General features: G+C 40.7%; 2 protein-coding genes and 2 long non-coding RNA genes across 7 annotated transcripts; 1 reads left to right on the forward strand and 3 right to left on the reverse strand.

The window, feature by feature from the left end:
• Positions 1-28,391: 28,391 nt before the first annotated feature.
• On the reverse strand, positions 28,392-48,674 carry cyld (cylindromatosis (turban tumor syndrome)). Of its 3 annotated transcripts, XM_080032852.1 has the most exons (17): positions 48,376-48,674; positions 45,831-46,378; positions 43,918-44,229; positions 42,061-42,166; positions 41,068-41,169; positions 40,402-40,518; positions 36,846-37,234; positions 36,055-36,220; positions 35,814-35,955; positions 35,051-35,173; positions 34,800-34,891; positions 34,444-34,510; positions 33,239-33,371; positions 32,575-32,683; positions 32,209-32,327; positions 31,295-31,511; positions 28,392-30,621 (listed from the first exon to the last, which is right to left on the reverse strand). In XM_080032852.1, exons 2-17 carry the CDS (start codon positions 46,320-46,322, stop codon positions 30,437-30,439), a joined length of 2,871 nt encoding a protein of 956 aa, XP_079888978.1. In that variant the 5' UTR covers positions 46,323-46,378; positions 48,376-48,674; the 3' UTR covers positions 28,392-30,436. The 3 variants fall into 3 exon arrangements, with proteins under 3 accessions (XP_079888978.1, XP_079888979.1, XP_079888980.1); XM_080032853.1 differs by lacking the exon at positions 40,402-40,518; XM_080032854.1 differs by lacking the exons at positions 40,402-40,518; positions 41,068-41,169.
• Positions 48,675-49,662: 988 nt separating this feature from the next.
• LOC307248564 lies at positions 49,663-51,934 on the forward strand. The gene is made up of 3 exons (XR_013844792.1): positions 49,663-50,116; positions 50,968-51,044; positions 51,134-51,934. It is a non-coding gene; the product is annotated as an uncharacterized lncRNA (long non-coding RNA).
• Positions 51,935-60,936: 9,002 nt separating this feature from the next.
• LOC307250070 lies at positions 60,937-63,208 on the reverse strand. Its single transcript, XR_013844864.1, has 3 exons — positions 62,755-63,208; positions 61,827-61,903; positions 60,937-61,737 (listed from the first exon to the last, which is right to left on the reverse strand). It is a non-coding gene; the product is annotated as an uncharacterized lncRNA (long non-coding RNA).
• A 1,573-nt stretch (positions 63,209-64,781) lies between these two features.
• Positions 64,782-71,793, reverse strand: nod2 (nucleotide-binding oligomerization domain containing 2). 2 transcript variants are annotated; one of them, XM_080037619.1, is made up of 11 exons: positions 71,759-71,793; positions 70,909-71,465; positions 70,136-70,262; positions 68,052-69,831; positions 66,272-66,355; positions 66,094-66,177; positions 65,893-65,976; positions 65,724-65,807; positions 65,386-65,469; positions 65,161-65,244; positions 64,782-64,940 (listed from the first exon to the last, which is right to left on the reverse strand). In XM_080037619.1, the coding sequence occupies exons 2-11, from the start codon at positions 71,395-71,397 to the stop codon at positions 64,868-64,870; spliced, it is 2,973 nt and encodes a 990-aa protein (XP_079893745.1). In that variant the 5' UTR covers positions 71,398-71,465; positions 71,759-71,793; the 3' UTR covers positions 64,782-64,867. The 2 variants fall into 2 exon arrangements, with proteins under 2 accessions (XP_079893745.1, XP_079893746.1); XM_080037620.1 differs by lacking the exon at positions 65,161-65,244.
• Positions 71,794-72,089: the final 296 nt, after the last annotated feature.

The following is a 72,089-nucleotide window of genomic DNA, read 5'->3' on the forward strand; positions in this document are numbered from 1 at the left end:
TTTCTGTTGAATTTAATTTGATCCTGAAATCAATAGCAGTTTACCCTTTCTTTATTTCCTATTACTACATGGTCATGTGAGAAGACTCTGAATCAATATGATTGACAGTTTATATTATCTCCAGATTTTAAAGATCATTTCGCTCCGAGCCATACATGCCAGGTTCTTCCATGAACCAAGAGAACTCATGTTAATGGTAATGGTAGTAGACCTCTATTCATTGATACAGTGATGTGTTTGACATTTTTTAACAATAGCAAAGGGAATGTAAGGATATCTTCAGAAATACCCAAACTATTCATGCTACTTAACACATGTTGTATGGTATCATACTGTGACTGTAGTGCAGGCCTATACACCGAAGACCGCCTCCCATCTTGTTCATTTGACTTCTGCTCATTCAAAGGCCGTCATACACAAATCCAGATGCTAACCCACAACTTGGGTTAGGTTGCTAACTTGTTGACCCTGAGCAACATAAATTTGATTCGTTTTTATGGATTACTTCCTTTTGCTGGCAGTCATCTTTGGGATTACCTGCGCATATATTGTCTGGGTGAAGTTGTCCTCTGGCACCCTATGTAACTTTTAAAAAGTTGGTCAGTTCAAAAGTGACACTTATTAGGTTTAAAAGTCAGCAGTTTGGCTTCTCTTCCTGACCCCCGAGCAGAGCAAGAAGGCCTCAACCTCAGCAACATAACATCTGTGAATTCCTGAGACAGTCCTTTAGAGAAAAACGTAATTAAGTTGTTTGAGCGAGTTCTCCACAGCGACAAAGCCCTTTAGCAGCTGGTGTATGACAGGAGCTAAAGGGGGAAGACAGGTGAGGTCAGAGTGACTAAGTCCACCTTAGACAATGTTGCATTTTTAAAGCATGACCACGATTGTTCCCTGACCTTACCCATGTGTTTATTATTGTAACCATGGCGGTCCCCTAACCTTCATGGAGAAGTCAGGTTCAACCAAACCACAATGTTTCCCTTCTTACTTTAACACAAACCATGATCTTTCCCTAACCCTAATCAAGTCTTTTTGGTGCCTTAACCAAACCTTAATGATAGCATTGTCAGATCATAAAACATTTATGTGTCATTACAGAGGGCATGGGCAAACAGTGTATAATGTTGTGTAATTTGGAGGCCTTGTTTATCTTACTGTTTGCCCAGTGACACATCCATGCATGCTTCTACATATGTGTTATAGATATGCATTTCAAAATATGTCTATTTATTTCTAAACATGGATAAAGATACAAGGCAAAACAACATATGAGAAGACAAATTAACCATATAACAAAATTACATGTTAAGAATCGACATTTCACCAATATTAACCAATATTTTCTGTAGAAAAATAAATGTTCAAGTGTTTTGCATCTCCGGGCCACCATACAAAACAGATAAATAGTCAGACTTAGGACAGGATTTAGTAATTAAAATGACAACAGATATTCAAAAACCTCCTATAATATTATTAACACCTTGAAGCAGGTGGGTTTAGGAGCTGGATACAGTGTATATTTTGATATAGTGACTGTGTACATTTTTGATGGTGCATGGTCACAGATGGAATTAAACCTGGCTAAGGTTATGTGCTACGGCCATGAGCTACACTGTTCATACACTCAGAACTACAACAGCCTATGCTGTGTCGTGAGTATGACATAAGGTAAGGTTCTTGGCTGTGGAGTTAGTCACAATAACACTGAGTAAACCGAGTGACCTTCCTCCTACAAAAGGGGGTTATGTACTCACCTCTTTCACTGTATTTTAATGAGGGGCCGCTCACATGTCCTTGTGTCCAACATTTAGCACTGTTAAGCAAACTTTTAAATCCATAATGCACTTCCCATAAATGCTAAAAGAGTCATTCACACCTAATGGCGGCGTGTTAAAACACAGTGAGCGCAGCCTCCAGGGGTCTATATACTACCATGAGTGCATTGACCACTGTGCCTGCATCCAGAAGGGCACTGTGTTGTGATCAAAAGACAGCCAGTGGTGGGGCTATAGCTGGGATGGGAGACCAGAATCAGCTCTCATTATGGCCGTGTGAGACATCCATTTGAGCATTTTTAATATGTGTATCCTATTAGGCAGTTTAAGTGCTTTTTGATAATTGTGCTTTGTACTTTTACAGCACTTCAGTCTATTCCCAGTTCAATTTCCCTCTTTTATCGGACGTTTGAAATATTGATCTCTGACAGATAAAAGCAAACAGCATAATCTCACGCGGGCGAGCTGGTGAGTGAGTGAGAAGAGCTTGCGGTGCGAGGTGGTGGGGGAATACACCTGGGACCGGTCACCCCCTCCAAACCCTCTCTCTGTTTTTTATTACTTTTATTCGTCAACAGGATTTGCTTACTGCTCTGAGATGTTTATGTAAAGCACCTGCTCACTGATGGCTGCTTGATATGACCATCTCTCCCAGTGCCCCCCCCCCCCCCCCCCCCCTCTGCCCTAGTCTTTCTGCCAGCCCGCCCTTCCATCAACCCCACCATGACATTTTGCAAAACGCAGTGCAGGGGCTCCCGAGGTGCTTCTGATGATTGCCGCTGCTTAAACTGCTGTCACCGCTGTCGGGATAACAGTGATTTATCTCCATAGCACTTTATGGAAGTTAGTGTTTTCTGTTAACCTGAGCAACCGAAAATGCTGCTTGGTGCTTGCTACGCAGTCACATTAACCTGAATCAATCACGTCTTGATTTTTCCATAAAAGAAAAGCCCCCTCTGTAAATAACACTGGAGCGATTGGGCGCATTGAATACACTAAGCCCAATATGGCGGCCCCTGCTAAGCTTTGGTTGATGTGCAAATATTTTTGTTACCTGTTTCCAATATCCTCATGGCAACTCAGGGATCTGATGTTTTGACTTGTGCGTATAATTTCTTCAAACGGGGCAACTCTTAATACCACTACTGTCAAGAGACACACACTGAACCCTGTGGTGTAAGGCAGACAACCTTGCAGAAAAAAAGTTTGAAATCACAATCTTGCAAAAGTGAAACAATAATGCACATTAATTGTGTCTGAAGCTGTGTATTCTTCGGCCTGAACTGAATCTGTTCAGTTTTAGATGGCAGGTCCCTCTCGAGATAATAGAACGGTCTGTTTTGATGTGTAAAGCATTGCTAATCTCCTAAAGCCCCGGGCTACTCATCCCACTGCATATTTGCAGGCCTGTCAGTTTGAGTGGGAATGCAAGAGGATGGTCCTCTGAGCAAATGAATTTTTTTTTGGGCTGTTTTTCCTTTTTAGCCTTGCAGACACTATTTGAGATTTACTGCAAACATTTGACCACCGGCCTGGTGTATTGACTGCGTTTGACAAGCGTAATCCTTTTCTTCTTTCCAGTCACTTCCATTCTGCGATCAATCAGAGCATCAATGCCCTGCAGACTGCTATGAAGTGCAGACGCAGTGTTCGATCATGAGCCAGGCACCTTGTGGACTTTCACTATAATATAGTGATTGATTCATCTTCAAAGATATCTTAAGTGGTTGGCTGGGCACGCTATATAATGCCTTTTGTTGACTGCAGCCTTTTCGCTATGCCCAGGCTATAGCAATCCTTCTAAAACGGCAACACAAGCACACACATCAAAACTTAACCCAAGACAAATACACTGCTTCTTCATGCCATTCATTCCCCGCTCACCGCTTGAATTTCTCTTGGGAGACAGAACTTTGATTTGAAAAATGATAACGTGTCAAGTAGTGTACAAACAGAGGATGCACTTTGAATCCCTTTGGGTTTTTTACCATTACTTTCCTGTTTGAAATTTGCAAATTTGAACCTGAATCGCAATTGAAAAAGTGTTCTAGATTAGTGTGGCGGTAACCCTGTACTTTACGGGGAAAGTTTCAGGAGACCTATACTTTCAACAAACACAGAATAAGGCCAAATAATAGACTTTCAAGTTAAAGGTCTGCTATAGCGTTTTATGTCCTTTTGAGTTAGTGTGTGTTCAGGTTCGGTTTACCTATTTCAGCTGTGATACTCTTGATCAAAGCTGTGGCTGTGAAGTTTAATGCCACAGCCATGTCACCAGACACCAAAGATCAGCCATTATTATGTATCTTATTCCCCTATAGACAGGCAACGGAGTGAGAAATTAGGTTGAAGAATATGTTTTATTAGCATGAACTATAGGTTGGGGTTTTTGTCATCTAATATCAACAACATAGGCACATTAAAAGGCATGGTCGCGCTCACACAATGCAGCTGTATCAGTGAACACTTGTTCTCTTACTGATATGTTCATGTTCATCTGGAAGAGGCGTGTGTGTGCATTTGTGTATGTGTGTGTGTGTGTGTGCATTTGTGTGTGTGTCTGTGTGTGTTTGGGGTGCGGTGATGGGGCTGGGAGAACAGTTGCATTGCAGAAGTATTAAAGGAAGTGTAGTAATTACAGCAGAGGCAGTGTGTCAGTGACCTCTAGATTGCACTATCTTGTCTCCTTTGTGCCTGCCTTTGCAGGGCGCCTCATTGAGTGAAATTGTATCTTTTCACTTTGGCTCTCTTAAAAATGTGCATGGTATTGTGAGCCAGCGAGGCGTGAGTTTTTTTTTCTTTTTTCATGCCTTTTCTCCACCTCCTTTCGCCCGACCCACACAGACACACACACACGCGCGCGCACACACACACACACACACACACACACACACACACACACTCACTCACTCTCCCCCTAGCCTCCCCCAGCTGCCCCTCTCCTGCATCCCCACCGTCTTACTGGGAGGTATTTCATGAACAGCTGGGTCCCGGGAGAGAAGAGGTTAGTGAAAGAGGCGCACTGTGTATAATTCAATGATTATCAGGTGTGTGTGTGTGTGTGTCTGTGTTTGTGCGTGCGTGTGTGTGTGTGTGTGTGGCCCTCCCCCTTCTATTGGCAGGTGTCAGGTGACAGGCAGCCCATGTCACTTGCTGTCAGCTGGCTTTCTATTGGAGCAGTCACACTGCTCACAACATTACCATAAGCTGATGAGGACGGCTCGAGCCCGTCTCGGCAGCACACACTCTCTGATCTGCAGCTCTGATGTCACACGGGTTACTCAGACCATGTCAACTCCAGGGAACACATGAATCTGAAAAGCCATCTTTTCTACACTGTGTTGAGCATCCATTCACTCTAAGAGAAAGGGAAGTCGAATGTATTAGGATCGGATGAGTTTTGAAAACATTTGCTTCCTACTCTATATAAATATATAAAAAACATACACAACAAAAGTATAAACTACTAATTTGACCAATACACATTAGGTTAAATTTGTTCAGTAAGTATTTTTGACTCAAATATAAATGTAATACTTTAATGGTCTATTGTCAGACAGAAAAAGTCAATGAAAGTCAATCAAATGTCATGCGACATATGTTTGGCTCTGACGAAACACAAACTAAGTAATCACAGAGAGAATCTGAAGCGTCAGACCAAACCTGCTGAGACAAGTCATGCAACGATGTGTCAATGAATCAATAAGTTGATTGGTGGAAAATGAGTTGGCAAGAATTATGATAACCAATTGACAATTTGTCGGAGTTAAAGCAGCAAACTTTTTTATCATTTCAACTTCTTCAATGTGCAAGATTTTCTATTTATATATTTCAATCTGGAAAGCTTTTGGTGTCAGACTGTTAATCAGTCAAGACATTTGAGCGTGGGGGAAAACGTTTTTTGTCATTGGGTTAAGTGCACATTCATTTAGTACAAAATATTTGTAATGAATTTGTTAATCAATTAAATAAAAAACTGATAAATTGCTCATTAAAATCATACCACAGCCCTGGCTGAGATCAAATGCAGTATCCAGCCATTTTTTATAAATAAGGTCCGTCCTTTCAACCAAGCTCCTCAGCGGCTGATGACAGTACTGCTGCTGTTTGCCATCTGTTATAAAACTACACAAGGACATAACAATGTTATCAGCTGGAATGTTTTAGTGTGGACACTAAAGTTTTAGAAAGAACTCCACTTTTGACTGTTTTTTAAATGTACCTTTACTTTTAAATGTATGGCATCATAATGTGTATCAATATAGCCTAAATATGATAAACTCAGATATTAAATATCAAACAATTTGTGTATACCAACTGCATCCTATCTGTATTTTAATATTTGCAACATGGAACATGGTCTTCTGTTTCCTAACAAATGTCCTCAATGTAGCTAATTCTGACTCTCTGACCCTCAGTTTGACACCAGTTAGCCTCCAAAATCTGCTCTGTAAACTCCACATGCTTGATTATCCTGTACAAACACTGCACCAATCTGCCCATTACCAAGCCTATAGTAATGGGCAGCTTGGTTCACAGGGGGTTCAAAGCCGCTCCTGCATTCGTGCTACCTTTAGCATGCTAATTGCTATTCTTCCCCCTCAGTGGGGAACCTGTTTGAGATGGAGGGGACATGTGAACTGCGCTCTATCGCTAGCTGTTCTGTCAACATGCTCGGCCACAGCGGGGAGAGGAGCGCTGACAATGACTCTAGTCAAGGATCTTAAAACCCAATTAAAACCCAATTGCTTTTCTTTCATTCCTCCTGTTTTCAAAGAAAGACTGGGTTATTTTACTGGTAACCAAAAACATGCAATATGACATTTGAAAATAAATAGGAATCTTCTGAGTTATGTACTGGCTTTACCTAATACAGTAAGTTTGAATTACTGTCACAAAGTCAAGCTGTGGCAAGTCTGCATGGTGTGATCAAAATGTTATTCAGTAAAACAAATGATGTATCTTTTATTCAAACATCTCATCATTTAAACCACAAAATCTTATATGTTCTTAACACACAAGGCGGATGGAGCATTTCAAAGCATTCTCTTAAAGTCCACCACAGGAGCACACTCTCTCTGCAAGAATGATTAATGCCTCTTAAAGGACATCACTTTTGAGGCTAAATGGCACACACAAAAAAAGAATTTGTGTACGTTTTAAAGGGGACACGGCTATAGTGACAGAGCTGATCGATAGCATTAGCTGTGACAAAATACATAAAAAAGGAATCAATGCTAATAAAGTGAGCTCAGCCTCGCAAAGAAGAGCCTCCACCTCCTCCGTTCACCTCCAGATGCATGCGTTGCTTGTCCAGTCATATCAGCGACACGGTCGACTATCTGTGGCACAACGTCCAGGTCAGGGATCACAGCTATTAACAATTATTAATGGCCTGGTTTCAGCCAAACAGCATTTGAAAAGAAAATAATGACAAAAAGTCACTTTTTCCAATTAGAAATAAGCAAAATATTAAACTAAATCCTCTTTTCACTTTAAATATGGACTTTCTTTATGATGTTCTATGATACTACTGCTCTAAAAATTTAAATTAATTGTGTTTAAACAGTATTTACTACAAAAGTGAATTGCATACTTAAAATGTTGGTAACACTTTTCCACCAAACTGGTTATTGTAAAAAAGTAAAAAATAAAATGGCGCAGTGGTTAAAGGAGAGGAATGTCGTGCATAGTGCTGAATATGTTCCATCTGCTTGTCATGGTGTTTTTCCTGCGTTAACCACCGGGACGCCACTCTACATACCTGTTCTAACCTCCACACTGTAAGCCAGTCGCCCTCTCTTAAGTCTCAAGCACGTGTTAAACTGGGAGAACACTTGACTGCATGACTGTGTTCTCAAAAAAAAACTTGAAATAGCCACTTTACCTGGTGAAAAAAACTCAGCACCTTTTTATGCATAGGAATATATAGAAATTAACTCTTGTTCTGCTACATTTTAGGTGAATGAGATACACTTTACAGTATATTAGTGTAAAAATTACTTTAATCTATGGGAAATAACCGTCTTTTTGCATATGGAATATGACATATTAGTAATTTTATAAATTGTAAACAAATCAGGTTACGTCTTACATAGATTGTCTGCATGCCCTTGTGTTTTTTATATCTAGTGTACATTTACATAGCAGAAGCTTACCAGGATTGCGCATATAGGTCAAGTTACACAAGAACTGTTTGATTTAATCTACATTCAGGGAAGAAATGTTCATGGAAATTGAATGAACTCTACACTTTTTCCTCATACTACTGGAACTCGTGACTTTGTTTAACTGGAAATCAAACTCACTTCCGAGGAGCTCAAACATGCATTAGTATGTCAACCTTGTTTTAACTTTAACTTAACTTAGCAAAAATATAGATGGATCTATCAATGTGATCATTACAGCATATCTTCATATATAATCACATATGAAAAGCAATGTGGAGTAGCTGAATTATTCGAAAATCTAAAACAAAACTTAGATTTAAAAGTTCACTGAAACTGATCCTCCAATAAAGGTCTGATCTTGTATTGTTCCCCTTCATATGACAGCTTGTTATTGTGCCTTATGTCTGAAGAAATAGCAACACTAGTGTGTTTATTGTCCTTTCTGAAATGGAAAAAGGATGAATAGTATGATTCCATCTTAGTGCTATATCCAAAGAAACAAAAAAACATTGTTTTAACTTGCGGCCATGGATGTATGTGTGAGTCCCTTGTGTGTGTGTCATTACCACACAAAAACATGTACAAACTGGATGTGTTTGTGTATTCATGTGAGCTCTCCTTGATTACAGTCTGTGATCTGGAGCACAGCGCCCCACAGTGGCCCGGCCTGGGACAGTGTCTCCTCCTCACTGCATTTACCTCTGCTCCAAGGTGGACAGCACATTAACATAAAGGTGCAACCCGTGTGATCATCAACAGTGTTTATCGTTTGATCAGCTATGATTGATGCTCTGTTAATACAAATGTAACATAGCGTATTTTCTCTGCCAGGGAACCCATGAAGAGGTTCAATCACAGAGCAATCTCATTCATTCGAGAGCTTGTTACGGAGAGAAGACAGAAAGCTTTTTTTTAATTTATAAAAAAAAAACTCTGGAATGCAGATGTGTAAGGGACATAATTAGTAGATAAGAGTCCTAATTGGATCCTGCTGTGTGGCTGCAGAGGGTGTAGCCCTCGCTATGTTTTACAAGTTCCACGGTGTGGAAGTACACTTTTTTATAACCTCCTCACACACGCACCATCCGTCACACACATAGTGGGAGGGGAGTCCTTTGTGGTATTGTTAGTGAAAGGTCGTCACTACAGGCGTATGATACTCGTCAAACTTCACTTTTGTGGTGTGAACGTTTTAAACAAACCGAAGCAGTTGTATGTTTATAAATATTGCTTTCATTGAATTCAGATACAACTCATTTTATATGTTGGTAAAGTTGAGTAAGAAGAGCAAAATAACAGAAACACCAGAGTCAAGTGGCCTTGTTTTATTTTTTTGCCCGACAAAGAATGCAGGGCTGCAAACATCAAACAGGCCTGTGCTCCTGCTTCACAGCAGGGTTGTAACTTTTTTATGACGCAGGTTCTCTTTCCTGGCCTCCTCTCCTCGGCCATGTAAAATGTCAGAAAGGTGGAGGAGGGCTGAGCGAGCACACAGGGCTGCCCCACAGAGGCAAATCAAAAGGCCGACCACCCCCTTGGTCCAGCACAAATCGCCGGCTTCATTGCCCTCGTTAGATGGCCCTGTTATTTAAGCAGGCCTGTCTCTTGACCCATATGGGGGGGGGGGGGTGAGCGGCTGCTATGTAGAAACGGGGATGCAATGCAAGGCAATGCAATGCAACCGCCCTCCTCTAACGGGAAGATACAAGCCTCATCACGGTGGTCCACCCACGTCTGGAACTCCCACGCTCACCTCCCCTTCTGTTAGCAGTGAGACTGTGTTGGTTAGGAGTGAGTGAGCCCCACGCAGCAGACTGAAGGCTCAAGCACAGGACTGGTAGGCAGGAGGAGGGGGGGGGGGCAGCTGGGGAGTGTAACCCCAGCTCTGGATGGCGAATCTCCCCCAGCTGTGCCCATCTGAGGGGAAAAGCAGCCCAGAGGAAGCTCCATTAGTTCCAGGGCCAGCCAGCGCGGGCTCAGAGTAGAGCAGACGATGGCAGGCAGCAACAGAGCAGAAAGACACTCTCTCTCCCTCTCCATCTCCCTCTCTCTCTCTCTCTCTCGCTCTCTCTCTCTCCATCTCCCTCTCTCTCTCCATCTCCCTCTCTCTCTCCCTCCCTCTCTCTCTCTCTCTCCCTCTCTCTCTCTCTCTCTCTCTTCCAGCATCAGCGACCCTCCACACTCAATTACTTCCCTGGGATAGAGGTCCATGGACAATGAACACGGCCTCCGAAGAGCAACTGATTTACACTTTACACAAGTTTACTTCATGTTCTCAGTGTAATAAGCTTTTGGGGAAAAGTGCTTTGGAGTTGGAATTGTACCTGAGTCTTTTGCTTTCAGGCCGAGAGAGCTATTTACTGCATGTTTCTCTTTGATGTAGGCCGCTGACTGTGAGCAGTGTCAAGCTTGTACTTCCAAGTATTGTATCACTGAAAAAGCAATCAGTCGAGGGAAGTCTTACCACATGTCATGGCCCCACAGCACAGACAGAGTGGAAAGTTGAACTTAAATGGTGTTTCATGACTTTGTCCTGTCTTCTACAGTGCAACGCCTTTATAATGAATCTGATCCAGAATCAGTAAAAATGTATTAGGGTGAGAATTATTTTATCAATTTTCAGTTGTTTGGCTATTTTGCTTCCATAACATTGTCATGCTAGTATAAAGAAAGGGTCCAAAAATGTACATTTAGGTGTTTATTTTACTAAATCGTGTCTGCAGTCATCTGTACATGTCTCCAATACAACCATCCTAAAGGGCCATTATCTCAACATTAGTCTTTTTCCATCTTGTGAGCCAAAAATAAAAACTTCTTCAGCACTTAAATCATCTAAACTTTCCATAATAAGCACTATTCTGAAGGTTATTACAGAAGGATCTGTTCATATGTTGTTAATCGTCTGACACATGAAACATTTTCTTCTTAAAAACATGCTGAAAATGAACTTTTAAGACCTTTACATAGTGTTTTTTGGTTTAGAAATGTATAAAAAGGCTGTATCCAAAAAGAAATCTGTAAAAACTTTGGACACAAAAGTGTTGTCAAAAAGAAATAAAGATCTCCGGCTTGTTACAACATATAGATTTTAGAATCGTTTTTAATGCAAATGTGTGCATCATTTTCTTATTTTGTATATTGCCAAAATGACATAGTTATTCAAACATTTCTGGAAAAAAAATTAATGACTGTTATAATTAAATTAACCAACTGGCAAAGTTCCATAATATTTTAGTCAAAAATGTTACACTCTTCACCTGTAGTGTCTCTGTGTGAAGCACCCGTCTTTTTTGAACATTTGAACTGCTATCAAACAAAGGTTGTCTGGCACACTTTTATAAAGAGGGATTGTGTTAACATCAAAGTCAGACATGCTCTTAGAGCTCCTCCCTGCCCCGAGTGTTTGATCCATTCACATCAGGGTGTTTCTCAAAAAAAAATGTAACAGAATTTTTTTTTTCGGAAGATGAAACGTATTATTGCTTTCCCTTTTAAACAAAAAGGGCCAGTTGGCAAACAAGGCCTCACTTGCCTACTCACCCATACCTCTGGATTACAAATGTAGTTTATCTCTCCCATCCCCGGCCCTTACATTAATGCTATACTTCCCCCGCAAAACTGGACAAGGAGCTGGACAGCTTTTAGTCAGCTCTGTAGTGGCCTCTCAGTGACACAAACAACTCTTATCGCGCGTCTGTCCGTTCACCCTGGAGATGTTGTTGCAGTATGTTACATGTGACACCGGCATTTGAGAACATGTTGTCCTTATGCTCAATATCATATTTTCACTGCATCTCTTTCTCAGCCCGATGTTAATGATTTATTCTTGTTTTTCTTTGGAGGAGAAACACTTCAGAAGTCTGTGTGTGCCGGGCGGAAATTGATTAATTGTTTCAGTACTTTACATGCAACCAACATTATGTCCTTATGATAAACATCTTGGTTTTCAGGGGGTCAGGCTTTTTAACCTCTATACTTGTGTAGCTTTTAAAGGCAGAACACTTCTGCCATCTCTCCCCCATTTTCTTCATTTTATTTGGCTCTTGCTCCTTTTTTTTTCCTTTTTTTTTGTCGTTCATACCACCTCCTTTGGCTTTGTGTCTGTGTCTCCATGTTAACTGGGTTTGTGTGTGTTTGTTTATGTGTCTCGTAAGTCTTGGCCAAGCAATCTTGGCCCGGTCGCCTGCTGTGCTGCCTGTCATTCTCGCTACCATTGACATTCAGACTGAGCAGCTGTGCCTCTTCATGTTTTTCAATTAGACATCACTTCAAAACCAGCCTGTTTGGAATTTAAAGGGCTCATTCCTTGTTTACACACCCTGGGAACACGAGGAATAAAAATCTCTATTGTGCGGGAGGAACTTTTTTTCTGACAAAATAATAATATCGATATATATGCATACCTTTTCTTCTTCCTGTGACCTTGTAATTTACTTTACTCAGTACCTGTGGGTTTGCCTGACTCTGAGCTCAGTCAAATAAAAAAAATAAAAAAGAGAATGAGATCCACATGAATTAAGCAGCAACTGAAGGTGCCCTTGTGTTGTCGGAAAAGAATGCACATAAATGGGGATTTTACTTTGAAATTGTAAAAATAATCTTATTTTGGAATATTTGGGTGAGAAAAGTAGCAGCAGATAATCTGACCAAGTTCCAACTATTCTCCACAGGTGTTCCCTCCAGGAGGAGCACCCTGAAGTGGGACTATATAAGCCTAAAGGTTGCATTTTCTCCAATCACAACAGAGGTGTCACTTACGTCCCCGTCACCAGGCGTGACCTGGACCCAGACTGAGCCCTGAGGAGACACGCTATTGATCCACACAGCCAAGAAAGCCAGCTGCCATTAAAGCCATGACAGTGGAACTGTACGGCATCGATCGCCAGCGCCGCGGCCCCACCATATTATTTATAGAGGAGAGCTCCATCCACTACTCTCTTATGTCTGATAATTGATGGCAAGTGGGGCCTTGCTTCCTACCCTGACCCCGACAAACTGAAAGTCAGATGGATTACATCTAACACAATTATGATTGATATTATCAGATTACGCCGTGCACGACAAGGCATGCCGGGTGAGCCGAGCTGAGGTATTTTGCCCTGGCTGTCTCACTTAATTCCTCCTGTGGGAAAAATTGTGTATCTGTGGTGAAGGGTGAGGCAGGCTCCATGTGGTTGTGTACAATAAATATAATGAGTGTGGATGTGTGTGTGTGTGTGTGTGTGTGTGTGTGTGTGTGTGTGTGTGTGTGTGTGTGTGTGTGTGTGTGTGTGTGTGTGTGTGTGTGTGTGCATAGGCATAGATTTAGGGGGGGACGCAGGGGACGTGTGTCCCCCAATAATTAGAAGAGATACATTTGTCCCCCTCAAAAAGTAAGGAAGGAATTACAGGATGTTGGAACACTTACATATCCCTCCTAATTGTTAGCCCCAATAATTTCAAACACCCCCACAGTGGACCGTACCATCTTAAACTTGCCGACGTTCGGCTCTCCTCTGCCTCTAGTTGCAGACGGCTAGTCAGCCTTGTGCAGTGCAGAGAGTGTAGCTGGCCGAATGTAAGTTGTTAGATAGTGAGTTAAGCCCAATACGATGCACTTTCTCACCTTCAGGGTGAATTAGAGTGTGTTGTGTGTTAGGATGGATGCTAACATTAACTGGTTTCTAACTTTTGCCTAAAGTTACAGTTTAGCTAACAAGCTAACGTTAGCTGGCTGCTGATAGCCATGGACCTATTATTAAGGGTATATTTGCATGACTGATGTTAATAAGTGGAGTAAGTTTCATGAGTGTAAGACTTTCCTTGTGGGAGATAGCAACCCTAGCCCAACCCTAACCCTACAGAAAATGAATGGAATTCAATGTAAATCGCCCCAAAATGGACTTGCTTGCTATGAAAAGCACCCCCTCTCAAAATTGATTTCTCTTCATCCGAGAATCAAATCCTTTGGTGGGTATATTTGCATGACTGATGTTAATAAGTGGAGTAAGTATCATGAACGTCAGACTTTCCTTGTGGGAGATAGCAACCCTAGCCCAACCCTAAACCTACAGAAAATGAATGGAATTCAATGTAAATCGCCCAAAAATGGACTGGCTTGCTGTGAAAAGCACCCCAATTTTGAGAGGGGGTGCTTTTCACTGCAAGCAAGTCCATTTTGGGGCGATTTACATTGAATTCCATTCATTTTCTGTAGGATTAGGGTTGAGCTAGGGTTGCTCTCCCACAACGAAAGTCTGACACTCATGAAACTCACTCCACTTATTAACATCAATCATGCAAATATACCCACCAAAGGATTTGATTCTCGGATGAAGAGTGTGTGTGTGTGTGTGTGTGTGTGTGTGTGTGTGTGTGTGTGTGTGTGTGTGTGTGTGTGTGTGTGTGTGTGTGTGTGTGTGTGTGTGTGTGTGTGTGTGTGTGTGTGTGTGTGTGTGTGTGTGTGTGTGTGTGTGTGTGTGTGTGTGTGTTTGAAGGATAGTAATGAGTTGGTGCACAGATAAGAGGTTCTGATGAGCAAAATAACGCTCAGAAATATACCCTTAACAGCTTCTTAACTAAATGAGGTTTGAGAACATCTACATTCTTCCAATCTATACAGGAGATCCATGTTATGAGAGCTAAATATAAATATGAAGTATTTGAGTTCCATCTGCTCTGATCCTCGCAGTTGCCTTTGCTTGACAGGTAAATGAATAGCTTTGCTGAAGTCTTAGTTGGTGCATTCCTTCATTGATTTATTTCCACCACATTTGTATGAACTTCCCAGGTGTAATGATTGGATTGAGCACTTCACCTATTCTTCCACCTCAGTACATTAACACTGTTTTATGGCTTTGTGGTTTTCCTATTATTTTGGACAAAACACTTCCTCTGTCTTTTTTTCTTCGTCTTGAGAGATATTAAATAATGAAGTATTTCATCTGTTATATAATTCTCTAATATTACATTCCCAAATTCACAACAATAAAAATGTTAAGTGTTCTGCTATATCAATATAGTTTATACTGAAGGTTTTGTAAGAGTGAAATGCAGAACGTGAAGTTGACACTTAAAGGTGGAGTCAGCGATTCTGGGGAAAGCTTGTTTTCAGAATCCAATGAATAACTCCTCGCGATCCACTACATGTCTGTACTGTGGCGTGTGCTGAAATAAAATCCATTGTTAATACACAGCTAGGGCTCTGTAAACTGGTATGTAAACACAGGGTATGTAAATAAAGGGGCCCACCGTAGCTACCAACATGCCTGTTTACAGAGCCCAGGCTGTGTATAAACACTGGATTTCTTTCCAGCACACACACACAGTATGGACAGGAAGCGGATTGTGAGGACATATTCACTGATTTTGATAAAAACTGATTTTGACAACAAGCTCCAGAATCACTTCACCTTTAATTTTGTTTTTACTTACAGTTAAAGTGTGACTTATTTTTGCGAGCTTGTCAATGCTCATTGGCCCGACTATGAAACCTCTATTGTGGACAGGACAGGCTGTAATGGCACATTGAGAGAGCGGCGCCCGGCACAGACCCTTCCTGTCCCATCAATGACCAGCATACGGCTCTCAATCCATTTCTTTATATGTTATTATTGTGCGGTTTCCTTGCATTTTTACTCTAATCCAATTTGTCTGGATGACTATAATGCGATTTGGACATAGTTTATTATTCAATTACAGGACATATCTCTCCCTCTCAAACATGCAATGCTTGTACCGTTAAAGCACCTCTTTATGGCTCAGAAGTTTCTACGTTCTGCCGAGATCATCGTGATCGGGAATTGAATTAACGTGACAGAAGGGGCTAGCTTCTTCTGAGACTTAAACTGTAACGACAAGCCAGTTAAAATTCATTTTCCTTCTCTGATTAGATTTAGTGCTATCATCGTTGCTTCACAGTTTTGACTGTTTCTTCATTCATATTTAAAAAGAGGAAATAAAAACATAAATCTTACAAATTGGCTCCTGTCTCTCCTTGTTAAAACGATGGAGATTTATGGCCTCGGACATAGAACAAGGTCTCAACAGTTTGCCTGTCCATTGCAACGTCGGCTTTATAAATACACCAAACAAAAAATGTTTCATACTCCGCTAGTCACAGCAGTTGAACCAAATTAAATTAAATCATAATCTGTCTCCTGATGATTGTTATGTCCAATTCATTAGCAAAACTAACTTCATATTAGACGCTGAGTGGGGATGTGCTGCTCAGTGGAGCACTTGATGAAAATGTGTGCTGAGTGTTTGCAAAGGAAAACACATTTAATATTGTAATAAGTGTTGGCCTCCCTTTTATGGACTTATGCTTGTATGTGTGTGCATTCTGTTGTATTTTTACACTACTTCCCTCTGTTCCCTGAGATACTAGTTTATATTTTAGGGTTCATTTGGGGGAATTACTTTGTTTACACCGGGGATAATGTTGAGATTGGGCATGAAGTGGAGATGGTTATATGGTCTGTGTTCAGGGAATTCATGTGCTAAATTAATATCCTCATCCGATAAAACGTGTGCGCTTTTGTGCATGACATTGTGTTTGGCAGTGTGTCTATGAGGCAGCGAGCAGACCTGGAGTTCCCTCTTGAAGCGAGAAGAATTGGATAAATGAATTGTCTGGCTGACTCTCTTTCTCTCTCTCTCTCTCTCTATCTCTCTCTCTCTCTCTCTCTCTCTCTCTCTCTCTCTCTCTTCTAGCAGAGCCATGTGTGTTTTAACACCTGGAGTCCTGGCTAGCCCCTCTTCAAGCACCACACTAGAATGACTTGTTAAGGAGCTCAATGGAGGCAATTCACCTGATGAAAAAGATAAAGAGGGGGCGAGGGGGTTAAGATATTGAGTATCAGCCAAACACAAAAATGTCCCATTCAAAGGCCGGTGTGCGTTACACTACGGTTGGTCCTTATCATCTTAATTTAATGGCCTCTGCTCATTTGTGATATTTGATTTCATTTTTCAGAGGAGGTCCCTATATGTATGGTCAACATATGGCACATATTAGATTACTCATATATTGTGTTTTGTTTGGGAGGTATCGTCTTACTCATCCAATGGCTTCATGCAACATATGCTCTCCCCATCTATTCCTCATATCACACCAGCTATTCAAGTCTATCTGGCATCTGATACCACCTATTATGGTACTTCTTATTTGCATAAATTATCACTAAGCCCTGGGTAACTAACGTGTTTTCTTTTTTATTCGTTTAAAAATAAGAAATCCATTAACATGTTATAAACTAGGACAATCTTCAAACATATTCACCTACTTGCTAAACATTTTGGAGCAATGAAACACATTAACTGGGAACTAAGGGACCCAATGCTATACTTAGTGGCTCTTCTGGGAGTAATTAAAGAAATTACGAGAAACTTTCATTTTTGTTGATTCTAGCGGCCCCTTTGGACAAAAGTGGTAGTGTTTTTACAACCCTAGCGCCCAAGAGAGGCTGAATGCTAACATAAGCTTGCTAATGTGCTCAGAATAAAAATACATGAAGCTAACAGTGTAGTCCATGTCTCAAAAAGGCGATGCACAGATAGTACAGGGGTCAAACAACTATTTTGACTAAAGATCTCCTATTATACTACTTTTCTGGTCTTAATTTCTTGTTAAAAACTGCTATAGAGCAATCTGACACGAATCACATCACAAAAAAACTATGTACATTTTCGGGAAACGCTTCCTCTCATCTGGGCGATTCAGCATGCTCTGTAAACACTGCGCTTCGGCCATCTCCCTATTTATTTGGATTAGATTGGGTTGTACAACATCTAAATCTGGACCAACCCAACAAATGACATTAAAAAAACAAAAAACTTTCCTGGTTGCAGCCTGCAGCTCGCTCTCACACAGTGCAATGAAGCAACAGCAGAGACAACAGCTCTGGAAACACTGTTAGAATGCTTTGCTGAAGGGCAGAAAAGTGACATCATCCTGGACAGTATATAGTGAACACCAGCACCAGCTTCCTGTTTTTTTCCCCCCTTCACAAAACATAACGGTGGTTTGTCTCTCTAGTCTTTGTATCTCTCCTCAGGAACAGGAAATCCATGCTGAAGGCTGAAGCTGTGGGACTCCAAAAGAAAGTGATGACTGCAGAGAAAAGCCCTTTCACATAAATACTGTCATACAGAGCCGCTCAGGTCCAACTGCTGTCAGGATTTTGCATCAGGAACAATATATATATATATATATATATATATATATATATATATATATATATATATATATATATATATATATATAGGGCAGATTGTAAAATGTAATTCATAGTTGTTTTTCTAGTGAGGCATAACATAATGCTGCCGAGATGAGATTTATTTTCTTGGCATGTCCTGAATGAATCATCAATTGTCTCATGTCTCCGTCTTTATCTAAATTGTATTATAAAGTCAAAACGCAGTACAATACATCTTCAGCTATCATGGCAAGTAATTGAACATATCAGTTCACAGAAGCTAATAAGAGGTAGTTTTTTGTAATGTAGGAATTGTACATTGACAAACGGATTGCATTTGCTTCTCTCCTGCCCTGCTTATTATCAGTTACTTGTAATATAAATATGCAAATCCGCTGCTTGAACTTTACAATCCTCCTTTGAGGCAATTCATCTCCTTTAAAGTGTTCATTTACATGTGTAGAGCCCCTAATGCATCAAGCCGTGTCATTTTGAAAGCAAATATTAATCAATTTTGTATTGTGGATTGGCCCGGAGCACAGTGTCTAATACATGCGGTGTCTGCGCCAGGATGGATGCACGCAGACGCTTCCCCACTCAAACTTCGGATGATAACTCAATATGGCTAAGCTTTATCATGTCAGGTGCACACATGCCCTGCCATGGCCCACTCTGAGGCGTTTTTTCAATATCTTTATTTAATGAGAAAACGGCATTTGCTCTTATGCTAATTCCCTTTATCCCACCTAGATACACTTGTGTCCAGCAATTCAGCCTGGTATCCTTTGGGTAACTGTCTGGCTTCTCCTTGTAAACATTAGAGGAGAACTTATTTTCCTTTCAAAAATTCACCCAAGTTGTAGATATAACCATTTTAATGGATGATTACAAAGAATGTCAATAGCCAGCTCTACCCATTAAAATAAATAAGTATTTGCTTTGGGTCTTTCTTTCTCTGAGGACCACCTAGAAAATATTTTTTGTGAGACAATATGAAATTATAATTGAAATCTTCTCCAAAAAATACATTTAAACACTGACAACATTTTGTGTAATTTTTATCAACAAATAATTACGAATATTGACCTAGTGTAAGAAGAAGCAACACGTTACAATGAGGTAGGGGGGGGAGGGCAGGCAAATCCTGCCTTGGGCCCCAAGAGTCTATGGGCCGTCCCTGCAGCTGCATGGTTTACTGGCAGTGGGCATATGTGTTGTTAACTGACAATTATTCATATTGTCCAACTAAGCAGTGCCTATTTAGTTCATAATACCAACTGAGCCACTCACGATAATCTTCCATAAACAGGCTGAAGTTTGTCTGAGTCATGCAGACGGGTTTGTTTCTGCCGACATGCTCCGTTAATGTTAATACCAGTCAGAACTCATTAACCTCAATCCACCGGGCCACAGCGCGACTATTCAGGTTTACAGGAAGCTACATCACTTTCACTTGAGTGTAACGCGTTGGGATAATAATGTGATTTCCTGTGCTCAGGCTCATAGCCCGTGTAATTTGCCTCTCCACGTAATAATGTTGGTGCACTAATGAGCCCCAAGTGTTGTGTCATGTTTGCATACGGTGGGCACTGGTAATATCATGATGGGAATAGACTGTCTTTGGCCTTGTTACACAGATTTACAGGCAGTGATTCAAGTCTGTTTGTCCATCTGCTGCTACCGTATGTACACCATTTCTTTCTTCATGGCTTTCTTAGCAAGAAAAAGGCCTCAGTCAGTTTGGGGCTTTATAACGACATTTTTAAAATGTGGTAATAATGCTCTTTTCTGTAAAAAAAATAAATGTGGTGATCAGGGAGGGTTAACTTTCTCAGTCTATTACTTTTGTATAGAGTAAAATATCTCAACCTCTGTGATACAGATTGGCACAATGCTTTGTAAAGATATTCAGAGGATAGACCATAAAGTTAGACCATACTGACTTTGGTGATCAACTTAACATTTTCTAACGCCACCAGCAGGTTAATGTTGGTTTTGAGCCAATTGTCTTATCAACTATTGAATTAATTGCATTTAATTTGTTGTAGGCTACACAAGTTTAATTAAGATTTTAATTAGTCCAATACTTTTGATTTGGACAAAATATCTGCATAAAGCAATTAAAATCCCACCAGCCTCAGCTGTATGTTGTGTGTAGTGCTAATTAGTTGATCAGTAGATTATTATACCTATATCAATGTGTTGTGACCTTCGTCATTCTCAGCATACCTAGGTTAGCATTTAGCTTGAAGAGTAAATTCATTGCTTTACATAATGTGTGCAACATAGCAAACCAATGTCAAATCAAACCCACAATTTGTCCATTCAAAGTGCTGTATGGTCGTATGTTCTGGTTGTATGTACATGCTGTCAGTGCCTTACAGAGCAGCTCTGTTATAGTAAAACTCAGGCCTTTACGAGCTGTCATATTGAGTAAATACCACGTGAGGCCAGGGCTGCTGTTTTTCTTGGTAGCCTCCGTGCTACAAACCTTACCAAGCAATTTGACAGGCTGGAACAACAATCCTGATAAAGCCAAGCTAGCAACTATAAGTAAAAAACAGAGCATACAGCAAATACAGCAGCGCGGCCCCATTTCCCTAAGGGCTCCCTCCTACTCAATAGCGTCAGACACGGCAGACAAACGATGATAAAGTGATCCTCTCATGACTTTGACAGGCCCGACAGACAGCAGCAGGGCCAGCCCACGCAATAATGCCAGTCAACCAGGGCTCTGGCTCAAAGCACAGCACTGAGACACGCATTTCATCTGCAACAATGCAGTCAAAGGCAAACACCTACGCACACATTCATGCTCCTAATTATTGCCAACAGCTTGTTAATAAAGAAAAGCATATTGCTGCTGTCACATCAGTCGCACACAGCTCAATATGAAGATGTCTAGGTAGTGGATTTCAGATTAATAAACATGTATTTCTGAATAGTAAAACGTTTAATGGGTTTATTAAGAGGTGAATGGTTAGGGCTCAAAGTTTAGAAACCTAAAATATTTATATTTTTGCTCCTATTTATTCATTAGCATACTTAGTATGATAGATAGATAGATAGATAGATAGATAGATAGATAGATAGATAGATAGATAGATAGATAGATAGATAGATAGATAGATAGATAGATAGATAGATAGTCCACCTCATACCTCATCATAGTGGGAACCCAACCCCAACAGCACAAACCAGAGAGTTACTGGCAGTAAAAATCTTTTTAGGTATTGCTCAAAGTGAAATACATGTAAAAGAAAATAGTAACATAGTTTTTACCTTCATGGGTCCCATCACTGCTTTGCTTCGTCTTCCATGTGAGTTTAAAGCACCTAGGGGGGGGGGCCATATTTGATTTGTAGAAGCCCAGTAAATGCAACAAGGCCACAAGGAGAGTGGTAAAGGCAAAAAGGTCAAGCAGGTACTATCAAGGAGACAGTGCAGATGTCTCCAGTGTACAATAGCCTTCCGGGAGCAAGCAGCCTCCAGCCATTTCAACATAGGCCATCCATTTCTCTGTTAATTATAGTCATATTGAAGTCCACGGTTCCTTAACATATTCTTTGTTTTGAGTGCCTTTTTGTCTGGGGTAATGGAATGTCAGTTTAGTGTGATGCCCGAGTGTTGATCAAAGTGACCTCTGCACCCCTTTCTGCTCTCGCAAATCAATACGCACAGTCAACAGGAGCTGACAGAGCCAGGCACAACATATAATAAATGACAATTCACCATCACAATGGCAAGAGCATATCTGACAACGACTGCTCATGGCAGTAATTTTCATGTGATGCCAAGCTGTTATGTTTCAAAGTGGGATTCATTTGCCCGGACTGTCTCACACAGATGCTGATATTACAAGGGCTGACTTGTAAGCACCTCATCCCCCATACCAGGCATGCGTCCCTACTGCCGAAGCTGTCCAAAGCCAAGTGCTGACAGAGGCAACGGCATTACAGTTGTATCTTTTTATTGTTGTTGTCTTTCAAAAAGGGAGCTTATATTGAAAGCAATTTTCCTCTTAAGGGGAAACAAATTGTTCACAGAAAATTGTAACTGCCATCGCTTGGAGATGATTGGCTGCATCTTTTGGTGTTGGCAGCCAACAATGGAAGGATTTCATATGCGGGAGGGGGGAGAGTGAAGAGAAAAAAGGGAGCAGTTGCATATTAAAAGATGTGTTGTGAAAAATGAGTGTGAAATTTCACACACTCCGGATGATGAAAAGGGCTGCTGTTATGCCAGGTGGAGGGAAAAGAGAAATCTGATGTGTATTTGTTGATGTGAAAAGGAGGTAGAGAGGGAATGTGTTGTGGGGTTGGGGGGGGGGAATGAAGCTTTTATTATAAGCTACACACTGTGGTGGGGCCCATCAGAAATACTGAAACTGGCCATTTCCCTTCATGTTTTGCAGCTTTGTAAGGATCAAGAGGATTTGTTTGTGATGGCAGCGTGCCCGTCACCTGAAACACAAAAGCCAAACATAGCAAAATGGGAATTCTGGGGTGTGTTGTAGCCAAGTTCACCACTACTGATGCCAACATTTCAAAGGTAATTCAGACGGCTTCAGACGTTTGTTTCATTGTTTTGTTTTGTGTTGCTTCTTATTTGCTCTTGTCTTTATACTGTTAGTGAATGTTTGTTAGATGTGCTGTTTATTTAGCGAGTTAAAGAGAGACGGCAGGATGCGTCGTGATGAGGCAATGTATTTTTATGTTACTAAATAAGATTAATAATGCTAATACGACAATGATGAAGCAAAGTTTAAAAAAAGATAGATTTGATACAGTACCGCTTTTCCGGTCTGCATGCCGTAAATCGTTTGGTCTGAGTTTGCCAGGATTTGTACCAGAGAAAAGGCATTCATTCTTTATGATTAAATAATAATAAATGTATGAAACAAAAGTTAAACTGTTGTTAAAGTGTAAAACCAAAAAAGGTAAAGTTCTCAGTTTGTGTCCAGCTCAGTCCAGCTCACTGTAGTTGTTTCTGCTCCATCTCTGTCCAGTAAGAGACCCTGCCCCCCTTCCACCAGCGACCAACAGGTCCTTGCAGCTGCTGCTAATTGCCCTGATCCTGACATTTCTCTTACTATGGACATAATGAATTATGAAAGTGTCAGGCTAAGCCCTAACCTCTGCACACACACACACACATGGCCACACACGCACATACACACCTTCCCACACTTCCCAATAATCCTATTTGTTTTGGGGCTGGCTTGCCCCATCCATTAGTCGTTATTGTTTTTTTCTAAACATGACATTGATTCAACTTACCACCAATCAATTTCAAATGGTTCTGACATTCAGATATGACCTTAAAGCCGGGCAGACCAAGAACTATGATTAGGATTAAACTTTTGTTAATGAGGTGATTTCTCTTCACACTGGAGGCGAATGACACGATCCAGCAGGAATGGTCAGTAAAAATTAGATCAATTATTGTGAACCAAATCGGCTTTAACTTGATTACCCTATGCACCCGCTAGTTTGAGTAATTAATAACCCCCTCTCAGCTGCAGAGAGCGCTTTATTAATAACAGGTCTATATCTGTGGCTCCTTGATGAAATGGCAGGGGCCAGGCCATCCGTTCTGCAGGTAATGTCATAATCAATGGTGCCCAACACACATGTTAATTACCATAGTTATTAATTGTTACAGTCGGACTTGAATGCTACATGCTGTCAGCTCCCTTTGTCCCGCCATGTATAGCAATCAGTGGATTGAAAATGGCAAATCTAATTAGCCATTCAGCAAGCAGGCTGGGAATCCAAATGAGACGGTATCAGGCCTGACAGCTGGCAGCCGAGGCGCCGTTCACACTGGGCCGTGAACAAAACCAGCATTATCCACTGCCCCGGGAACAACAGGAAAAGCCATGTATCGCAAACTAATAAATACATTCACAGCAGCGGCCTGCCATATCACACAATGGTCTAATGAAAAGCCTGCTTGATGCCTTTGTTTGGGTACAAGGAGTGTTTATGCATTTATCTGTACAGGGTGCACCTCGTCCATCCAGCAGGCAGCACAGAGTCATTTTTTGAGAGCAAGAGAGAGAGAGAGAGAGAGAGAGAGATTCTGTACCAAGCGGCCCTTCTGGTGAAAATATTAAGAGATGCAATAATACGGCCATATGGGAGAAGGTTCCTAAAGGATTTCCAGGTATGCATATGGATTACCATTGTATTTAATGACACATTACATACATTAAAGTATATGACAATATGGTCACTGATTCCATTCCCACTGCGTCTTATGCTATGCACAGCCGGAAGACATAACAGGGAAATGTTATTGTCCTATACTATGCATCTCCAAAACATCAACTTTACATGAGTTGAAAAAGAGTGTGTATTCAGCTATTTGATAAGAATTTTTTCAGATAATTACACTTGTTTCCCTTATTTTCATACAAAATCTTTCTGCAATTGTGTTTTTTTCTGCTATTCACAAAAGGACATCTTCTGAAATAGTCCCTAACAGCATAACACATAATGTAATGAGTTTTTATCTATATAATGTGACAGGGACACAATGCCATGGAAACTCAGCTTTTATTAAGTTTATCCACTCTAAAGATAGTTTTTGAAAAACAGACTTCACTGGTGTAAAATGTGTCATAGCCATAGGACAGAAGGCCAATCTGCATTAGTATGAACATGGTATGACTATTTGTCACTCTCTCTCTCTCTCTCGCACGCACGCGCACGCACGCACACACACACACACACACACACACACACACACACACACTCACTCACTCACAAAGCATCCATATTGAAAAGAGACAGCAGCTTGTGTCTCCATCCAGAGAGCACCTGTAAATAATGCAGTGTTAAAGGTGGCAGCCAGGAGGGAATTAAGGGGCGAACAGGTGGATGGACCCCACCCCCTCAACCTTACACACACACACACACACACACACACACACACACACAAACCCAACCATGACACACTGCCACCCAGGCTCTCACTCTCACCATCCGTAGTCTTGACACCACAGGTGCTGAGCCCCAGCATGGAGGGCCCAGGGGGGCCGCCGGCCTTTCCTTTTCTCCATACTCAAAGCAGTGATGGGCAATAAAAACACTTCACACCTTAACTGAAAGATACGACTTTAAATTTTTTACACACATTCTGCATATGCAATCTATCCACACCTGGCTGTTAGCAGCAACAACATCTGGTAGCTGTTTCTTTAGAGGCAATTAATTGTTCATCCAAGCGGCCAGGTCCTTTCTGAAAATGTGGGAATAGGACTTATGTGTTACTTAGATGAGTATGAACGCTAAGATTACAGTGCAGTTTAGTAGCACCGAAACACTGGCACAACAAGAAGGCCAACAACATTGGCATTGGCATTCAATGTAGAGCACCAAAAGACACCGCAAATTGTTACAATTCTGAACTTAATTGCTAAAAAAAAGTCCTTTTTATTTCCTTTTATCTTTTAAATGAAGAAAAGTCATGCAATTTTCTCTATCAACTTTATGATTGCTGATGGGATTTCTGTTATAAAATGCTGTTCTAAAACTTCTAAAACCCATGCAGCAACTGATTTGAAAAAGCAAGTGTGACTCGCCTTGACACCAACGACAAGAGATAGAAAACGCCAATTTTCAGTCCTGACAACCTCCAAGCCAGAGGCACCGGTGTCCCTCTGCTGATGAATTGAATGGATGGATGGGCTAAATGTCTTGACCGCGTGTAATCTTGGAGGGGCACGTGTCCACGGGAAGACATCCGACCCGGGTAACGATGAAACATAACAGTCTGCTGAGGCCTGAAGAAAAACTAAAAACAAAGATGTTCAGATAGCTCACAGTGACTGAGTAACTGTTGAGTTAATACTTCTGGCTATAAACATTCAGGTTGATTACACTACTTTGACTTCATCAGAAAGTGACCTTTGAAGACACTGAATAAAACTGGTTATCATGATGGAGTTAAAACAACACCTAAGTGGTATATTGAATTAGGACTGATTGGCTTAGAACCCGTTCATGCTTCACTCTTTTTCATCTTTAGTGCCGGAAATCACCGCCTTCCTGTTGTCTTAATGGCCTTAAACATTTACCTTCCTTGTGCGCTGATAGGATTCCTTTGTTTAATGCTGTCTTTTCCCATGGGAATGAAAGCAGATCTAGAGTTTAGTGCTAAGTGAGAATTGGCCTGCTGCATTCCCATGATGTGCTGTATATCAACAACAGGGACACACACACACACACACACACACACACACACACACACACCATATTACCGTATATGAGATGTGAGGTGTTTACTATGACCATAGTGCCACCAAGGCCTGTGTCTATGGCATGGATGTGAGAACCACGCCAATGAAATCTTGACAAGGTTATAAAAAGGAACACAACAGTCCTCTGTCAGAGAGAAAGAACAGGGAGTCAGACATAAATCAGGAACAAAATAAGAATGTCTGTTTTGAGAGAGTTTTACAGTTTAAGGTCAAAGGGGTAAAAGACGACTTGTTATGTTGGATAAAAAAATTAATGAGACACTCCATAGAATGGGATATGTCATAATGTAGTTCCTGTCTGTCTGTCTGTTTGGATTTGCATGCTGTCTGTGTGAATGTGGAGCTGTTAAACCCATTGCAGGTTAGATTAAACTACTGTAATCCAGTTTCTTGTTAGTTTGTGTGGAGGGGTGGGGTTAAGGTGTGAGGTGGACACTGGTTGTACTGGCTGTTTATCATAAACACAGCCTAGCCCAGAGAGGTCCATCTGCTTTGATTTTATTTAGTGATTCCCCCCAGGGGCCCTGAGCTGGAGCGAGAATAACAATACTCGGTCCCATCTGTTCCTGTACAACCAGCCCCGGCTAAATTACCACACGCTACGAGCGGCTGGCATATGCTGTGGCATAAAGCTACAAGAGGGCATTGTGTGCCAGCTGTTGTGTTGACAAATACTTATCTGGCACTTCTGAAGTCAGCTTGCTAAGCTGGTTTCAAGTTTGACTAAAAATTAAACGGGGTAAGGTGTGGGATAGGATTCCTGTCAGTGGGAGGGGGGTAGACGCATGTATAATATATGCCGATTTTTATCCCTGGGTATCGTTTCATCAGATTGTCTAGGGAATTGGGTCACTAGATGCAGACTTAATCTGAACATATAGGCCAGATAGATAGACTCAAGCCAACCAAGTGGGCAAAAACAGACTATACTTACTGTAATCTTTCTCATCATCCTTTAAGAATAACAAGCTGTGATCATATTGTTGTTGTATGTTTACAAGTCGGCGAGGATGATCACTATGTCAGAAGCCTAAATTGGGCTTGATCATAGTAATCCTATCAGTAAAGAGTCGGATCTTTGTAGGAGTGGATAATACACACCTCAAACACTGAAAAACACACCAAGAAAGCCATTTCTACAGGGATTTACTGCTATAGCCTCGAGGAACAATATTTGTATAATAGTAAGCAAAACAAATACAGCTGCTCTGTCATCCTTATCCCTAATGCACTATAGTCACTATAACACCACTGTGTCTTGTCATTTTGGCGCAGAACAAACAAAAAATCTTAACGTTATGAGATTTTCACTTCAAGGCCAGGAAAGTATCCTAAATGCAAGTCTCGTATGAAACTTTGATAAAAAACAACATCATTTTACATCAGAGAAAGACTCCGTAGTAGTCAAATTGTTTCTGAACGCAAAGCTGTTTAAGAGTTGTTGTTTTTTTAAGAACATCTATGGACAGGTAGCAGTTGGTGAGTAAACAAAGTGTATAGGATTAGAATCGCTTTAACCCAATGACTAGTGACTTCACCTGGACTTCAGCCTTTTGACTTGAAATTACTTGACACCTTCCCCCAAGCGTAAAGAAAATCTGTCTTAAAAAAATTCCCTTCATTTCCTAGCAAATTATAGGACTTGTATAAGACTTGTTGAGGACTCAAAACGTAAAAGTTTCGGACTTGAGACTTGACTTTGAACATGTCAGTCTTCTCTTGTGACTCGCAAAACAATGACTTGGTCCCACCTTTATTCTGCATAGCAGCATTCTACCATCACTGTTGCCTCTGTCATGTGTAGGAAAATGAATGGATGGGAAACCAGTGTTGTACGTTTCTCTCGGCACCACAACCATAACACATATATATATATATATATTATATGATGCTCACAAGTCCCCTCCCAAACCCAAAACCTCTGCAAAACACCACCCTCATTCTTAGAGGCTCACCTCAATATCACTCAGCACATACCCTTCAAAATGGGCTTTATTTTGTTAACATTTACAGGAACATCACCGACATTAATTTTTCCACCCGTTACATATGTCTATACTGTACAGATGCAACAGAACATGAAAATAAAAATCCCGTCCTCCGTTCCGAGGCTTCTCTCACAGAGAACAAGGCTCCAGTCAGTGACACGCCTCAGCAGTGCAGAGAGAGTTCACACAGGAAGGTGTCACCATCCCTGGGACAGTGGAAACCACCACAGAGCAACATGGAAGTCGTCAGTTGGAACCGAATTTATAAAAACGCAATTACACACTTATTTTATAATCACAACTAAATCCAAGATTAGGTTGTGATTTAGGAAAAATATATAATATAATGCTGATGCAACGCAACATGTGCAGTTTGTTGATTTTATTCCATTCTCTTTTGATGCTATATAAAAACCAACACATACTTGAAATCTCCATCTGCGGTATGGTCGGTATGCTTTAGTACTGGTAAAGTTGGATATTGTAATCAAGGATTTTTTTTTGTTATCAATTGAATTTTTTCTTTAAACACATATATATGTTTCCCCAAATGTTACCAGCCTTGCGCCTCATTCACTACCCTTCCATTAACTCATTCTTACACTGTTTAACGTGTCACTATAAACATTCAGTAGTTGCCATGAGACAGCGTAAACTACAATAACTCCCTTCAATGCACAGTGAAAGAAGACAAGGAGTACCCCAAATCAGTATCATCAGCAACCCTGTTTTGTTTTTCTTAAATAGGGAGGACATAGGAGTTTGTAATATGATTAGAATATAATAAATAATAATAATATTTGATCACAAATGTTTTGTTATCTGGTGCATGGCTGGAAACATTGCATGTCACATCTTCATGGAAGGCAGCGAGAGTCAATACTTGCCATGACAGGCAAAAAGAAAAGGCTTTGTAAACATAAAATATAATTTATATTTAGTCATCAACACAAGTCAAAAAAACACTGCATGTGGAATCTCTTCCTAGCCATCCTACTGTCTCCTCTTTGACCCTACGAATGCATGGAGTGCTCCACCAACCAGCGTTACAACACGAGCCATTGTACAAGTCTCCCTTCATGCATTTATCTGGCAACTACTCTGCATTAGCAATGCAGAGCGTTCTTTACAGCTACAGAGGAGAAGGAAATTTGTATTCTGTAACACAAAACTCTGATGTCTCCAGACCTACAAATAAGCACTCACTGTGACTTCCAATATGGGGGGGGGGAGGGGGGGCAAAACCTAAATGTTTTCTGAAAGGTCCACTTTGGGATGGAGCACAAGTGCAGCATTGGTTGAGCTAGTATGCGGTAAAACGTGAGACTTTTACAATGGCTACATCTGTTTCTGCAAAACATATACTGTAAAGACATTTACACAGCATGATGGGGAAATGCAAACCGGTTGACAAAGAGCAGAATACTCTTGCTCTTAATGCAACTCGCACAGTAGGTCGACATCTATACTGTTGATGTTACTACCTGGAGAAATCTATGCTACAAAGTATTTTTTTAGAACAGTACACACACATGTTGGATGAGGGTTTTGCGCACTGCCATCGCTTCCTTAATGTGGCGTTATGGAAAGCTCCCGTCTTTTACAGTGATTAAGAATAGCAGGACTCCTCTTTTCTTAAGGTAAATGAGGTGGGCCAGGTCCTCCCCCAATAGCTCATCTTGTTTGTGTTGAGTGTGTTTTGTCAGAACATGCCCTCCCCCCTGTGCTCCTTCAACAGGGAGTGAACCTTCATAAGGCCTTTACCTTTGCTTCATCATCCACCACCAACGCTCAGACACAGGGAAGCTACATAGGACTACATGGAGAACACAACACTTCAACTTATGCACAGTGCAAATAGGCTTCTCCCCCTCGCTTCCATTCTCATAGTGGGGCAGGCATTGAGGAGAGGAGGGGTGGAGAGGGACAGCACCCCTGCCGGCAGCCCAGGCAGCCTTTTCGTCTTTTAGTTTATTTTTCATATTTGTCTTTTGGTCTATTTCTGGGAATCTCCTGCCCTGGGAGAGGGGTGTGTGGTGGGGCTGAGGGGCTGGGTTTTCTACTTGTACAGGCTCATGGTGGGGCTCTGGTACATGCACATGTAGGCGTCACACAGCAGGCGGCGGGCCTGGCCCTGGATGCTCTTGGGGTCCAGGGCGTGTAGCTCCTCTGGGCTCATCTTCAGGTAGGCCTCCACCTCCGGACAGGGGGACACCTGGGGGATGTTGAAGCCGTTCTGCCCTCCTGCAAAACCACCATCAGCACAAACAAAGCACATACTGTCGTCACACAACTTATCCTTAGTGTTTGGAATGTAAAAAGGACTAGGATTTCATACTTTGAACAACGTCAAAAGCAGTCAAAGTGTCAAAAAGCCGATTTGAAAGTCAAATGTTTTTTTTTATGCTTTTAAAAACACAATATTTTTCCTGGCATCTATTAAGTTGTTTAACACTTACTGTATATAAGACATTCAAATTTGTCCAAAATAAAATAAAACAGCAAATATAAGTAACATTATTAGTTGATCGATTAAATCAAAATCGATCCACAGAAAATGAATGAGATTATCAGTAATTTTTTTAAGTAGAAATGCCAAAACCTCCTGTAGTTCCTGAGAATGTTGCTGCTTACAGTCACAGATAAACATGTCGCCATATTCAAAAAATGTAATTCAAAAAATTAATCAAATAAAAGTTTTAAAAAATAATAAGTGAATTAATTTACAAAAAAAAAAAATCCTAGCCCTAACAGCAATTGTACACATGTATGAATGTTTTCTGTATAGTGATTCATAAGTGTAGTCTTCCATTCCAAAGACCATGTTACTGTTCATATCCCAGATCCCAACCTCATTTCAAGGATGACTTTTTGACATCATAATCAACCACAGCATCATAAAGGCCATGACACCCACCATCCCGGTCAGCCATGCTGTCGAAGAAGAGCCAGGCGGAGTCTGCGCTGCCGTACTTGACGAAGGCCACGTAGTGACTGGTCTCGATGCACAGCACGGCAAACAGCTCCATCCGCTGGCGGGGGAAGCTGCCCTGACGCCCCGTGCCTTCTTGCAGCTCCTTGGGGACGGACAGTTTGCCGTGCCGGTGGGTTTTCCTCCGCGGGTGGAGGTGAACCTAAAATATGAAAATGTGGGTAACATAGTATCATACAAAGAAAAAATGTATATAAACAATAAGGGGTCCATGCTCCATTACAAATATATAGGATACAGAGTTTTAATTTTCTTTGATTTCTATTGAGTAATGATTCAACGTTTCTATTTCCCTTTATACTTAATTTCCTGCAGTATAGTGAATCACTTAATATGAATTTGGGTAAATGAGATTTCTTATGTAATTGTAAAGATTTTGTATTTTTATGTATACTTGTATGTTTGTATGTGTGGGCTATGTTGTGTTTATTTGTGAATAAAAAATAAACAAATATATATATTTTTTTTTAAACAGCATCATGCCGACTTTGTTACTGTGGTCTTTTAAGGTTAAACAAAATATGTACATAAAAATATATTTCATACAACAGGTAGAGGAAAGATCACAAATACTCAATGCTTTGAGTACATTTGAGGATCAATGCTGCTAGTTGTGGAATTTATGTAAAAAAAAAAACAATATTTTAAAGCATCGGCATTTGAAATGAACGGACCATGTGTTAAAATCTGTAGAAGCCATTCTCCTGCAGTATAACTTCTGCACTGACACAGTGTCATTCCTTTGTATTTGGCGCCCCCAAATGGAGGATTCTGAACCTGCACTTTACAAGTTAAGTTTCTGTTGAACTGGTGTTGCAACATTGCCCTCTGGTGTTTACCTGTGTATTGCACTTTTCACAGAACTGTTTAATCTTGCCGGCGGTGATATCCCCGTCCTCATAACAGTCTCGACACTCGTAGAGAGCCAGGCCTCCGCAGATTCGACATTCCCTCGGAGCTATATCACAAAAACACACCTTTATTTACCCTGGCTGGCACAAAAGTGTAGTTCTTTATAAAAAAATAAATGAATAAAAAAAGTTAAGAGCAGGTTTGAAAGCAAAAGAAAAAAAAAGGTTCCTTCATCTCAGTTGAGTAGCAGTGACAAGTCGGTGGGGATTTCATTACAGAGTGCCACACGGCTTTGAATCACCATTGATCGGCAAAAAACACATCACACAAAAAAATTATAAGCTCCAACTCACTGTCTTCGAGGAGGTCTGTGATGTCTAACTCTAGTGAGGGGAATATCTTGTTGAACATTTTGAAGTCCTTTCCAAAGCGGGGCATCTGGATGATAAGGCAGGAGGGAGCCTGCACGGAGACAACACAACGTATACAGTCGTCATCAAATCAGCACAGACACATCAGCAGAGCTCAGTGCACAAAATAAATGAACCCTGAGGCCAAGTGGGCTGCCAGGACAGAAACTGAACAAAAGTACTTGATATCCAACACATTATATATACATTATATCTAATCCAACAGCCCTTAACAATTAATTTAGTTAATACATTCTACCCAGGCGGGTAGGAAAGCAGGATATAGAACAGCTAGGTGGAACCTTTTCCATGCTCCATCATTTTCAAATCACTGCCTGGGCCATGGCAGGTGACATATGAATTAATTTTTTCCGCTAGTCTTTCCAACCTTAAAAGTATTTTTGTTTTCCTAGTCAACATCGGAACAACCAAAGGATGGGTCTACTTTAGTTCAAATCAAATCAAATTGACAATAGATGGAGCCATTCCTATGTCACACACTAGAGATACTTACAGTATACAGATTTGCAGAAATATAAATAGGGTGTCCAATTTATTACACAAGCATCTATCAATGAACAAACATAAAAAAATAAATGAAATGTACCTCTGCAAACTTAAGGTCACTGTTGATGAAAGACCACTCCAGGAGCTGCTGGATGGTGGGAACTCCAACCTTGTCCTTCTTGTCCATGAAGATCTGGTAAAAGTAACAGTCCTGGACCTTCTGTCCTGCTGACCTGGAGAACAATCACCAAGGCTGCATGTTAATGTTTCTGTTCAAGCTTTATTCACATCGTTCTTCCTCAGGGGACAAAGGGGACAGGACAGTCAGAGCCAATCTGTATGTCATTTTAGCAATTTCATATCAGCACCCTTAATGCTGAGGCACTGATTCGTATGTCTTTATTAAGCATGAACTGTACACAGAAATTATGATGAGCAGAAGTGGATTTAAACCGTTAATAAGGAATCAAGATTATTTTCTCCAAAAAAAGAAACAAAATAATCATATCTTGAGATATTTCTAATATTAAATAAGACTTTTAAAGGTTGTTCTATGAAATGTGAATAAATGACCTGAACAATAGCTTAGCTTTGAAAGCAGTTCGATCAACAGGAAGTTTAACTTGACATTTAACTGCTTGAGATAAACACATTTTCTGCAGCCTCTGTATCCTGTCCCTGATAAACTGCAGAAATACTGCTGAAGTGTTGATATCTGAGCTAAGTTCATGTGTCAACTTAGACGTGTTATGTGACATGTTTTTACAGCTCTGTGAGTCTCTGCAGGGATTTTGTAGTTCACTACTATGGAAATAATACTAATAGACCTTACAGTACAGAAGACAGAATGACAACATCCTGCTCTCATCTGATTTTTCAAAGGTTCCTTAAACACGACCACTGAGGGGGTTTTTCATAATGTGACCGAAAAAAATCTCTAACCGCTCCACCCACACCGGTGTTAGCACGGTAACAGAAGTGAAACTTTATGTGACGGTTTTAAGCTACATATTACAGGTTCAGACAAGGAGTAGTAACATTCCGTGGCATAGCAGTCATGTGTTTTGGAACTATATTTGCAGAGTCTGGTGAAGAGTGACACTCAAGGATGATTTCACAACACTATGTCTTACACGTGGTTTGTGTGTGAAAAGTAATAACTGTATCGTAAAATGATTTAAGCCGTTGCTTCGAACTTGCACAATTTGAGTGATGCAAAATGATACCATTATGTATGCGCTTCTATCTCTTTAGATGTAGCACTGAGGGTTTTTTTTTCTTCTACAAAAGAGAGCCAGCCCTTACCTTAGCCTGAGCAATGGGTCCACCCTCAGTATGTGATGAAAAAGGATGTTGAGAAACTCCTCGGGATCTGCAGAACAACATGTGCTTGAAATGAGATGTTGGGTAACATTTCTGTGTGTTCCAGAGCAGTGAAGTTGACACATCGATGAACATGTATGTTTTGTCTAAATATTTTTCTCATGACTTGGGAAGTAGGGTTGGGAGTTTTATCTTCAAAATGCCATTCTAGTCAACCAGTATAGCAGCTTATTCAATAATAATAATAATAATAGTAATAATAATAACGTCAAAATTCAGATTCTCAAAGGGGACAAAATGCCTCCGTTAAAAACACATTATGAGCGTCATTCTCCCACCTTTTTCTTCAGAGGTAAATCCAGAGGCAGCCTCTACTTTCTCCAGGATTCTCCTTAACTTCATCACCTTTGTGGCACAGACATACCCATGTCTGGAGGACGAAAACAAACAGGTTACTAGCTAGCTAAACATGCACCATTTGATTTAGGGACATTACTGAAATGCAAGTGAAAGTCGCATCAGAATTCACATTCAGTTTCTTCAGTGAGTAATGCAATCAATAATATTCTAGGTTTTAAACAACTCTTACATGCGCAGAGGGTTGACTATCTCTGTGCGTAGCAGCTCTTGCGTCTCTCTGTAATACTCCACATCGGTCTTTGAGCGCGGCCTCAGCAGAACTGTGTCTAGTACAGAGCTGAAGGAGAAAAGACTGAAGGGCAGAAAACACACACGCAAAAAAATACAATTAATATTGACATCGTTTCTATCTAATTTATCAAATATAAATGATCAACCATGACATTTGGCAGACATTGAAAAACATGTAAAAAAAATATTAACATTGTTAACCTCCATATGATGGATATAATGCAGTTTGTTTGATTATGTCTATATGTATGGTGAAGTTTGTTCAAGAAAAAAACCGATGGGAAGCCCTTGACATGAATTCCCTCTATAATTTTTCTCTTTGAAAAGCTAAAATTCAAAGATTGCAAACTGGTTAAAACTTATTCATAGCATGGGATTGTCTGTAGTTTAGTAGTTAGTGGTTTGGGTTGACTGCTCTGTTCAATGGCGCCTTTGGGCAGTGTTTGGCAGACACAACAGATCCACTATCCAGCATCCTATTCACAGCAGGAAAAACACACTGCTTTTAGAGCCAGTGGGCAAAGTCAAAACAGTTTACTAATAAGCCTCTGCCTCTGGGCAAACACAGGCCTGCTGGCTTGGGGAAGCACCGTACAGTCGCTCAATCAATACGACTGTAGTCCAAAGATGTTAATACAAAATTTAAAAAATGGCATACACTGTTGCTGAAGTATTTACTGTTAGACTAAAATAGTACTGACCAGAAGAGGGTTGAGTCTAGGTAGCAGGAGTTGTAATGGCCCTGGATGCCTTTCTTCTTTCCCACCATGACTTCCAGACCATCGTGCTCAGTGCGTGGAGGTGTGTTCTCGTGTACTACCTCGCTAAGGTAACCGCCAAATGCTGCAACAACACACATAGAACAAGTTTAAACATACAACTTTTGGTGATGTTGATTCATTTGATTCCTTTTTTTGGTCCCTATTCCTCCCACTGACTCACCGATGGAGTTGCACCTCTCTATGGGGTTGGAGGAGTGATGCAGGGAGGGGAAGCGGGAGTCGGGCCGGCAGCACTTGAGCTTGACAAACAAAGCTTTTTTGGGCGGACAGGTGAAGTAGCGTGTACCTTTGAAGGTGCCGTCAGTGCAACCAGGGCATTCTTCCTCCTGGGAGACAATGTCAAGATCACATCAGCCAATTACTTTCAGGTACAGGATGTGTGAACAGCGAAACAGTTGAATCAATTATTCCTTTTTCCAAATGCCTTAGGTCGTACTTTGGACTGTGTGATCAGTTTGTAACAGACTTTGTTTTCAAAGTCAAAGTTGTTCAGTGACAATAATAGTGCATGCCCATATGCATACAAACTGTCAACAGAAAATGTACCTGAAAAACCACTTTTTCGCAATTTTCACATTCACAATTGAATCAGCCCTAGAGAAGCTAGTAGGTTGATTTTGATCCCTTCAGATATAGACAGGCCATCAGTTTCCCCCTGTTTCCAATCATTATGCTAAGCTAGCCAGCTACTGGCTGTAGGTTTACACTGAACATACATGAGTGCAGTCAACAAAGGACACACCAGTTACCTCACAAGCAAATGCAGTAAAGGTTGTAACTGACTTTGTTTACTATGTTAGCAGAGTTTGAATAATATATTACAATCCACCATTTTGTGGTATATAATTGTATTATTTGTCCCACCAATAATAATTGTGTATATGTTTGTTTGTTCTCTGATAGTGAAATCTACATCTAACTTCCAAGTTGCCAAGTTCTGTGTTGTCTCACCAGCTCCAGCCCGGCCAGAGGCTCCAGCAGGCCTGGAGGCAGACCCACCCAGCGGATGACCCCACACAGAGGGGGGTTCTCCTTCACCTCCACCAGCGAGCCCACCTCCAGGCCGGGCGTTCCTCTGGGAGGGGTGGGGGGCCGCGGGGAGGGAGGGGCAGCGGGCGAGGGGGGCTCGGGCTGCTCTCCCATCACAGACTGGACAGAGAGAGACAGAGGGCCATGGCTCATGCTGTCTATGGGCCCGGCCTTCCTGTTCAGGCTGAAGGGCAGCGAGTGGAACTTGTTGTCGCTGGACAACGAGGCCGGGGGCGGGGCTCTGGAGGGCGGGGACGTCTGGTTGAAGTCAGGGGGCGTGTCAGTGAGAGACTTGGCGGGGTCCTCCCCAACTGCAAAGAAGAAAACAAAACTTAAAAGTCCATTTACAGTGAAGACAGATTGTATCGTGTGAAGACTGTCTTCACTTCAGAATGATGAGATGTTGAAGTGAAGAGTAACTTAACACCAAGCTGAAAAAAAAACCTGTTCTACTGACTTCTTTTGGGTGACAATGTGGATGTGCAATGTGGAAACCACTGGAGGCCAGCAAAAACAAGATGTTCAGATGGTTTGGAGTCAGGGATAAATAACATCATCAGAAGGAAGAAAGGAAGCAGCACACTAGTGCATTTGACTTTAAACATGTATTAAACTTAAATATAAAATAGAATATAGGTCCCTTGAATTGCTAAATTAACGACCAGGGCTTAAATGCAGTTTCAATATTTTCCTCTGTCTTATTTTGAATGTGTTTTATGCCCCTGTAAAGCACTTTGATTGCCTTGTGTCTGAATTGTGCCATACAAATAAACTTGCCTTGCGTTAACGCTACTTGATATTTAATTAAGAATAAAACACAATAAGGTTTCTGTGATCGGGTAGCAAGTAGTCTGAAAGATTCCTGTGTGTACAAAGTGTTGATAATGACCCTCTTACATTCCTTTTCCCATCTGATGATGTTCTGCAATATGCTCTTAGCAGACTCACCTAAATATCTTTGAGCACTTCATTCATTTATTGTTCAGTGTCAAATCCACAAGTTTCAAAGATCGTCAGGCATCTTTGATCATTTAGTAAAGGCAGGTTGTGCACAAGTGTTTTGTGCGGGGACAACAACACCTTTCCAAAACACTGATTATTACACATTTAAAACCATGTGTTTGTTAAAAGGGGAATGCCACTGTATTTAAGAATTCACAAAGGGAATAAAAACCCTGTGTATTGTGACAAATAGTTAAATTGTGATGTCATTGGGATTCAATATCTGGCTGCACTCTGAAAATATTGACTTTTTGAAAAGCTTTTTGATGCCTGTGCAGGTCCTTGAGGCCCACATGTATAATGCAGATGATTGGAACTTTGCAAAAGAGACATTTCACTGAAATGATATCCCAATTTGTAATTACGGCAATAGTATGAAACCTTGTAAAGCTAGCTCACTGGCTGTTCTGAACAGACCTCACTGACATTTTCATCTGGGACAGATTCTTGGATTGAGTGGCATTCCCCTTTAAAGGCCTACTTCACCGGTTTGAATATGAAGGTGTATTGAATTCTGAGATCCTATGTAGTATAAATGTGCGAAAAAAATTGAAATCGGTTCATCCTAGCCTGAGAAAAGGCAGAAAGAGTGTTTTTTTTAACCCTATATTTCTCTTTCTCGTGACATCACAGAAAGAGAAATATAGGGTTAAAAAAAAACTTGCTTTGTAAATATTACTGTCATGTCTTTTACTGTGACATCACAGTAATATTTACAAAGTACGTTTTTTTTAACCCTATATTTCTCTTTCTGTGATGTCACGAGAAAGAGAAATATAGGGTTAAAAAAAACACTCTTTCTGCCTTTTCTCAGGCTAGGATGAACCGATTTCAATTTTTTTCGCACATTTATACTACATAGGATCTCAGAATTCAATACACCTTCATATTCAAACCGGTGAAGTAGGCCTTTAAGCTTGTACATCCACACTTGAACTACATCTCCCACGCTGAGAGAACCGTAGGAGTTTGGAGTGCAGTCTGATGATTTGGTGACAGAAATGAAAGCACCGTGCCCACAGAAAAGAAAAACAACCCAGGGTGATGACAGTGACCCTGAGGAAGATGAAAATGGTTACACACATTCAGGGGATGAGTAAGCAGTTGTGAAAAACAGCATGTCAGCCGTTTATGACCGACCTCTCCTCCTCACTCCTGCATTAGTATTGAAATGCTATCGCAGGCACTCAAGGATTCTGGTTTGCCTTGGCAGCTGGCGACACCACAATAATTTCACAGTCCTCAATTTGATTATGAGTAGTCTGAATTTGACATATTGCACACATGTTAGTTCATAGAAAAGACATAGTTTCAACATAAATTATATCACTAATGTGACCTTAAACACAATAACTACTTCATATCCAGAATGCTTTGTACATTTCAAACACGATCAGTGATATCTCCCTCCATCCTTCTGAATCTAAGTGTCTTAATTGACAAATAATTAACTGAAGCGAATGCCAATTTTTTTAATTTTTTTTAGAAAACTCATCAAATTCTTCACAACTGACATGTAGTGGTGATGACATGAGCAATGTGATTTCATACAAACAATGACACAATGTGCTGAGTGAATACACCAGAAATACAAGGCTTTTACTACAGCTTCAGCCTGCAAACAGTAATACACAGACATGTGTGTAATGGCATTGCATCTTCAGCCAAAACAAGACAACAGCCAGTTAAGGAGTCATTTGCAGAGCTGAGCACTATTAAAAGCCACAGGGCAATAACAATTACACCATGCAAGTGGAATATAACAGTCCAATGGTGATGAAGGACAAGACCGGTGGAAAGATCTTTATAGCAAGCTACTGCAACAAACTACTGATCGCTGCTTTTCTGCAAACCCTGTTTGAGGCATACAGTAGGTTTACTTCCTGTTGATACCAGAATCTTACAACAATCAATCGAGTCCCCCTTAAAAAGAATTAACGGGGTATTTTCTGTCCAGGCATAAGGTAATTGTATTAGTATAATAAAGATATATACAGTAAATATATTTTGCATGTTAACCTATTTCTCCCACTTGTTAATAAATTAAAACCAAAAAAGATTCATCCCATTACTTTTCATTTCTGCCTGACTTATTGTCAGAATTTTTAGAGATTGACAGACTGTGACACTGTTCTCTGAAAAATGTTAGTCAACTCTCCTACAGAAAGGAGAAATAGTTTTCCATACACAACTTGACCAATTTCTTTAACTATCAAAGTACAGCATACTGTATTGTTTTCAACTTTATACACTAAATAAACTCGGAATTAAAGCAACACCACAGTGCCAGAGTGTGTATTTATTTTAGTGAAGAATTCAGTGAGAATGGAAACCCAGATCAAACCAATGTTAGTCAGTTGAAACTACACAGCACTTACAGCAGTTTGCCGTAGTGAGACTGATTAGTATGTGGCTCGTTTGTGAACAGGAGCTTGCCGGTAAGATTGTTGACGTCCCATGAGTACCCGAGTTTTACCTTCGTCAATGTACCATGTGCTTTTGGATTTGGACTGGGCGGGGGGGTCAACAGAGCTGCCATTTAAAGTATAGTAAAATTCAGACTTGCTTCTACTGCCACACTGATGACCTAAACCTGTAAATAACACAAGTACATGAAGAAAAAAACACACAGATAATAAAAAAAATATATATGTGCGTTTTTGTGAGTCTGTGAGCATGTTTTGTCCCCGTTTTTTCATCAGCACACCATGTGAGAAATATAATGGGAGGAAAACATGGGGGAATAAGGGCGATTAGTCGGCTTTCTCCGTGAAAGAAACGCACAGAAAATTCACATCAAATCAACAAAACTGCAACAGGAAGTTGTCAATTTGTGTGTCACTTGGAGTTAAGCATGCCCTCTGTTGTTATTATCTTTTTAAAAAGGGACTTTCCAGCAATTATGTTTAATCTGTTGCTATTCTTCACTCTGCTTGCCATAAATATTTCAAGTTTGATCAGGCCATTTTGGTTACAAGGACAAAAAAATTGCTTTAGGAGGGATAATTAAAAGCGGAAAAAGACAGATAGAATAACACAACTAGACAATTTTTTTTCTGGAATGCCCCTTTTAGAATCTATCATAACACCAAGCTGTGGTTATGTCAGTTAGGTTTGTATGGTAATAAAAGCAGTGCAGTACCTTTGCTCTTTGGTTTGCTTTGGCCAGAGGATGACTTGTCACTGCTGGTGCCTCTGGGGGCAAAACTGTGCTTTTGCAGCCTTTGGTCCTGCATGGAATATTCTGCACAGCCCACAAATACATCCACATTAGAGGCACATCACCCCTATCAGCCTGCACAAAACACTACCATGCACCAACCTTTCACAGCCCACTTGCAAAGTACGTATATTTACATTTTACCTTCTCTGACATTTGCCTTGCAGTTTGACAAACACAAGTTGGATGAAAACATTTCACTTGTATCCAAAATAAGTTTCAAGGCTTTATTTCAGTATCTTTAGCTATATTAAACATCATTTTAATGTATTCAACTTTAACTTAATTACTCTGCCATGTTGAATGTTGTGTTATGACTGGGAAATGAAAACATAGCCTATAACATCTAGCCAATGACAACAGGTTTTGAGCTAAATATATTGTATTTAACAGCATATTAACTATTGCCACTCACTTTGCTGCACACAAGCTGACAGTGACAAGAGACACATTTAACTGCCTACTATCACAATCATGACACAATAGGAACCAATGAATCACACATTGTGTTTGGGGGGGTAGATTTTAAAGAAGCTCCACTTTGTGACACAGTAAACTTCAGGCAGCCTTTGCAGTCAGTGCAAAAGGAGGATCATAGATTAATGAAAACCCTGCAAAATGAACCATCTCACTCTACAAGATGTCCTAGTTGCAACGTGTGAATAGTCAGAGAGGCGACAGTCGCACGCATAAACAAATCAATATGCCAATGTGGAGAACAAAGAGCCCGAGTATCTCAGTCGACTTGCAGAAAAAAACAAGTGAGCCATCAAGACAGAAGGCTCTCTGTTCCCGCTGCTAGCAAAACACAAAGTCAGAACACTCAGAAAGAGCTCCGAGCTGCTTCCAAAGAGAGGGAGCTGAAGGTTTTGGAATAACAACACAAACACAAACACAAACACTATAGTGACTCACCTGGCATTACGTCACAGATGGGGACGAGTCGAGTGTGCTCCAAACTGGCAAAATTACACAGCAACTTCCCGTCGAAGGCACCATCCCATTCCCCGATAGGATTGTCCTGAAAGAGTTGGAGACATGATGAGAACCATGTAAAGCTCCCAGCCTGCGTTCCTCATCTCTGTGGAAGTGATCAGGCAGGTGCCACACGTGCTTTCTCCCTCTAGTATTCCCTTTGGTGATGCTCTTAATGGGGTTCTATTGATGGCTCTCGCTAGAAATGATGCTCAAGCTCCATTCTCTGCATATCCACTCTGTCTAAAAAAACTGCTCATCTCATTCCACCTAAATAACGTATAGTCCAATTGAAAACTCGACTTTCTCTGCAAACAAGAACAGCGGGATAATCCAGAATAAGCGTGGTGATACTCGTAAAACCAGTGGCACTAGAGCAAGAGAAGGCAGGGCGAGGCTGGACGCAGAGTGAGGCAGAGCAGAGTGGGCTCTCCTCAGCTGCCTGTTGGCGCCTTGCCACGCCGTTGGGTCATACACAGCACTAAGTCTTTACCTCACTCCCCGCGTGACTGCCTTGCCTTTGTGTGGGAGGCTCAGATGCACTGAGTGGGCTGCTGCTGCTGCTAACCATCGGCAGTCAAATGCCTCAGTTATGTGTTTCAATCTCTCTATGACAACAATACAACTCCCGCCTGACAACAGTGGTCATAGATACCGGCTACTAACTGTGATCGCAGGCATCAAGACAGGTGGACATGAGGAGGGAATAAATAAAAACAAAAGCACGAGCAAGTCATGATAGAAAAAAACGGAGACGTTAGCTTATGGGATTATTTGACATTAAAGCTGAAGTGTGTAACTTTCTGCACGTTGCCGCCCTCTACTGAGGCCAGGATAATTAAAAAGAGCATAGCAGTCAGAGCTGCTGAATATAAATGTCACACTGATAGTCATTAATTACCACAGAAGAAGCATAATAAGAGGATGTAAATTTACAATTTAGTATAATGTTTTCCTTACTGTGTGCAGCTCTGGTATGAACATACTTTGTTTGAATGGTCAGTCAGTCAGTCAGTTGACCACGTCTGTATTTATACGTTTGATTTGTAAAAAAAGAAATGTTTAACATTAGCACTGTCCACCTTGAACACCTGATCAACATGAAAACGGCTTAATTTTTTCTAAAAAACTAGGCAGAAAGCCAGCTGACCAAATCATTATTTCATGGATGGTCTGTCATCTGACCATATCAACATAAAAACAGATTAATGAAGGGAGCTGTACTGTTTCATTGACATCCCAAATGACTACCACCACTACAACATCAGCTTTTAAGATGTGTGATCACAGAACGAGTTGTCTTCACAGCTTTACTGTGCCAAAGCCGCAGCCTGTGGCTCCACACACAGCTTGTTACACATCTGTCCTCCTGCTCTCTGGTCACCAATACAGTCTTAATAAAGCCAGTTTCACCATGTCACCTTTCCCATGTTCTCATATTTCTGTTTTCAGAGGGCCCATTCCCAACCACTCATTCCTCAGCAGGTGCACTGTGGTGAGAAATTCAATATTTTATAATTGTGACATGAACATAACACCTGTGGTTAGAAGCCGCTCTGCTGTGTATCAGCTGGCATCAAAGACAAAGCAGGCGACCTGTTAATTATCTTCTTAACTTTCCTCTCACAAACCCCCTGACTGGGTTGGTTTGGTTTGCATCATTGTTTTGAAAAAAGTTTTGCCCAGTACACACATAAAACACTAAGCCACTGTTTTGAGATGTATACATTCAGCTGTTTTTTTATTTTTTTTACTATTATTATTTTTTTTACATATTTAGACAGAGCCTTTACTCACCATATCGACTCCCACATAGTAGCCCAGGCTCTCGTTGCCTGGCAGCAGGTCACAGAAGATGATGGTGCCTCTCTCCGGCCCGTCCCTGGTCTGAACCAGGACCCTGGAGTTGATCTCCAGCGGGGGGAAGTCCTGCTCCTCCTCCACCAGGTTGACGTGGTCCACCTGGAGGTCGCCCAGGTCTTCATCATCGTCATCCTCCCACAGCTCCAGCTTATCCAGGGCCACGAACACACCGCACTCCTCCTCACAGCGGAAGAGCTGGCGGCCCTGGTAGGAGCCCTCGGTGAAGCCCTGGCCCCTGCCCTCCTCCTGGGAGAGAGAGAAACAAAACAACAACGTGGAGGAAAGATTATGACATGAGTGTACAGAGAGAGAGATGGAGACAGGACAGGAGCAAAGAGGGATGATGAGCATGAGTTTATTGCCATAACAAGCCATGGCAGGTAGCGAGAGTTGCTTGGCTCAGCATTCTTCAGTGAAGGCAAGTCGACTTCAAAAAGAGCTGTGAGAGCATATGATCGATTACTGCAGCAGCGATACCTGACTTACTGCAAGATAAACACATACAAAAAAAAAAGTCCAGTACAGATACAGGATAGCTCTACCAAAATGCAATGTAACATGATGTGCTTCTTTTATCGCATGCCATATTTAGAAAAGGGAAAAGTGACAAGATACTATTATTGACATACTGGTATACTGTATACGTGCAAACAGAACACAAGAATCTCTGTTTGGTGAGGAGCATAAAATCTGAATTTTATCTGAAGCGTATGTGCAAACTCTGAGGCGTTTATATTGAGCTGCAGTCTGAAGGCTTGAGCTCCATCAGCCCACTCAAGGAGACTTCAGCTGGGCCCAGTGGAATAACAACAACATTGTGCTGCAATAAGCAATCTTTTGTATTGTGTTGCTTTTGCAGCATGCTGTGCTGTACACACAGCACAGAATGAATGGCATGCCCTTTAAGATTTAGGGAAGAGCTAATACAAAAGTTTAAATGTTGTCTCTTCCAAATGTCAAAAAAAAAACACTGCAGCTTTGTTTGACAGTATTTTTTTTTTTCTTTTTTCTTTTTTTTTTACAATAACGTTTCTGTCAATTGACTAATGGACTAATCATTTCACCAGACTTTAGGGCATTATGACTTAATATTTGTTCCTGCGCCTGTCTAGACCTAACGTCTTCTGTACAATAACGTTACCTACTACGTTGGCTCAGGTGGTTAAGCGGGTTGGCCAACGATCCTAGGGTTGGCGGTTCGATCCCCGCCCGGCCACCTGTGTCATGGTTGTTGTGTCCTTGGGCAAGACGCTTCACCCACCTTGCCTCGTGTGAATGTGTATGATTGCTGTATGTTTGAGGTGGTGGTCGGAGGGGCCGTTGGCGCTGAATGGCAGCCACGCTTCCGTCAGTCTGCCCCAGGGCAGCTGTGGCTACTCTCGTAGTTTACCACCACCGGTATGACTGCGTGTGAACGAATTGAACCAGGAACCCTGTAAAGCGTCTTTGAGTGCCTAGGCAATAAAGCGCTATATAAAACCTATCAATTATTATTATTATTATTATTATTAATTATTACTCCCTTTGTTAACCCAGCCATTAATGGAGCATGCTTAGTGTAGAGACACCAGACTTTCTTTCAGCGCACACACAGTACGGATAGGTAGCGAAGGGTGAGTAGATATACGCTGATTTTGACAAACAATGTTTTGCTTTTGGATTGCATCCTCCATCTTTGAAAACATTTTAAGGAGGGAAATGTGTATCATTTGTACTCTGCAATGCAAACAAACAATGTCTCAAGCTTACACTGACATTTCTTTCAGCTCTCGTGCACAATGTTAACTCGCACTCTCTCCGAAAAAAAACGAAAAAAAAAACGAAAGCGAAAGCCACAAGTTACTCACCAGCAGCTCCACTCCGAACCAGATGCCAGAGAGGGCTCTGTCGGGAAGCAGCGAGCCCTTGAAGCGGACCACGCCGGGCAGAGGTTCGTCCCCCGACAGCAGCTGCACGCGCACCTTGGAGCCACAGTCTATGTCCCTGACGCGCTCCAGCCGCGTCTTGTTGCAGAGCAGGCCGTAGCGCTCCTCACAGTTGGTGATGGGGAACAGCAGCTCGGCCAGCTTCTCGTCCAGCTCCAGCACGTCCCTCTCGTCCAGGCTGAGCACCACGTTGGTCTGGTCCAGGATGCGCAGGCTCTTCTTGCCCTTGCAGGGCGGCAGCGTGCGGCCCAGGCTGTTGCGCTCCTGGCAGGCTTGGCCCAGGCTGCCGCGGGGGATCCTCAGGGTCTTCTGCGGAGGCTTCTCCACCGTACACTCCTTGATCACCGTGTAGAAGCGCCAGTCCTCCCTGAAGCCCCCGACGGGCTTCTCCTGGCTCCACAGGGCCGAGCTCATGGCTGCATGCTAGGCAGGAGGTCCAACATCAAGGCACGCTTGACCCCTAGTGGATTCTGGAGAGAAGGGGAACAAATGATTTCCTTTAAAATATGTATCAAAGGACAACAAGTCACGTACAATTGAAACTCAGTCAAAGCTTGTTTCATTATTTTATTAGCAGCTACGAGGAACTTGCAGTTTCGGCAGGAAGCGGTAGTGTTGGAAGAGAGAGAGAGAGACATGGAGAGATGGCATGGTTGCATCGCGATGAGGTAATGTATTTATATGAGACTATGACTATGTACGATTAATAAAAGGTAATATGATGATGGTGAAGCAGATTAAATTTAGTTGTACTTTGAATAGTTTTGTCTGGAGATAAGACCCGTGCAAAGGCATGAATAATAACATATAAATAGCATAATTTTCACTGTCTTGGTTGCTGTTACAGGTGTTGTATGATCATCAGAAGGAAATGAGTCTCGTTATCATGTTAAGTTCCTTGTAGGAGGTATAAAGAAATGAAAATATAATGTTCATCATAAGGTATGGTAAAAGGTCACTGCGCAGTTGATTGCCAAACATTTCCATTGTATTCTATTCAAATAGTTGGCACTGGCAGGCAAGGCAATAAAGCCTTCTTACACACCCCAAGCAGATATAATACATATCTCTATCAATGCATATCTCATTCCTAATCACAGGTTTAACCCGAGTAACCACCGCCAAATGTCTTTCTTTTGACTAAAGGCAGACTTCGGTATAAACAAGTCGAGCAAGTTTGATTTATCAGTGTGTGGCACTGGCTGATGAGCCATAGATAATGATGACAACAGATTCAATGACATACAGTGTAAAGATATAGAAAAAAAGATTGAAATCTGCAAAGTAACTGTATGTCCCCCTGATTCAGTTATTACTGATCTTGAAATGAAAGCTAGCTTGCTGTGTTTTGTGGTGATGATAAATCTAACAGCTCATGGCTTTCTCCTCCCTGCAGTGTATTTTCCCTCTCCACTGTCCAGTCCTCCTGTTTTCGGCAGGATCTGGTGTGTTAACATTTCTCACATCTACTGATTTGAATAATTCTAAAAATAGACAGTGAGCTCAGCAGACAGTTGACTTTTTCTGACACCCAGGGCAGGGCTGGAGGACTCAGCCAATTGGGATTTCCCCTGATGACACTATGATGATGATCAACTAACCGACACAGGCAAAAGCACATTCACCCTAGATCAGCCATTTCTTTCATACATGACGCACAGTAAAGACGGTTGTACAATATTACCTTGGTTATTAGTCGTTTTCATTTCAATAAATGATGTAAATACAATACAATATCAAATACAATATACAAATATTAGATAAGGATCATATGAAATCTGTCAGATTGCATCGTTGAAGGAAACTTGAGACTGAAGAATTTCATTGCCAACTAGTGCTGCTGTAGTTGTGCAAATGACAAATTGACCATATTAAATCTTGGTTATCTTGAGTTTAGATGTGCAACTAATAGCCTACCATCAAATAGCCTACCACATATACATACAACAACACTGCTTTTAAATAGCTGAACCTTGTAGTGACCACTGCATGAAAAGGCTAAGGCAGTATTGTTGAAGATTTTGAATGGTTCATTAAAGCCATTTTAACAGCTATTAATGCCTTGTGTTTTAGAATAGTAAATTAAATGCTTTTTAAAGGGTCTGTGGGATTCTTGCACATTTTTTAAGAATCAACACATCGCAGTCATAAAATGTAAAGTAATATCAATCAGCCATTGACCAGAGCTGACCTGAGCTGACATGTATTCAGCATGTTCTTTGAGTTTACAACCACAAAAGGTGATTACAGGTTTGTTTACACCGGTGTTGCGTTTACTGAAAACAAGATAATGATTTTCTTATCTTGAATATTGCCCCTGACAGCTAGAGCAGCAGTGTGTCCATCACCGGGCTAAGGCTGTCAGTCAGAGGCCCTTTAAGATGAGATGGAAGTAGCTAACGAACCGTCAGCTAAAAATACACCAAATAAATATACACGTCCAATGCTAACGATATGAACACCTTACCTTTGATACGTGTCGGTTCAGTTAGCGGCTGCAGATGGCTGTCATTTCAAATTTCCATCTCAATTAGACTGAAAACAAGCTGGTTTCCTCCCGTGATAACCTCTGATTAGCTTAGCGTCCTAGCCAGCGCAAGTAATCACGCTATAAAGTTAGCCTAGCGACCTGAGCGACAGCAGGCAGGCTGGCAGCGGACTGCCACCCTCTACGGCACGCTACCAGCATTTAGATAAACCTGCTCTCCATGGAAAAACACGTGAAATAATACAGTGTATCGCCACAGATACGAGTTATAATATTTACAGGAGACGATCGCACCAAACCTAACGTGTGACGTCACTGCGCTCCCGTCTCGAGCTCTGATTGGCTGTTGATGTTGTTTGTAAACCGAGTCCCACACTGAGGGGTTTTCCCAGGAATAGTTCGGTTGAAGTGTAGCTCTCAAGGCAGATGATGCTGTCTCTGGTCAACTACTGGCAGTTTTTACATAAAAATATCTACTTACATAAAATAAAACTATGAAGGTATATGTGGTGCATAAGTCTTTAGCACATGTAACTGCAGATTTCGAATGCGTAAACTGAAGTCACAAATGTGTAACAGTAGATTTGAAGTCGTAAATATTTGTTTTGCATGTGTACTCCAAAGTCACAAATGTGTAACAGTAAATTTGAAGTCGTAAATATTTTTTCTACCATTGTGGACACAAAATAGTGGCTACGAGTTCACAAATCGTTGTTACGGGTGCACAAATCCTATCCTGTGCATCGCAACTTCAAAGAGTCATGCGCTTGACACTTTTGCTACAATCATTGCAGCACAGTTGGTGCAAAACACATTTGCACACCCGTGTTTTATAATGTGAGAACATGCCCCCAATTTGTGCATTCGTAAACCCAAATGTGAACTAACGCATCAGAAGTTGCACATCTGTGAAAAATGTCCTCTCAAATAAAATGATATCGAGCACAGCATTTTAATGAGCGAGCACAAATCGATGATACAACTGCTCAAATCTGTTCCTACAAGTCTCAGCTGAGGGTTTTCTCTGCTCGAATCTGCTCCTGCAAGTCTCGGCTGTGGGTTTTTTTGCAGGTAGATTTGCACCACGCCCAGGTGGTAAATGTGGTGCAAAAGTGTTTCGTATGCGTAGAACAGATTTGTATCCGTAGAAGGTGGGCGGGACAACATTGTCGCATCATCCAATGAAAGCGCCGGTTGGGACCCGTGACGTCAGCATGTGAATAAACGGAGGAAAAGCCTTTTTCCTTCGTCCCTTTTCACCAGAAATTGTAGGAAATGACTAAATGAGCAACAACAACTATCAAACTAATGCGAAGTAGTAGGTAGTAGTGAATTTAACTCTTTTTCTGTATTTTCTATATTTTTACATAGCATTTTTTAAGTAATGGAGAATTATATTATATGTACTCCAGCCTTTGAGGAAAAGTAGTCCAAGGTGTCTGTAACAGTAAATAAGCCGCGTTAGCTAGCTTTGAGGTGGTTTCCCGATCATTTTAGACAGGACAGGAGGCTTATTATGTGACACGGTGAAGTTGAGGAGGGGATACCCATTAAACACCAGGACCTGCGGTGGTTTAATAAACAGTTGAGCTGCTTCACAATCTCTGTCCGGAGCCACAGCAGTGTCTGGACTGACGGTCACGAACACACGGTCGGACACAGACCTAGGGTTTAGCTAGAGCCTACAGGACACGGAGCCATCCCACGGAAACTATGAACTGTAAGTCTGGTTTTCTTATGTTTTTAAACTTCAAAGTTGGTCGGTATAATACGTTCAATGATGAGAAGCAACGTGTGGTTATAATGTATTGCAGGCAGCATAGCTAACCACTAGCTAACAAGTCATAATGGGTATAACAGCTAATGTTCGTTAGCATATTCTTTTAAAGGATGTACCGTTTTTTAAGGCATTTGGTCACTTCTAAGGATGTTAATAATTAACTGTTAACGTAAAATAAGAAGGCTGACCAATGAATCCTTCCGTTAATCAGTTAAAATAATCCCGGCGCTAGCCAGGGAAATATGAGTCAGCTGAATACTGGAGTCTTGTTGCTATAATAATAATCAGCGTGTCTGTATGTCTGCTTTTCTGGGACATCGGCACCTTCATACATAGCCTACTAGTTTTACATCAGGATGTAATGTTAGCATGTGTCGACCTCATATAGAGCGTTTTCTGTCTTAATAGTGGCTATGAAGATCCAAATAAACACATGTGAGCAGTATACTATTCTGCTCAGCCCGTCTCAACATCATGTTGCTGTTTCTGAATAAAAACAGGTAGACAAGCGTCCCATTATGCAAAGGATTTTTTTTTAATTGTGCAGCTCCATCGTGTTTAAATCATATTTTATATCTGTTTTTCCAGCCTGAAAAAAAAACATTTACAACTAATTTTAAAAGTCACTAATGACAAGATACCCCCCACGAAGAGAATGAATTGCAGGGCTGTTATAATAAACTATATTGATTAGTTTTTAGCTTTGTGTTCTTCATCAACTCGAACCTACATGTATTTTATTTATTTTATAAATCTTAACATTATGAATGGCACAATCTGCTTTTCCACAGACTCATCTAGGCTGTCCTGCACAAGGCCTGCACAAGTGTCTGGGATTTCCATCCTGTCAGGGAGAAGCCATTGTACAGTGAGCAGCTACAGTCAGTCCTAACTATTATCCGTCATGTGTTTACTATAACATCACTAATGGGATCTAACAATTGTTTCCGTCCCCAGTGTATGCATTGCTGAGGGAAGGACACTCCAGATAACTGAAGACTTCACTGCTCCTGCTGCCTTGAGAAGATCTCCGAAGATGGAGCAGCGTGGAACTCACCTGGCAGTCACAGCACATCAGTCTGACTCTACACTCTACACACAATTTGTTTTCAATTTTTAGATTGTGATTATTATAAATCTAGACAAAGTCAGATCATACTCAATTCATAATCATATTGATTGCAGTAAATGAGGTGACATACTCAGTCATGTTTATTTGTTTGACATATTAAAAAGGTAGGGGAGATTTTGATTAAATATGGTAAACAGTTGGGCTACAGACCAAGGACTAAGTTACTAGTTTTATGTTTTGTTTTATAAAGTCTTGTTCCGGCACATGCCAGAGCATTTTGGGTATTTTGTTCATTTTCTCTTAATAAAATAACGCCATACAAAACTTTACTTGGAGGTATGCAATTGTGAGTGCATTATAGTTTTAAACTGGTTGATTTGTATTTTTCATTTTGACCGTATGTATATGTTTAGTAAATCCACAAATATTTTAAAAAGTCCAAATCTTGTGATTTGTTTGTGGGGTAAGCTTTTACTATACATTTGTACTGATTGTGCTTTGATGTGATAACTGCAAATCATAAATATAATTGATATAGGGCATTTATTAGTCTTGCTTTAGCAGCATGCAGACCTACTTATTAATGCAGCACGTGATCTGAATTAACATGTTCTAAACTGCATAAAATGTTATGGTGTGACACTTTGTGATTGTGATTAATTAAAGTAATCACTGAAATGAGGTTATATGAAGCTTTGTACCCTGTTCTTCTGGACACGTCACATGAGGTAAGGTGTATAGCAGAACTGTCTGGGGATAAGCACACAGTTAAACCTGATCATCTAATTATCAGTTTGTGATACAAGTAGTGATAATTTCACATGGAAAATGTGAGATAGAGGAAGAATTATTCCAATTCAGTTTTAATGTGTCCTCTATACTTTTCTATTGCCTTGTAGAGTAGGTTACTTATTCACTTCACTATTCACACGTTTAAATTAATTAAGCTTACTACATTTAGAAGACTAAGTATGATTTATAAGCGTATTTCTGGATTTAGATACATGCTGAATACTCTGCAGCAAGATATGTAGGCCTACTTTATTTACTTTGGTCCTCAATGCCTGCAACGTCCTCCTCACCCCCTGCGTGTGGTGTGTTTTAACCATAGATAGTTCTAACAGCCAGGAGCCTTGACAGCGGCTGCGGGACAATAAACTATTGTCGATAGTTAGCCTGCTATCGGTGTATGAATGTGTGTGAATGGTAACGTGTAAATGGGAACAGGTCTCCCTTGCAAAAGAGTCTTCGGACTCAATGGGATATACCTGTATAAATAAAGGTTAAAAAATATATAATGGAAATTCATTCTCTATTTAATAAGACTACTTTTATTAAAATGTAAAGGTTTTAAAGAGAAAAACAGCAGGTTTAAACAGTTACACCAGTGCCAATCACACAGCAGACGTTAACTGACGTCGACGCTGGCCCTTATATCTGCTAAAGTAAACTTGTTTATGACTTTCACTACTGGCATAAGGCTCCGCTGTAGTTCCCTCTTATTCAATTCCCTTATTATTACATTTCCTACATTTGCTGGTGAAAAGAGACGACCATGGACCAGTATGGAAGAGTTTATTAGACTTTAATATCTGTGAAAGCAAAACAGTTTTGTAAAAGCACAGAAGACAATTGACAAGTGTGTATCATGATTCACACGTATTTCACTATCCACAAACCTGTAATTTTTGACTTGCAAATATGTAGAACTTACTCTGAAAATACAAAGTCATATTTACGCATTTACGGATCTGTTTCTGCTTGTGAAAAGGGGTTTGCATATTTGTGGATTGCCTCCTGTGAGTTTGTGAGCCACATTACATTTTTACATAATTTTGTCCAACTTCTACCACCGAGATCTGTAGAACAAGCGTTACAAATGTGAAGTGCAATAATTTGTATGTGTGTAATTGTGTTTTGTAAAGTTATATCCACACAAAGAAAAAGCGATTTGCAAATATGTAGAATTTAGTCTGTAAATGTGTATTTTAATTTTGCATAATTTTTTAATTTTTTTTTAATGCAAATAGTTTCACCACAAAAAAAGACATGTCAACTCTTATTTACACATTTACAGAACCATTTCTACATGTGAAACTGGCTCTGCGCATTTGTGGATCGCTTCCTGTGCGCTCACGGAATATTGTCCCATTCGTGCCGCAGGGATCTGCAAAACGCCACCTGTAAAATGAGACCTGTATTTTGAATTCTGTACTTTAGGTGCAGTTAGACAGGTCCACCAGCAGATGGCGCACTCGCGGCGCAGCCTTTATCTATCGGCGAACCACATGGTCCCCTTGACCAATCAAAAGAGCTTGTTTAGGGGCGGCCACCTCATTGGTTCATTTGGAGGCCTGTCACACGAACAGAGGAGGGAAAAAAAGCTGTCCACAGCTCAAGCTCATTCTCGAGTTCGTCGGACATTATTCCTCGTTAGTGAGCAGGAAAGCAGCTGGCTGCAGACTAGCGGAGCTGAGTATCGGTGATAAGAGAGGTATGTTGTTATGCTGACCCACCATTATACTATCATACAGTAGTTTGTGCGCTGGTCACCTGCGAGGGTAATCAGCATTTCTTGCTAGGCTATTTAGCGAGCTAGCTGACATGTTACACACTAAGCATGATTATTTGAGTTTGTCGCCATCATTTTTAGCACACAGACATGCCGCGACCCGCGACAGGCAAAGCTTCTCCCTTTCATATAATATTTCAATTGTAATACAACAATATGCCAACTAATTAGATGGTCATTTAAATGCAGGCTATACATGTGTGGGGCATACCTCTAAAAAAAATTAACGTTTTACTCTTAGTAATATGTGTGTTGGTCACCTCCTGTGTATCTAGTAAATGGTGTTACAGGGTTAAAGTGATAGTATTGTGAGCTTGGTGTAGTTAAAGAATTGCAGTAACATTGCCAAAGTATTGTGATCAGATGAGTTTCATAATTATGCACTTCAGGGGAGATTGCCATTATAAGAATTTAGCATGGTAAAACATGATTAGCATCACCTTGTTTATTTTTATATTATCCATAGTTTACAACGTAACACATGCTGTCAAAGAAAGGTACTACAAGCCTCCCCCTGACTGTTATGGTGCTTTCAGCTAGACCTGATTTAAAATAAAATAATGCTAAGAATACCAAGAGCCAGTAGAAGTGTAATGAGATTGTTATTAAAACATGTATATTCGTGTCACATGATTGTGTAACCTATAAGGTTACTGTCATTCTTGTAACATATGGTATTTTTCCTCCTTTAGGAAATGCTGCTGAATCATTGACTGACTGCACTACGGACCAGCAAAGCTGTCACCATGGTGCACCTGTGGACCTAGACCATCTCCAGTTTATACTGTTACGGGACCAAACCAACTTCAGATCCCACATGCAAATCATTGGTTATGTGAAGGGTCATCTCTCTCATATCCCGGTTAAAATTACCCTATAGATATCACACTCAAGGACTAAAGGCAGTGCATTAACCCAATGCTCATTACTTGGTTACCCATGTACATTTTGCATTAGTCCATTGTATACAAGTTGGAAAATTACAGAAATAAAATAAACAAGTGAATGTATTTGAGCATATGGTTTCATGTTTTGCATGTTGATGAAGTGGGATGTTCCACTTGCTTCCACTCATGTCAGCCCTGGGAATCTCCCAGCCAATCCAGAATTTGACCATTTTAAAGCTTGTGGAAGTGCAAACGACTAAAGGACTGTACTAACAATTACCAAAGAACTGGAAACGGAGATAATTGAGTAACTGCATGCTTGACACAGACACATACGGCTAGTTTGAAAATGGTTAAGTGGTGAAAATATTGTATTTATACTGTACACATTTTATTTGTTTTAGGGGGTAATTGTTTTTTGCTGCTTGCCCTGTTCACAGGCGTTACATTGCTATGCTCGGGCACTCCTGCCTGCTTGTACAAACTGTGTGATGTCGACCACAATCTACTGCAGCTAAAACACAATGACTATGGATAACCAAATTCTGCAAATAATCTGAACTGAATCCAAACACTGTATCCTGAGGATGTATGTTTATTTGACATGTTTCTTTACTTTTTATGCATCGCTATGGACCCATTTGTGAATCTGAAATAAATTATGGATATCCCTTGAATGGCCACATAGTGTGTTGCTGTGAGTTCACTTTGTCCATGGGCCAGACCAGAAATCGGTACAATCTTGGTGCACCTCTCGAATATGTATTGATGCGATATACCTTTTATATTTTAAGCTTTATGGTGGTTTTCCCCTCTTACAGCAAAAGTAAGAGCTAGTCATTGAAGGTGAGACACTGCAGGGGAATAGGATATGTTATATTTGTAGATATCATCTTGAAACTTTTCCAGTTGATTACTAGCATTAAAACAATTCGTTTTTGTGTTACCATTTGTTCAGAAATGCTTTATAAATATTCTATTCTGACTGCAGAGATGCTAATTCACGGAAAGGGGTGCATAAAGGGCAACTAGTGAGCTCTTGTAAAGCTGTTGGGAAAGTCCTAAGCCCTCAATTAATTAACATGCTGAAAATTGCTTTTAATTTAAAGGCTCTATCCATCCTGGCTTTATCCAACATCTATATTTTGGTTTGATTTTGCTTTTGCAAATGTTCACAAAATAAGTCACTGTATCCTGAGGATGGATGTTTATTTGACATGTTTCTTTACTTTTTGGCATTGCTATGGACCTATTTGTGAATCTGAAATAAAGAATGATTGGTAGGGTGAGTTGCCCTAATGTGGGACACTTTTTGCAATTTCAATTTATGTACGATATTAACATATGAAGCCAATATATTTGACCCATACGTGATACCATTCTGAAATCCCCAAGATGTTGGCTAATTAAAAGAGAAGAAAAAATTCAGATATCATACTCAGAGAAGTGATGGCACGTATATTAGTGGTCCATGTGCAAAATTGCTCAAGAAAAGGTGTTTGCTTTAATCTGGGACAGTGTGTCGCTCTAATCTGGGACAGTCTGTATTGTGCAGAAAAAAACAATATCCCCTTAACTAATTCAAATCAAACGTATCTGCTAACACTCATGGTCTTAGGTACATTACTCAGGTTTGATGGTTTCAATTTGAACAATACTTTTCTTGCACTGGCTTCATGTCCCAACTCTGCGCTTTGCCATTATAGCCTGACCTGTAATACATTGCATTGAGTTAACATAGGACATGAGAAAATTACTATTTCCTAGGCACAGGGTTTAGTTAATTTCTATTTGCTTCAGGGATGCTTTCTTTATAAGAGTATTAGACCTGTAAACCTTGAATAAAATTCATATTGCACATTTGATTTTCCTGCATGTGTATTTCCCCAATTTAAATGACTGTCCCAGATTAGGCAAATCATGCTGTCCCACTCTTGGAAACACCTTTCCGAATGTGGGACAGCTACAGATTGATTGAAGATGAAAAACAACTTAAAACATTTTCCCAATATCATTGCATACTTTCATGGTAACATTGTTTTGTTAATGAAAAATGTATAGCCTTAGCATTGAGTTCCTCTCAAACCATGTCACTGTCCTTTGTCTGGACTTCACATGGTTTACTTCCTTTTTGACTCCCTTATCTTTAAAATCAAAATTGTAAATTCATGTGATTTCAATTCAATTATTTCAGATTCACAAATGGGTCCATAGCGATGCATAAAAAGTAAAGAAACATGTCAAATAAACATCCATCCTCAGGATACAGTGACTTATTTTGTGAACATTTGCAAAAGCAAAATCAAACCAAAATATAGATGTTGGATAAAGCCAGGATGGATAGAGCCTTTAAATTAAAAGCAATTTTCAGCATGTTAATTAATTGAGGGCTTAGGACTTTCCCAACAGCTTTACAAGAGCTCACTAGTTGCCCTTTATGCACCCCTTTCCGTGAATTAGCATCTCTGCAGTCAGAATAGAATATTTATAAAGCATTTCTGAACAAATGGTAACACAAAAACGAATTGTTTTAATGCTAGTAATCAACTGGAAAAGTTTCAAGATGATATCTACAAATATAACATATCCTATTCCCCTGCAGTGTCTCACCTTCAATGACTAGCTCTTACTTTTGCTGTAAGAGGGGAAAACCACCATAAAGCTTAAAATATAAAAGGTATATCGCATCAATACATATTCGAGAGGTGCACCAAGATTGTACCGATTTCTGGTCTGGCCCATGGACAAAGTGAACTCACAGCAACACACTATGTGGCCATTCAAGGGATATCCATAATTTATTTCAGATTCACAAATGGGTCCATAGCGATGCATAAAAAGTAAAGAAACATGTCAAATAAACATACATCCTCAGGATACAGTGTTTGGATTCAGTTCAGATTATTTGCAGAATTTGGTTATCCATAGTCATTGTGTTTTAGCTGCAGTAGATTGTGGTCGACATCACACAGTTTGTACAAGCAGGCAGGAGTGCCCGAGCATAGCAATGTAACGCCTGTGAACAGGGCAAGCAGCAAAAAACAATTACCCCCTAAAACAAATAAAATGTGTACAGTATAAATACAATATTTTCACCACTTAACCATTTTCAAACTAGCCGTATGTGTCTGTGTCAAGCATGCAGTTACTCAATTATCTCCGTTTCCAGTTCTTTGGTAATTGTTAGTACAGTCCTTTAGTCGTTTGCACTTCCACAAGCTTTAAAATGGTCAAATTCTGGATTGGCTGGGAGATTCCCAGGGCTGACATGAGTGGAAGCAAGTGGAACATCCCACTTCATCAACATGCAAAACATGAAACCATATGCTCAAATACATTCACTTGTTTATTTTATTTCTGTAATTTTCCAACTTGTATACAATGGACTAATGCAAAATGTACATGGGTAACCAAGTAATGAGCATTGGGTTAATGCACTGCCTTTAGTCCTTGAGTGTGATATCTATAGGGTAATTTTAACCGGGATATGAGAGAGATGACCCTTCACATAACCAATGATTTGCATGTGGGATCTGAAGTTGGTTTGGTCCCGTAACAGTATAAACTGGAGATGGTCTAGGTCCACAGGTGCACCATGGTGACAGCTTTGCTGGTCCGTAGTGCAGTCAGTCAATGATTCAGCAGCATTTCCTAAAGGAGGAAAAATACCATATGTTACAAGAATGACAGTAACCTTATAGGTTACACAATCATGTGACACGAATATACATGTTTTAATAACAATCTCATTACACTTCTACTGGCTCTTGGTATTCTTAGCATTATTTTATTTTAAATCAGGTCTAGCTGAAAGCACCATAACAGTCAGGGGGAGGCTTGTAGTACCTTTCTTTGACAGCATGTGTTACGTTGTAAACTATGGATAATATAAAAATAAACAAGGTGATGCTAATCATGTTTTACCATGCTAAATTCTTATAATGGCAATCTCCCCTGAAGTGCATAATTATGAAACTCATCTGATCACAATACTTTGGCAATGTTACTGCAATTCTTTAACTACACCAAGCTCACAATACTATCACTTTAACCCTGTAACACCATTTACTAGATACACAGGAGGTGACCAACACACATATTACTAAGAGTAAAACGTTAATTTTTTTTAGAGGTATGCCCCACACATGTATAGCCTGCATTTAAATGACCATCTAATTAGTTGGCATATTGTTGTATTACAATTGAAATATTATATGAAAGGGAGAAGCTTTGCCTGTCGCGGGTCGCGGCATGTCTGTGTGCTAAAAATGATGGCGACAAACTCAAATAATCATGCTTAGTGTGTAACATGTCAGCTAGCTCGCTAAATAGCCTAGCAAGAAATGCTGATTACCCTCGCAGGTGACCAGCGCACAAACTACTGTATGATAGTATAATGGTGGGTCAGCATAACAACATACCTCTCTTATCACCGATACTCAGCTCCGCTAGTCTGCAGCCAGCTGCTTTCCTGCTCACTAACGAGGAATAATGTCCGACGAACTCGAGAATGAGCTTGAGCTGTGGACAGCTTTTTTTCCCTCCTCTGTTCGTGTGACAGGCCTCCAAATGAACCAATGAGGTGGCCGCCCCTAAACAAGCTCTTTTGATTGGTCAAGGGGACCATGTGGTTCGCCGATAGATAAAGGCTGCGCCGCGAGTGCGCCATCTGCTGGTGGACCTGTCTAACTGCACCTAAAGTACAGAATTCAAAATACAGGTCTCATTTTACAGGTGGCGTTTTGCAGATCCCTGCGGCACGAATGGGACAATATTCCGTGAGCGCACAGGAAGCGATCCACAAATGCGCAGAGCCAGTTTCACATGTAGAAATGGTTCTGTAAATGTGTAAATAAGAGTTGACATGTCTTTTTTTGTGGTGAAACTATTTGCATTAAAAAAAAATTAAAAAATTATGCAAAATTAAAATACACATTTACAGACTAAATTCTACATATTTGCAAATCGCTTTTTCTTTGTGTGGATATAACTTTACAAAACACAATTACACACATACAAATTATTGCACTTCACATTTGTAACGCTTGTTCTACAGATCTCGGTGGTAGAAGTTGGACAAAATTATGTAAAAATGTAATGTGGCTCACAAACTCACAGGAGGCAATCCACAAATATGCAAACCCCTTTTCACAAGCAGAAACAGATCCGTAAATGCGTAAATATGACTTTGTATTTTCAGAGTAAGTTCTACATATTTGCAAGTCAAAAATTACAGGTTTGTGGATAGTGAAATACGTGTGAATCATGATACACACTTGTCAATTGTCTTCTGTGCTTTTACAAAACTGTTTTGCTTTCACAGATATTAAAGTCTAATAAACTCTTCCATACTGGTCCATGGTCGTCTCTTTTCACCAGCAAATGTAGGAAATGTAATAATAAGGGAATTGAATAAGAGGGAACTACAGCGGAGCCTTATGCCAGTAGTGAAAGTCATAAACAAGTTTACTTTAGCAGATATAAGGGCCAGCGTCGACGTCAGTTAACGTCTGCTGTGTGATTGGCACTGGTGTAACTGTTTAAACCTGCTGTTTTTCTCTTTAAAACCTTTACATTTTAATAAAAGTAGTCTTATTAAATAGAGAATGAATTTCCATTATATATTTTTTAACCTTTATTTATACAGGTATATCCCATTGAGTCCGAAGACTCTTTTGCAAGGGAGACCTGTTCCCATTTACACGTTACCATTCACACACATTCATACACCGATAGCAGGCTAACTATCGACAATAGTTTATTGTCCCGCAGCCGCTGTCAAGGCTCCTGGCTGTTAGAACTATCTATGGTTAAAACACACCACACGCAGGGGGTGAGGAGGACGTTGCAGGCATTGAGGACCAAAGTAAATAAAGTAGGCCTACATATCTTGCTGCAGAGTATTCAGCATGTATCTAAATCCAGAAATACGCTTATAAATCATACTTAGTCTTCTAAATGTAGTAAGCTTAATTAATTTAAACGTGTGAATAGTGAAGTGAATAAGTAACCTACTCTACAAGGCAATAGAAAAGTATAGAGGACACATTAAAACTGAATTGGAATAATTCTTCCTCTATCTCACATTTTCCATGTGAAATTATCACTACTTGTATCACAAACTGATAATTAGATGATCAGGTTTAACTGTGTGCTTATCCCCAGACAGTTCTGCTATACACCTTACCTCATGTGACGTGTCCAGAAGAACAGGGTACAAAGCTTCATATAACCTCATTTCAGTGATTACTTTAATTAATCACAATCACAAAGTGTCACACCATAACATTTTATGCAGTTTAGAACATGTTAATTCAGATCACGTGCTGCATTAATAAGTAGGTCTGCATGCTGCTAAAGCAAGACTAATAAATGCCCTATATCAATTATATTTATGATTTGCAGTTATCACATCAAAGCACAATCAGTACAAATGTATAGTAAAAGCTTACCCCACAAACAAATCACAAGATTTGGACTTTTTAAAATATTTGTGGATTTACTAAACATATACATACGGTCAAAATGAAAAATACAAATCAACCAGTTTAAAACTATAATGCACTCACAATTGCATACCTCCAAGTAAAGTTTTGTATGGCGTTATTTTATTAAGAGAAAATGAACAAAATACCCAAAATGCTCTGGCATGTGCCGGAACAAGACTTTATAAAACAAAACATAAAACTAGTAACTTAGTCCTTGGTCTGTAGCCCAACTGTTTACCATATTTAATCAAAATCTCCCCTACCTTTTTAATATGTCAAACAAATAAACATGACTGAGTATGTCACCTCATTTACTGCAATCAATATGATTATGAATTGAGTATGATCTGACTTTGTCTAGATTTATAATAATCACAATCTAAAAATTGAAAACAAATTGTGTGTAGAGTGTAGAGTCAGACTGATGTGCTGTGACTGCCAGGTGAGTTCCACGCTGCTCCATCTTCGGAGATCTTCTCAAGGCAGCAGGAGCAGTGAAGTCTTCAGTTATCTGGAGTGTCCTTCCCTCAGCAATGCATACACTGGGGACGGAAACAATTGTTAGATCCCATTAGTGATGTTATAGTAAACACATGACGGATAATAGTTAGGACTGACTGTAGCTGCTCACTGTACAATGGCTTCTCCCTGACAGGATGGAAATCCCAGACACTTGTGCAGGCCTTGTGCAGGACAGCCTAGATGAGTCTGTGGAAAAGCAGATTGTGCCATTCATAATGTTAAGATTTATAAAATAAATAAAATACATGTAGGTTCGAGTTGATGAAGAACACAAAGCTAAAAACTAATCAATATAGTTTATTATAACAGCCCTGCAATTCATTCTCTTCGTGGGGGGTATCTTGTCATTAGTGACTTTTAAAATTAGTTGTAAATGTTTTTTTTTCAGGCTGGAAAAACAGATATAAAATATGATTTAAACACGATGGAGCTGCACAATTAAAAAAAAATCCTTTGCATAATGGGACGCTTGTCTACCTGTTTTTATTCAGAAACAGCAACATGATGTTGAGACGGGCTGAGCAGAATAGTATACTGCTCACATGTGTTTATTTGGATCTTCATAGCCACTATTAAGACAGAAAACGCTCTATATGAGGTCGACACATGCTAACATTACATCCTGATGTAAAACTAGTAGGCTATGTATGAAGGTGCCGATGTCCCAGAAAAGCAGACATACAGACACGCTGATTATTATTATAGCAACAAGACTCCAGTATTCAGCTGACTCATATTTCCCTGGCTAGCGCCGGGATTATTTTAACTGATTAACGGAAGGATTCATTGGTCAGCCTTCTTATTTTACGTTAACAGTTAATTATTAACATCCTTAGAAGTGACCAAATGCCTTAAAAAACGGTACATCCTTTAAAAGAATATGCTAACGAACATTAGCTGTTATACCCATTATGACTTGTTAGCTAGTGGTTAGCTATGCTGCCTGCAATACATTATAACCACACGTTGCTTCTCATCATTGAACGTATTATACCGACCAACTTTGAAGTTTAAAAACATAAGAAAACCAGACTTACAGTTCATAGTTTCCGTGGGATGGCTCCGTGTCCTGTAGGCTCTAGCTAAACCCTAGGTCTGTGTCCGACCGTGTGTTCGTGACCGTCAGTCCAGACACTGCTGTGGCTCCGGACAGAGATTGTGAAGCAGCTCAACTGTTTATTAAACCACCGCAGGTCCTGGTGTTTAATGGGTATCCCCTCCTCAACTTCACCGTGTCACATAATAAGCCTCCTGTCCTGTCTAAAATGATCGGGAAACCACCTCAAAGCTAGCTAACGCGGCTTATTTACTGTTACAGACACCTTGGACTACTTTTCCTCAAAGGCTGGAGTACATATAATATAATTCTCCATTACTTAAAAAATGCTATGTAAAAATATAGAAAATACAGAAAAAGAGTTAAATTCACTACTACCTACTACTTCGCATTAGTTTGATAGTTGTTGTTGCTCATTTAGTCATTTCCTACAATTTCTGGTGAAAAGGGACGAAGGAAAAAGGCTTTTCCTCCGTTTATTCACATGCTGACGTCACGGGTCCCAACCGGCGCTTTCATTGGATGATGCGACAATGTTGTCCCGCCCACCTTCTACGGATACAAATCTGTTCTACGCATACGAAACACTTTTGCACCACATTTACCACCTGGGCGTGGTGCAAATCTACCTGCAAAAAAACCCACAGCCGAGACTTGCAGGAGCAGATTCGAGCAGAGAAAACCCTCAGCTGAGACTTGTAGGAACAGATTTGAGCAGTTGTATCATCGATTTGTGCTCGCTCATTAAAATGCTGTGCTCGATATCATTTTATTTGAGAGGACATTTTTCACAGATGTGCAACTTCTGATGCGTTAGTTCACATTTGGGTTTACGAATGCACAAATTGGGGGCATGTTCTCACATTATAAAACACGGGTGTGCAAATGTGTTTTGCACCAACTGTGCTGCAATGATTGTAGCAAAAGTGTCAAGCGCATGACTCTTTGAAGTTGCGATGCACAGGATAGGATTTGTGCACCCGTAACAACGATTTGTGAACTCGTAGCCACTATTTTGTGTCCACAATGGTAGAAAAAATATTTACGACTTCAAATTTACTGTTACACATTTGTGACTTTGGAGTACACATGCAAAACAAATATTTACGACTTCAAATCTACTGTTACACATTTGTGACTTCAGTTTACGCATTCGAAATCTGCAGTTACATGTGCTAAAGACTTATGCACCACATATACCTTCATATAAAACATACTAGATTAGAAAAAACACTCTTAAAGAGGTAAGCAGCCAATATTACTTAACTAAAACTAGAGGTGTATTAATACTTACAGAATGTATTATTCAAAACTAAAAGTGCTCAATTTAATATGCAATTTTGCAGAATTGGTTAGGGCCTACTATAAAATATCAATGGTTTATTATTAGTGATTTATTCATATGTATAAATCATTTAAATGTTGCAGCTTGTTGGATAGAGCTACTTCTCACTGCTTTATAGTGTTGGGGTGCACGGATTGTCTAAGGGCAGGGGTGAAAAAGAAAAACGTCTCCAATGTGGGGTCCAACTGGGGTCAGGAGGCCCTTGTGTGCTTGCAGAAAGCCCCCAGATATTGGGGTGATGAATATTAGTTTTGGCTATGTAAGGTGACACATGCGCACATACTGCTGCTCCCCTCATTGTGACCCTAGGGCAAAAATAACACATGAAAGTGTCCCATCAGTGCACCCCTCCAGACAAAGAAAAAGAAGAAAAAAAAGGTAGGGACTTCTGTGATGCTATGATGCTCCTTTGGCAAAAACAAAAAATGTTGATTTATGCTCTGAGGTCAAAATAGAGGGGCACCTGAGCAGCGCATATGTCCTTTTTATGAACTTAGGATAAGTGTGTGAATCTCATCAGCCAAGATTTAAAATTTTAAAAATAATAAATAAATAAAAAAGACACTTGTGCATTACGAACACACCACTATTATGTCAATGTCAGATGATCATAGGTCTTGCTGTCAAATTAATGTAATACAATAAGACAAAGACAATTTACATTTCGGATTTTAATATAAAATACTATCTATAATAAATAAAAACATTCTTAAGGCAAAACAAATTCCTCAGGCAATGTTATTCAAAATCAGAAGATAAGTCTCGATTCACGTTCAGTCATCTCCTGTACTTCTGCCAAACTGAGGTCGTTGTTTCTCAACCTGCAATAGGAAAAGACAGAATCAATCACTAACATTGCCCTGCCAAGTTTATAAGGGAAAAGGAACCAAAACAACACTTGAGCTTAGCCAAAATAGGACGCTGCCTGTGTCCACAACAACGCTCCAGATTGCAAACTGCAGCCAAGCACATGTACTAACCACATAAGACACAGTGGGAACTCTTTATGTGTGAGTGAATGTCTCAGTGTACATCACGCACCATATTGATTTCACATGAGTGTTGCGTTGAAGGGCTTGAATCAGACATTCCACCCCTGTTCTGGTTATGCAGTTGTCTGTCAACCTTTTATGGGAAATAAGAGGGTGAGAGAGGGTGGTTTAAGCACTAGTGTGCAGTGAGTGATCAAATGTTAAATCAGCCTTTCGGTTAATAGAAGTGTTGTGCTCATTGTCTGCACAAGTTCAACTTGTTTCCAACACTTACCAAAGCTCTTCCAGTGACGAACTGTTCTTGATAATGTTGGCGAGGGCACATGCTCCTGCACTCCCAACACCATTGCCTACCAGACTGAAATTACATAAAAGTGGAATTATATTCAAGCAGTGAAGCTACAGGAAGGTGTATTGCTAATAGGTAAAAAGGGTGCAGAGGTGTGTATTTGACAACTTACACAATCATATTGTACAACTGATACATACAATGATGGCCGTTATGTAACCTCACACAAAATGGGGACATATTTTAATGCTTTCTTATTTGGAATACATTGTCCGCATTATTTTAAGTCCATCCACATGTGCCAATATTAAAGAAAATATTACCTAAGCCACACCAGAGATGTGCTGTTCTCTAGGGCTCTGGCAAGGGCCTCTGCTCCTTCATCACCTATCTTATTGCCCCAAAGCCTGGGAATAGAAACCAAATAGTAGTTAATGGAAATGCAGCACCGCACCAATAAGATGCATCGAAATTTAGCAGGAAGACTTTTACCCTAAATGCGAAAGTGAACGATTGAATGTCAGTCCCTCTGCCAGCTGCTTTGCTCCTTTTGCTGTTATATTATTGTTGCCTAGCCTGAAAAGAAAACAGAGATGTTCATTTGATATTCCTTTTCTACTACACCGTCTGTGTGTATTATTATAGTGCAAGTTAAGTGTCCCATGGGTGCTGAAAAATACTGTATGTACTGACCTTAGAGCAAGGAAATCTTGCTTGGTCTTTAGAAGATGAGAAAAGTGCTGTGTGCAAGCATCAGTTAGCTTGTTGTTGAAGAGCCTAGAGGGAAAAACAAAATGATAACGAAAGGTAATTAATCAACAGCCTTTGGAACTTAATGATAGTGTTATAACATTTTTTTTAAATAACTTACGCAATTTTCCGGAAGTTGTCACACTGGATACCTTTAGCAATTAGTTTGCCGATCGCATCATCTGTAATGTTATTATTCCTAAGGCTGATGAAGGAAAAATATAGGACACTTAAAGGAGAAGTAAGTGATATTTTTTTTGTTACAGTTTTTGCCGATTGCTTACACACATGTTGCAGACTTTGGCCCACTGTGTCAAAACTTAACACGCAGGCCGAATGAGACAAAGCACATGGAGATCAACTTCTAACTTATACAGCAAAATGAAACTCTTGAAACAAAACATAACAATCCCATCTCAAAACTGGTTTTAGCATCAAAACAATACACACACGCACCTTTGAATTACTCTTTCCAAACAGCAACAACACACAGATGTGCTTTATGCAAAACACAGCTGTATTCAGTACTTTGGATGGTTTTTGATTTTAGAAGTCTCATACTGATTTTTTTTTGTGAAAGATTGATTCACTACAGCTCATCTAGACATATGAAAATAAAAATAAAAAAGCTTTTGGAAAAAAAAGTGTATTTTGCGATGTCATGGTTTTGGCAAACAAAAAAACCAATAGGTAGGATGCAGTTCAAGAAGCAATTCAGTGTATCACTACTATACTGTAAACTCTGAAACAATTACGAGAAAATAAAAAAAAACAGTGTTGTAAGGAATGGGGCAGGTGGATTATGAACCCTTTGGATACCGCCTCACGCTTGCATCTGGCCACATCGCCTCATCGACATCACATGCAATTTCATCCTTTGAGAGCCAACAGCGAAAAATATTCCTGATGCAGTCTAAATGACCTAATTATGGAGATATTGTGTAGTTGGGCTGGACTTTCTGCCCAGGCTCCTACATTGATAGGCCATGATCTATAACATGGTCCACTATAGTGACCCTGTCTCCGTCTGTTGCCTTCTTTGTCCTTGTCCTCCTACCGCTCTCTCTTGTCCTCTTCCCCTGACTCTTACTGTCTCACAAAGAAGCTGAGCTCACCTGAAGTCTATTTGTAATGCTAAGGTACACACTGATTGGTATTCAATTAGCTTTATTTTGTACATTTCATGTGTGTGAGTCTGTGTGCTTTTCCAAGTTTGGATGTGTTTAGTATTTTACATAGATGTGTTTTCCCAATGATTGCAGGAGATTTCATTTTTGAACAATGTGTCTTATGTAAAAAACTGTGTGTAGTGTTTTGCAAGAAGTGTTTTGGAGAATTTCAAACACAGTGCAAAGCATATTTTGTGTTTGTGGGGTTGGTGCTTGTGTTTAGGGCATGGTCACCAAAGTTAGAGGTTGTGATGCTTTGGGCCTAGCAACCACTATCAGTGTGTAAGCAATAGGCAAAAACTGTAATATACGTGTTAAATCACTCTATATTCATAGAGCTATCACCTAAACAGTATGCACAGTTCATAACACAGGTCTCCCAGTCATTCAGCTTTGAAATAATTGCCAGATAAAATCTTGAGTATCCTGCTCGTTTTTATCCAATCAGGAGACATAGCGCTATAAAGAGGAGGGTCTCTGTGCCCTTGAACGATGACTTGCTGCTCTCCATCGCGGCACTATCTGACGAAGACGGCTGAGCGTCCATATGACGGTGATGTAGAGACGAGGGAGGGGACTGCTAACTGCAGTCACTGACAGGAAGTTAGCTAGAAGGGCCATATTGCTTACTTCTCCTTTAATCATAATGTGTATTCATAGTGTCATAAATTATATTGTGGAACCATCCATAGTAAATAGATGTGAGGAAGAATGTAACCAATTCATACTCACTACAGGGAATTACACATGTGCATGCACGGAAGAAGCTGCTCCACTCCAACATCGCCCACAGTGTTGTTGTCCAGCTGGATGCCTACAGGATTCCTTAAATGCTGGAGCACATAGGCTATTGCAGTGCACTCTACAGGGCCAATGTTACAGTAGGTCAGTTTCAGGTGGTCCACCTCCAGCTTACTCATGGCATCTTTAGCAACCCTGCTCTCCTGCAACTCATAGATGCATTTGATAAGCCAGACAAAGGCTGGCATTGCGTGCATGCTCTTCTTCTCGCCCTTTACAGGTTGAGGGATAGACTTGAAGTGTTTCTGCATGCCTTTAGATAGGCATTTCACCACCTGGCTGACCCTCCTCTCCACTACAGCACTGGAGCAGTAGGGGAGCCACAGGCTCCGATGGCACGGGGACAGTAGTCCAGACACAAAGGTGGCTGTGATTTGCAGATTTGGTGTTTTGGCTGCTCTAGCCTCCCCCTCAAAAGCCTGCCCATGTTGGTCAGTGGAAGACAAGCAAACCCCCAAGCATGTTCTGCTCTGACATGTCTCCTTCAGGTCTTTCTGCTCAAAAAGTTTAGGGATGACCGAACGGTTGGTGTTATTCGACAAAACAATGTACAGAGCCGCAAAGAAACACTGCTTAGTCACATGACGGAATTCATAGTATTTGCTGTGGGTGGAAGACATAGCTTTGCTTTGTATGAGAAAGCCTATGCAGATATTGGTTTCAGTGACACCACATTTCTCCAGCTCGATACCTGAGAAGATGTAGCAGGTGGTTTGTATCCCCTCAAAGGCAAGCTGCCCTAGATGTAAGACTGTTGTAAGGTGCTCCTGAAGCCAACCTGACCCCACTGTGCTCTTCGTGGAACTTTGGCGCTGGAAAAAGTGCTCTAAGATCAATAGGTAAACATCTGTGATTGTTTGTGGGCTGCCCTCTCCACAGCCAAGCAGCTCCTTATGGCACTGAGAGACAATCCAGCAGAGGACTGGACTATGACACAAACCAAGCAAAGCAGTGTTTGTCTGTAGGGACTCTAAAACCTTAGCAGCCACAGTGGGGTCCCTGTGGTGCTTCCTCACAAAGCAGTCGATCCCGCTTGGGGAAAAGCCTTTGAGAAGGACCTCTTTGCGAAGGTGTTTCTTCAACACAGGCCCCACTGCCTCTGGGCGACTAGCTACCACTTTCTGTACTCCCTTCATTAGGGAGCCCTGGATTAAGTTGAACAATAGTACGTGAACAGGTGCACGCTGGGTTGGGCAGCAGAGCCTGTGCTCATCGGAAAAGCTCTGCTTGAGCTCATCCAGGCCATCGAAGGTGAAGAGGATGAGATGTGGGTGGTCCAGGATGAACTGGAATATCTCTTCCTGCTCCCTGTCTGGCCAGCAGCAGTGCTGAAACAGCAACTCTTTGACGGACAGTTCCTTATGCTCTGAGTTCAACATGCGACAGCTGAATGGAAACAGGAGGAGGAAGTCCTGGAGGGCTGCCCCCCGAGCCCAAAGCAAGTGCAGCCTTTGGAGTAAGGTGCTCTTCCCACTGCCCGCCTCCCCGGACACAAGCACAGTGTCGGCCTCCTCGTTCACCGTACCCACCGTACCAACTATGTCCTCCAGGCCCAAAGGTCCATGGACATCAACACCGTTTTGAGCTAGTTCCAGCTGGGCTTCTGTGTAGATGTCATCCAGAGACATGTGGCTGGTCCCTCCGTAAGAACTGAGAAAGCAGGACTGGGCAGACACAGAACTGCTGAGCTTCTTCTGATACTTTAGGAACTCTTGGACAGGAAGCAGAAACATGAGATAAACTACAGTAAGGGGCACGGCAAAACAATTCATACAGTACATTTATATATATTATGCAACTTCATATGTTTAATGAGTTTGAACCAAGTTATACTATTGGACTGCAAATTATAACTTTTAATTACTACTTTTACAGACTTCTGACAGATCAACCACAGGTTAAAACAAGAAAGTTGTCTGCCATTGGTTTCAGTTGCACATAGAATCTGATATTACAGTTGTTTATAAAATCACATACGTTAAACCTTTTCTGGCATGAGTATAAGAATGACACACCTTTGGTAGGAGTCAATATCTCCTGGCTCAGTTGGGATCCAGATTCCGGTTTTTCCTGAATGTACTGGAGCACAACCTTCGCTGCTGGTTCTCCTTTTGATCTGACATGGTCGAGCAAATGCCTTGCCTGATTGAAATGGCAACAGATTCATTATTTAAGTTAGCGAAACACTTTGGCCAAAACCTGGCACCAACAGACAGTTAGCTTTAGCACAATGACTGGAAACAGGGGGAAAGAGGTAGCCTAGCTTTGTCCGGAGGTAGAAAGATCTACCAGTACCTTGATTAATTAACACATCAACATTTGTTGAATCCATGCTAAATCTAAAGTGTAAAGAAGACACTTTGTAGTTGTACAGTGGCCTATGTGATGGATTATTTCTTGGCCAGCCACAAAAACCTTTTTGGCAAAGACTCCAGTTTAAAAGTGACCTGGTAGTGGTGGTAGGTGGATTGTGTAACGTTTGTAAAGAAACAGGCCCTTCTCTGCCCCACTGTTTCCAGTCGTTGTGCCAAGCTAACAGACTGCTGGTGCTAGTTTCATATTTACTGGCTGTGTTTTTATCCAGCCTTCAACAAGAAAGTGAATACATGTATTTCAAACCATTCTATTCAAATAAAGACTGTAGTTCTACTGATAAATATTTAACCTACTTAAATACCAGAAATACCTGTACAACAACTCCTCCTTGTTTTCATGGTACAGAGCAAAAGAAGGATGTTGTCAAGCCACAGTTTAGTCATGTGTCTAAAATGTGGGCCATTTCCCATACCTGCTGAGAGGGGGTGTGTATAGGTAGCAGCACTTCATTGCAGTCTGTTGAGGTGAAATGGCCTGATGCAACAAGAGCTTTTAGAACGCCATCAATGCAGCCTTGGAGCTCGCTGACCAGGCTTGGTCTTTGGTTCAGAAGCGTCTGAGTAGATGTGCTCTGGTGCTGCTCTTCTTTGTCTTCTAGATTTGAATGTGATCCTGAAAATGACAGGCCAGCTCTCTGCGCTTCAGGCAGGACCTGTTGAAGAGCAGAGAGAAAACTCCCACAGGTTCCCACACCCTTTGTGTAGACCAGGTCGAGCAACTGTCTGCCATTGCTATACAGTGCCCTCCCCGGCACCTGGATGCCCTGGTAGTCCTCCCATATCAGCTCCCCCTGGGCCAGCAGTATGTCCAGAACCCCTTCTAGATGTTCAGCTGAGCCGCTGCTGCACAGTGCATGTAGTATCTCTGTCCGTTGTTTCAGCACAAGCTCCTGGACACACATGCTTTCTGCATGTCTGCGTCAATACTCGGTCGGACAGTGTTTATTCTTGCTGCTTCCAGTATCACAACCTGTCATGGCCAACACACCCACATGTCATCACACTGCTACTAGCCACTTAGGGTGTCATTCTGTATTTGTATTTTCATCTGATAGTACCAAATGATCAGTATCCTTACTAACATGCTAGCTTTGTTGTTGTTGATCCACATTCTGACTATGTGCTGAAGGCCTATGTGTATGCCAATGTCACACACTCATTTCAAACATGTACAAACACACAGACATAATCTAAAAGACCTCAACTGCAAAGGCATGGAACACACACACAGTACAGTAATGGCAATGTAAGATAATTACTCACGTTAGAGTCTCCAAAATAGCCAGCTTTCTTCCCTCCATCTGTCATTAAGTGAATATGCGCTCTAACTTGCTTCTTCCTCATTCCCCAGCTCAAAACGAAACTTGTTCTGCAACCAAGCGCCTCCTGTAAAACGGAAATTAAGCCTGGCAAGTTAATAAATGGCTCTTCAACAAAACTCAGACACCAACAATAGGACTGACCACGTGATTGCATGTAAGCCTGACTGACCACAATGCAACAGTAACTTCCCTTACCTGATTTGTTTCTCAAAATAAAACAAAAGCAATGTTTTCCAGTTGGTTGCTTGATATTCAAAGCAGTTTACATATAG

Source organism: Ammodytes marinus (genome assembly GCF_949987685.1).
Source record: "Ammodytes marinus genome assembly, chromosome: 1".
In the NCBI taxonomy this organism is placed as follows: Eukaryota; Metazoa; Chordata; class Actinopteri; order Uranoscopiformes; family Ammodytidae; genus Ammodytes; species Ammodytes marinus.

Excerpts from the sequence above, each read along its gene's own strand:
- cyld (XM_080032852.1), bottom strand. The coding sequence starts at position 46,322 with ATGAGCTCGGCCCTGTGGAGCCAGGAGAAGCCCGTCGGGGGCTTCAGG. Across the intron at positions 34,892-35,050 it reads ATAGTCAACCCTCTGCGCAT|ACATGGGTATGTCTGTGCCA; the intron begins GTAAGAGTTGTT and ends TTCGTCCTCCAG. Across the intron at positions 32,684-33,238 it reads GTGACCTTAAGTTTGCAGAG|GCTCCCTCCTGCCTTATCAT; the intron begins GTACATTTCATT and ends GTCTCCGTGCAG.
- nod2 (XM_080037619.1), bottom strand. The coding sequence starts at position 71,397 with ATGTGTGTCCAGGAGCTTGTGCTGAAACAACGGACAGAGATACTACAT. Across the intron at positions 66,178-66,271 it reads GACAACTTCCGGAAAATTGC|GCTCTTCAACAACAAGCTAA; the intron begins GTAAGTTATTTA and ends TTTTCCCTCTAG. Across the intron at positions 65,808-65,892 it reads CGTTCACTTTCGCATTTAGG|GCTTTGGGGCAATAAGATAG; the intron begins GTAAAAGTCTTC and ends TTCTATTCCCAG.